Consider the following 72,089-nt stretch of genomic DNA (forward strand, 5'->3'; position numbering starts at 1 on the left):
GATGCCATCCAGCCACCTCATCTTCTGTCACCCCCTTCCTCTGCTGCCCCCAATCCCTCCCAGCATCAGGGTCTTTTACAATGAGTCAACTCTTCGCATGAGGTGGCCAAAGCACTGGAGTTTCAGCTTCAGCATCAGCCCTTCCAATGAACACCTAAGAGTGATCTCCTTTAGGATAGAGTGGTTGGATCTCCTTGCAGTCCAAGGGACTCTCAAGAGCCTTCTCCAACACCACAGTTCAAAAGCATCAATTCTTTGGTGTTCAGCTTTCTTCACAGTCCAACTCTCACATCCATACATGACCACTGGAAAAACCATAGCCTTGACCAGACGGACCTTTGTTGGCAAAGTAATGTCTCTGATCTTTAATATGCTGTCTAGGTTGGTCATAACTTTCCTTCCAAGGAGTAAGCGTCTTTTAATTTCATGACTGCAGTCACCATCCACAGTGATTTTGGAGCCCCAAAAAATGAAGTCTGACACTGTTTCCACTGTCTCCCCATCTATTTCCCATGAGGTGATGGGACCAGATGCCATGATCTTAGTTTTCTGAATGTTAAGCTTTAAGTCAACTTTTTCACTTTCCTCTTGCACTTTCATCAAGAGGCTCTTTAGTTCTCCTTCACTCTCTGCCATAAGGGTGGTGTCATCTGCATATCTGAGGTTGTTGATATTTCTCCCAGCAATCTTGATTCCAGCTTGTACTTCTTCCAGCCCAGCATTTCTCATGATGTACTCTGCATATAAGTTAAATAAGCAGGGTGACAATATACAGCCTTGACGTACTCCTTTTCCTATTTGGAACCAGTCTGTTGTTCCATGTCCAGTTCTAACTGTTGCTTCCTGACCTGCATACAGGTTTCTCAAGAGGCAGGTCAGGTGGTCTGGTATTCCCATCTCTTTCAGAATTTTCCACAGTCATGTTGTAAAGGGCTGGTTATTTCAATTTAACAAGTGTGCACATTATCTCAAAGCCATAGAGAATGATTTTTATAGAACAAAGGAATATCACCTACAGTGATTAATTTGATGTTGGTATTAAAAGACAGATAAATTGAAAATGAAAATTGGTTACAAGCATGTTGAATATCTAAATATGATCAAGGACCTGGCTTATTGTGAAGGAAGAGAAAATTTTGCACATTGAGAACGCCTTGGTTTTTATATAAAATATCAAGTTAAGTAAAGCAATAAATTTTCAGACTGTAGAATTACAATATTTAACTACACATCAGCTGCATACATGACTATAAAAGAACTGCTAATATTTTGTTCTAATAAAAATTTAGCATATCATGTTGTTCCTGAGATTTAATAACAATGTTACCCCCTAGGAACTCTCATTCTGTCCATTAAAGAAAATAATAACCCATTGTATTTCCAATAAAGTAGGAAAATATTTGGAAATTTTTGATGCATTAAATTTCAGCAGAATTGACATTGATTTTCAAAATAAACCACCTTTGGATTAGCTAGAGAATAATAATTCTTTCCTCATTATATCTATAATGTTTCCATTTCACTTGGAGTATGGAGAAATACTATATCCCATTTCCACTTATTTTATGTTTTCAGTAACAAATTTTACTCATTCAAAAATGAAAATAAATTAGTATTCATTTTCATATCCTTAAATCCTGGTATCAGTTTATAAAGTCACCATTTATTAATCTATTTAAAATATTCTCTACTCAATTGAAAGGATATAAACGCGTATCTTCTTCAGTGTGAACAACTCAAAAAAAAATAAATAAAAAGAACAATGGAAATGAACCCTAGGTGAACTGCAGAGTGCACTAGATTTTTTTTATTTTAATTTTATTTTTTCACAAAGAAAACTGCATGGGGATTTCTGGAGGCCAGAGTTTGTCTTTATAAGGAAATTGAACATTAAGGAAAAACAGATTTGACCTCAAGCTACACATGCATGTTTGGAACTTGGCAAACTTTCCCGTGATCTAATGAATCTGGGAGTAAACCAGGTACACGCATCCCCACCAAATGTCATTGGTGCAGTCAGAACAGAAAAGGACCCCTCAGCCTCAGCCTTCCAAGCATCAAGCTGAGTAAAACAATACATTTTCAGATTGTAGATTTAATTGAAACACTTAACCACAGATGGCAGGCACACCTACAATCACTAATACAATTGCTAATATTTTGTTCCAAGCCTACACTGCTTCTCTAAAGCACACTTATTTTAATCACTGGAGTCATCAGAACTAAATCTGATCATTAGAATTTCAAAGCCACAGTTCAGATTAGAGTTTACAAAAGCAGTTCTCTAATTGTTTGAGCATAATAACCACTGAAGTCTCAGGTTGGAAGTGACTTTAAACTGACAGTCTTATTATTAGGAGCATTTTCTAAAATCAACTTACATACCATAAAATCCTTGCTTTTGAATTTTAAATGCTTATAGGATCTACACTAAAGGCCAAACTTACTTCTATTAGTAAACTTTGTCTATGGGGGTTGTTTAAGCTAAATGTTTATGGTAGTATTTATTAAATATAGGTGTATTAAATGCCTGGCATTGTACTAAGTGCACTCTAAGTGGTCTCCACACAAACATATCTAGAGGAGGAGTGCTATTGTTACAATGAATGAAAGCAAGGCTTAACCTGACCATGGTAACACAGCTAGTAAATTGCCTATTTGAGATGGAAAAACAGGCAGTCTAGCTCCAAAGCCAATAATCTTAACTGAAATAAATATTTATTGATAAAGATCTAAGGAAATCATCAGTCAGTTCAGTCACTCAGTCTTGTCCAACTCTTTGCGACCCCATGGATGGCAGCACGACAGGCTTCCCTGTCCTTCACCAACTCCTAGAGCTTTCTCAAACTCATGTCCATCCAGTCGGTGATGCTGACAACCATCTCATCCTAGGTCGTCCCCTTCTCTTCCTGCCTTCAATCTTTCTCACCACCAGGGTCTTTTCCAAGGAGTCAGTTCTTCACATCAGGTTGCCAAAATGTGAGTTTCAGCTTCAACATCAGACCTTTCAATAAATATTCAGGACTGATCTCCTTTACAGTGGGCTGGTTGGATCTCCTTGCAGTCCAAGGGACTCTCAAGAGTCTTCCCCAACACCACAGTTCAAAAGCACCAATTCTTCAGCACTCAGCTCTCTTCACCGTCCAACTCTCACATCCATACATGACTATTGGAAAAACCATAGCCTTGACCAGACGGACCTTTGTTGGCAAAGTAATGTCTCTGCTTTTTAATATGCTATCTAAGTTGGTCATAACTTTCCTTCCAATGAGTAAGTGTCTTTTAATTTCATGGCTGAAATCACCATCTGCAGTGATTTTAGAGCCCCCCAAAATAAAGTCTGACACTGTTTCCACTGTTTTCCCATCTATTTGCATGAAGTGATGGGACCGGATGCCATGGTCTTAGTTTTCTGAATGTTGAGCTTTAAGTCAACTTTTTCACTCTCCTCTTTCACTTTCATCAAGAGGCTTTTTAGTTCCTCTTCACTCTCTGCCATAAGGGTGGTGTCATCTGCATATCTGAGGTTATTGATATTTCTCCCAGCAATCTTGATTCCAGCTTGTACTTCTTCCAGCCTAGCGTTTCTCATGATGTACTCTGCATAAGTTAAAAAAGCAGGGTAACAATATACAGCCTTGATGTACTCCTCTTCCCATTTGGAACCAGTCTGTTGTTCCATGTCCAGTTCTAACTGTTGCTTCCTGACCTGCATACAGGTTTCTCAAGAGGCAGGTCAAGTGGTCTGGTATTCCCATCTCTTTCAGAATTTTCCACAGTTTATTGTGATCCACACAGTCAAAGACTTTGGCATAGTCAATAAAGCCAAAATAGATGTTCTTCTGGACCCTTGCTTTTTTGATGATCCAGCGGATGTTGGCAATTTGATCTCTGCTTCCTCTGCCTTTTCTAAAACCAGCTTGAACATCTGGAAGTTCACAGTTCACGTATTGCTGAAGCCTTGCTTGGAGAATTTTGAGCATCACTTTACTAGTGTATGAGATGAGTGCAATCATGTGGTAGTTTGAGCATTCTTTGGCATTGCCTTTCTTTGGGATTGGAATGAAAACTGACCTTTTCCAGTCCTGTGGCCACTGCTGAGTTTTCCAAATTTGCTGCCATATTGAATGCAGCACTTTCACAGCATCATCTTTTAGGATTTGAAATAGCTCAACTGGAATTCCATCACCTCCACTAGCTTTGTTCATAGTGATGCTTTCTAAGGCCCACTTGACTTCACATTCCAGGATGTCTGGCTCTAGGTGAGTGATCACACCATCATGATTATCTGGATCATGAAGATCTTTTTTGTACAGTTCTTCTGTGTATTCTTGCCACCTCTTCTTAATATCTTAGGGGACTCCCAGATACACCTGGAGAGATTATGAACTAACACAGAGATGCAGCATATTTTGAATATTAAATATTAATGTGACATTATATGTTATCACAGACCCTCTCCACTGTTTAAGAAAATTTCATTTTTTAGAGCAGTTATAGGTGGAATCTAAGCATTCAGTGGCATAGTTCCTAAATTCATGTCTTCCTAAACTAAATGCTATGCTTCTGATTGTTATAGGTTTTAATGCAGGGTATCTATACCCTTCTATTTAAATTCATTTTCTTGTAAAATAGTTTATACTTTCTGGAATAAAAAGCATCTTCTTTTGACTAATAACTATTTTGAGTGGTTCATCAATCTTTCCTTTATCTCTATATTTACTTTCATTTCTGCTACCTTCTGCTTGGTTCACCACTGTTTTAGTGAAAAGTGGTGAAGAAACTGATTTACTTTGTGTAATATTTTTGCAAAAAAAAAACACTGGAGTTGCCAAAGGAAAATAAAAATCCAGTCAGAGAGAGAGAGAGAAAGAAAGCTTAACAAGCCCAGAACGAAGGCATCCATTTTCTTGCAAAGTCATCCGATAATGGGTTGCTTCTAGTAATGGGCCCATTTTCTTTTCAAGCACAGATTTCACCTTCTTTTCAGACGAAGCTTCAGTTTTGCTGTCATGAAACAAAAATGATGATTCTTATTGTAATTTGGTTGAAACAAACAGGGAAAGAGACTGTGTTTCAACCAACATTTTATTAGTTTCATTTTGATAATTATCACTGCCATTGTTCCCATGTTCAATGTTTGCTAAATAAATCTGACAGTCTTTAAAGATAGGTGTCAGATCAGATGGGTTTGTGACATATGCCCGGATGCTGGGAAAGATTGAGGGCAGGAGGAGAAGACAACATAGGATGAAATGGTTGGACAGCATCATTGACTCAATTGTCATGAGTTTGAGCAAACTCTGGGAGACAGTGAAGGACAGGTACGCCTGGCATGCTGTAGTTCATGGGGTGCAAAGAGTTGGACACAACTGAGTGACTGAACAACAACAATTCACAATTCAATCATGAAGACAAAGTTTAACACAGCTAACTTCTTGTTAGTTGCATTTCCGGTATGCTTTATCTCAATAAATACAGGGTAAAGGGATATTAGTTTTGGAATTTGAACTCTTTAGCTTACCATTTGAAGTAATAGAATCAAAGGCTGTCTTGGTCCACGTCCCAGGCTTTGGACTGATGAGAGAAGAGTTACCAGTTATAACTCTTACCATTTGATAGTCCTTGTGAAGGTTGAATCTCAGTGCCATTACCAAATCCAAGAAACTCTCGGCTTCCTCTGGAAAGTCCAAACAAATCTTTAAAGCCTTTAAAAAGCCTTTCCACTGTCAGATTGAAATTTAACATTTCTATATTTTGCTTTTTCTTAATGACTCTATTCCTCAAGACTTCCTCAGTGACCACAGAGAATGTGCCCACAACTTCTGGTTTGCCATCTTGATCCCAATTCCTATCTGCTTATTCCTTTTCTGTGATTCTTTGGCAGATCCAAGGTCGCCCTAGAGGAGCTCGGGTCTGAGGTAGCTGCCGGTCTCCTGGAAGAGCATTTGGTTGCTCCCAGTTAATTTCTGGGGCTTGGCTTATGCCAAAAATTTCATGATTCTTAGGCTTAGAGTTTAAAACACCATTTCCCCCAGGGGCCTCAGTGTCAGTAGGAGACCCTTCCACTTGGCAAAAGACAACCTTAGTAACAGTGCCAAACTCCAGGCTGCCACCTTGTAACTACAAGGGCATTTTGTACTTTTTATTTACTAACTCTGGCAACCCTGCACTGGGGAGTGAGATAGTCCAGGGACAGGATGAAAGACATAGTCAAGACTCAGCAGAACAACATCATCCGTAGGAGCTAAGAGGATTGGCTTGTTTGTATGGAAATATAACCAAGGTTCCCACACAGGGGTGGTACATGGAGCTTAGTTTCCATTGAAAGCCCCTAAATAAGGGAAAATCGCCTGGGGAGGGGGGAAGTGTTTTTTATACCTGAACCAAGTATCCTGAAAGCAACTAGTTTGAATCAGGATTACCTAGAGGTGGCCACACTCTTTTCCCCCGAATAAAAATAAACACTCTTTGGGAAAGCCAAAGTTACATTTCAAAAAATATGAAGTTGTGACTGTAGATTTTAACCTGTGGCCATTGCTTCTTTGAATTGCCATTTCCCAAATATATTAGCAGGACTGCAGATTGCAGTCACACCCCGTACAGTGTGGGTGAGAGCCTTGGCTTCTGTGGCAGCCACCACCACGGCAGGTCCCTGGATGCTCACCCACTTCCTCCCCAGAGGGTCCAGGAATACCCAACACTAAGTTCTCCATGACAGTTTGCGACAAAGGCCAGAGGGGTCTTGGAGACAGAGGGGCATGGAGTTGTTTTAGATAAAGCATGGGCAAGGTGATGAGATCTGGGCTCTGATGGTTTCTCAGAAGGCAAGACAATGTTTGTGTCAGCAGATTCATAACTTAAAAAATGCCTAACTAGAGGGATCGGGTGGAGAGGGAGGCGGGAGGGGGATCAGGATGGGGAAAGCATGTAAATCCATGGCTGATTCATGTCAATGTATAGCAAAAACCACTACAATATTGTAAAGTAACTAGCCACCAACGAATAAAAATAAATGGGAGAAAAAATTGCCCAACTAAGGAATCAAATATTTTCTATTTAACTGACTTTCATGAAAGGCAACACTTGTGTTTATAATTTATGTATTTTAAAAAAGTGGGTAAAGAATCTGCCTGCAATGCAGGAGTCACAGGAGGCACAGCTTCGATTCCTGGGTCAGGAAGATCCCCTGGAGTAGGAAATGGCAATCCACTCCAGTATTCTTGCCTAAGAAATCCCATGGATGGAGGAGCCTGAGAGGTTCCAATCAAAAGGGTCGCAAAGAGTCAGACATGACTGAGCAACTAAGCACAAATTATCTTTTCAAAATAATATCCCTATTTTTACTGACAAAAGCTGAAATAGTCATAAAAGCTTATTTAAATGAAAGCAATAGCAATCTCTTACCTCAGTTCTTCATCCAGACCCCTAGTACCTAAAATTTAACTGAGACCTTTTCTTTTCCATTTGCTACTATTCTGACTACAAGTTTATACCTTTCCTGTTATTCTACATTCATTCAAATGGGGTTTGTGGCAGATTTTCAGAAAAATATGTATGTCTTCAATATGGAGTCTAGAAGTCTGAGTTTCTTTATAATTCTTCATGGTGGCTAGCACAGGGAACTATCCAAAAGGACAAATTAGTAAACAAAACTGAATGTTACTGAGCACAGAGAAGCAAACATCTGCTCCGAAAAACAGAGACTGGGAAATTCCCATTGGTAAATCTGTTTTTAGTGATGACCAAATACCTGTGGTCTGGATCTGCTGCACATCAGTGTTCCTTGAGCTCTTCAAGCCACGTGTAAACAGGCTCCAAAGTTATTTGGAGATCCACCAGAGAATCACAGTACACATATGAAATTGGTGGCCACAGCCAATTTTTCAGTGCCAGGTCTCTCTGCTTTACTAGGCAATAGAGTCAGTCACAAGGTCTTTCCTCTGTGTGCTTATGGAGAAAGTAACCTCTGATATCCCTTTCTCTTCTTATGAGGACACAACTCTTGTGGACAAGGCCCCCTCTTTTGACCTCATTTATCCTTAAATACCTCCTTAAAATACCAAGAGATGGCTCATACCTCCTTAAAAGGCTTATCTCCAAATATGGTCAAATTAGGGGTTAGAACTTCAACATATGAAAAGGGATGAGCCATAACAAACAAAAATCATCTAAATAAATATCCAATGGTTACATGTTATTCATACATTAAAGTGTATATTTACTGCTCAGAGGATAAGTCTGGGAAGGCTGAAAGCAGGAATTAAAGACACAAAGTTTTAGTTTTCCCTCAATTTCACTTGAAACTAAAAGCATGTCTGTAAATATACTATTGCAAGGCAGGAGAACCAGCTCTATAAATCAGGATATTACATTACAGTTAGTAAACCTCTCTTCTAAAAGGAGGTATCCTTATCTGTTGCAATCTATTTTACAAAAATTCACTAAAAATAGATCAGAAGATTATTCGTTTCTGGAGACTATATAATCTCAACAATCTCTACCCACAGATTAAACGTGCAACTCCGAGTGTACAGAAATTGAATAAAATGTTAACAGTAAGCCTATCTCCCTTAGGAATTTAGTATATTACTGGAAATTATGAAAATAGCTTTCCATAAACTATTCTAGAAAAGTTTAAAACTGAATTTACACAATTTTTCAGAGAAAATATTGACAACTTTTGTGGAATCATAATTTCCTTTAAAGTCTAAATCAATTTACAACTGTATTTTCCTATTTGTGGTAGATTGTCACACTGATGAAAAGGATAAAAATAGCTATTTTGCTGTTCTCTGTACTTATTAGTAACGGTGGAAGTTTTGTCACATGCAAAGGCCCAGATTTATCACTGTTTCAAGATACTTTTAAACAGAATTCAGTCTAGAAGCATTATGGGAGAAATGTCTCTTTTAAAATTATGGAAAACACTTATAAAATAAAAATAAGAAACAGGTGCCTCATACGGAATTGTTCATAAGCAGAGAAAGGCAGTGAAGAGGGTGGCTGAGGTATCTGAAGGGTGTGAGGCAGGAAAAGGGTTCAGTGGTGGCTGCTGCTGGTTTCCTGAGCAAAGAAGGGATCAGTCTCCACTAACAGACTCTTTTAAAATGACCAAGAGAGATCCAGTTTATTTAAGTTTTGCAAGAGTCTGAACATCAGTATGTGATTTTTAATACTTGATAACATTTGGACGAATATAGTATTTTGTGAAATTTTGAACATTAACTTTGAAAAATAAGAGACTGAATGGAAGCATGGTCTGTGAATTACTTTACACAGATTTTTCTTTCAGTCACTATTAGTCGCTTTTCCCTCTTTCATCATAAATACATAAGAGGGTCCATCATGGAAGGAAGTTCTTGCATGATTTCAGAAAAATTATAAATTCATTGCCTGTGGATTCACTCATTTAAAAGTCTGCAATGAGAGCATATTCGATGCCTTGTGCTTGGGACAGAGCAGAAAGGAGCCTACATTATCTTTGCCCCCAGGAATCCAGGCATATGGGTACTTCAGAGTTAGACTTGTCCACTGAGACACACACAAACTAGCTGTTTTTGATCAACTCGCATTCTAACTGGTCACTGCTCTCTTTTCACTGGTTAGAGTCTGTGCCAGAAAAGGTGCCTAAATATTCTGAATCTCTCCCTGGTGATAATGTTACAGCAAGTATTCAACTTAGATTTTCAAACAATCTTATTCCAGTGATATCTGTGTTTGCACATATCTTGATTTCACATTCTAGTAAAAATCTGGCATACTATCTGACAGATTTTACAACTCCAAAGCAGACAAAATAAGCCAATATGAAGCCAACTAACCCTATTCCTGAATGTTTGTCTGCCCTACAAAGAGCACCATCTCTTCACACTATGCAACAGACCTGCCTAATCTGAGTAGCATCATTATATATGAGGCAGGGACTACAATAAAAACAGCCTTAACCCAGGTCTCAGTTCTCAGAACTTTCACACATCATGAGCTCTGCAAGTGAAAACCTCTTAACCTCTAAAATAGAACAACATCTTTTCCAAAAGGCTACTGTGAAGGGCAGGTAAGAAGGTAACACAAATGTTAGACCTTATTTATTATTTTGTTTCCACTGGCTTTTAAAATCCAATCCATGATCTTTTTTTACTTTTAAGAACCATGATACTTAAACCAGTTGTCCCTTCACCTGGATTCACTGTTCGTGCTGAAGAGAAAGTACCTACAGCAGAATTCTTAAGAAGTTGGCCCTGATAACTTACTGTTTCCTCATTTTCCTCCTTTAAGCCAACTTCTTGGACCATCTTCTATATTGAAGAAACCTAGAGTCCTTATCCCAACCTACACTTACTCCTACATTTCTTTCAAATACACTTTCCCCAGGATATGACATGAAATGATTGAAGACACACCACTTTTCATACAAAAAAACAAACATTGGATTTTTTGAATTGTCACAATTGATGCACATTTGAGGTGAGGATTTTATCATAGTCTCTGTGTCAGAAAATTATTTTTACACTTAATAAGAAGGGGGATTTTAAAAGAAGTATAAAATCTGTTGTACAGCATAAGCTAGAAGTACAATGACCGTGTAAATAGCTACAAATATGAGACATGGCTGAGTGTGGAAGAGTGAGTAGTGGGGACAAAGGGAAGATGTTCTGTGTGGGAAGAAATCTCTTTTCTTATTTTTAACCTAAATTATTGTAACTTTGTTATTTTTTTAATTTACAAGCAGTTTGTCAATCTTATAATGAACCTAAAAGCATTCTTGGTCATGATAAAAATAGAAAATCACATCTGGCCACCTCCATTGTGAAGAAGTGAGGAGGACAGCAGCCAAGAAAGGGTGATCTGTGCCAGCCCCTGTGGGTCAGAAGACTCCAGAGAGCCTGACCACACAGATATGCACCTCCAGTGTCTGCTAGACAACTGAGGAAGACAAAATATTCAGGATTAGCATGGTCTTTGCTTGAAGGTTCCAAGAGGAAGAGATAGACTACATCAAAAATAATGGCATTCTAAAAGTCACAGTTGACTTCAGAAATTCATAGCAGTCCCTATATTCAGAGCCTTTGCCAAAATGTCAAGGCTGTGCTTTTGTTAAGAGCACTTTAGAAACTCATTATTGACAAGATCAATTAGCATGGGCAATACAGTGAAGAGAGAAAGAAAATATGGAAAAGGTTGGTCTAGGAGAGACACACCTTTCTGTCCACATTCCACTGGTGAGGGAGGGGGCCCTGGGAAATCTGGTTGCTGGTGAACAGCTGCTTTCCAGAGACAATTTCACAAGAAAGGGGAAGCACATGTTTGATGAACATTAGTCATCTCCGCCACAGCTAAATCTCTAGATTTAAAATGTTTGGGTAAACAACTAGTATAGAATTTTCAAATTGAATTGTGTGTGGTCTTGAATAAAATCATTTCTTTGAGTGATTTTTATGATAAATGTAAAGTTAGTAATCTCATTTTAAATGGATGAATGGTAGGGCCCAGATTCTAATGTAATCTTTGATTACATTGCTAATCAAAGTAAGATTCTTAAGAATCTTCAATTAGGCATTTTAGATTATCCATTAGATGCATCATGGATGGGCTTCGCAGGTGGTGCTAGTGGTAAAGAACCTGTCTCCTAATGCAGGAGACATAAGAGATGCAGGTTAGATACCTAGGTCAAGAAGATCTCCTGGAGGAGGGCATGGCAACCCACTCCAGTATTCTTGCCTGGAGAATCCCATGGACAGAAGAGACTGGTGGGCTATAGTCCCTAAGGCCACAAAAAGTTGGACACAACTGAAGCAAATTAGCATCAAAGTACACGCCTTATGGACAGTTTTAGAGGAGAAGTTGTATTTGAAGCCAGCTGAGATTGTGTCATCTTTGGTCTTGGCCAGGTCTTATCCTAAGTTGCTGACTCTCCTTTTGTGGCCAATGAGTTCTCATGAATCTCGCTTGTCCAATATTTTTCTCTATTGAAAATTTCCTTATGCTACCTAGTCAGTAAAGATTGCTGCTACCTAAGAAAACACGTCTCCCTGTAGATTAACAATCATAAGATGTATAGAAATTGGAGGAAGTTGGGAGGCAAGGTAGAATCCAGACAGTTTAAAATAGTATGCCAGGTTTTGCATGCTTGGTTTTAGTTACTATTACCACTAATAGCCATATCATCAAACCGCGTAAACCTAAAAACGTCATATGGTAAAATCACTCAGTTTTCACTTAAATGACAAATGGAAGAGTTTATGTGCACACTAAAAACCCACAAGTGGTGTGGAAGGAGTAAATCAAAGGATACATACTTATTTGCCTATGTGTCCTTTTTTTGGCTAAATAAAATTCTAGCTATAAAAAATAATTTATATAAGGATTAGAAAAATAAATCTTGTAACTTGCTCTCATGTTAGGGAAAGATTTGAATTTCAAAAGGGTAATGAGATAGTAATAGTAGTCAAGGTTACGGAGGCCAGAGGATGGACATCTGAATGGGAGCAGGGCTGGCACTTCTATGTAAAGAAACATGTGTAGAATATCTCTCATATTTATGAGGAGTCATGATTAATACTATTACAAAAGTCACAGCATTTTGCTTACAATATGAATTCAGTTTATGGTTCCTACTCTGAATGCAGAGGCATAAGCTATCAAACCACAATAGATTTACTGAGCCAATAAATGAGAGAAAAAAAAAGTTGTTTTAAAATACTTAACCTTGATTCAGGATTTCAGATTATACTTCAGTAAAAACAATTATTTTAGCAAGAAACTTTTCCTTCAACTTTTAGTAAGTATTTTGTGATACATATATATAAAGATTAACTTTAAATTTATTGTATATTTTTATTCTATCTAGGGATATATTTTGGTATCTATAAAAAAGATGTGAATTCAAATTCAAATATTTTATTGCCAGAAATGTCAGTAACTTCACTGAATAAAAAAGCCTACCATAACTTTATTAAACCTTCAGTGTTTAGTAAATTCCAAATAAATCAGACTAAAAGCAGTGATCACATTTCAGCATTTTACCTTATGACAGTATAAAATATTCCACAAATCAAAATTTTTGGATAAAGGATATTTTCTGATGAGAAAAAAGGTGGAAATTGTAAAGTAATTAGCCTCCAACTAATAAAAATAAATGGAAAAAAAACAGAGAGTATCTAAAACCTCTTGATCAGGGTTTACAAAAAAAAATAAAATAAAATTTCAATTATTGATTTAAAAAAAAATTCAAAAGCAAATTAGTTTGAAAAATATTTTATACACAATCACAATAAAACTTTAGAGTAAAAATCAAGCTGTTTTTATTTAGAGAGTATAGTTATGAAATAAAATTTTCTTACATATTCCCTATGGATATCTTTCAATTATTTCAAATGTAAGAATTTGTGTCTGGTTAACAATTTAGAAAGGATATATTTATTTACAATTGTGTAGTCATATTCAGCAGAAAATGGCAGCTAAATATGAAGACTAATAAAAAGAAAGCTATATTTTTTCCACAGCTTATTTTAGTTTTTGGTTTTATTCTGGTGCATGGCCAAACATCCTAAATCAATGTTAGGGTATTAAGTTCCCAGAGCTGCTATAGCAAAATTCCACAAACTAGGTGGATTAAAGAGACATGTACTGCCCAAGAGTCTGAAGGCTGGAAGTCCAAGATGAAGGTGTGGGCAAGATTGGTTTCTTCTGAGGACTATGAGGGAAAGACCTATTCCAGGCTTTTCTCTTTGGCCATCTTCATGTTCATACAGCTTTCTCCTGTATGTTAGTCCATCTCCAAATTGCCCTTTACAAGGAAACCAATCATATTGGATTGTGGCCCATAATCACTTCATTTAACTTGGTAAAGACCCTATCTCTAAATAAGGTCACATCCTGTGGTACTAGGGTATAATGCAGGATCAGGAAATACAATTCGACCTGTAACAACCGTAAATCTCAGTAATTAGGTTTGCTTTGAGCTGCCAAACCATTTGAGAGCATTTGAGAGTAACCATTCTAGTCATGTTCTATAAGTTGTGTAACACTGATACCAGCCAAGGTTCTTGGCTTTCCCAATCAATAGAAATTGATTAGAGGCCAGACCAGAAATTCAGGCAAGTCTTTACTGGGTCTCCTGCTGCAGCAAGAGAGAGCAAGAAAAAACAACAGGTTCCCTTGCTCTCTTGCTCTCTGAGGTTGGGGGCAAACTTATTCCTTATATGGGTCAGAGGGGAAGCTTAAGTGGTTTGCCCACCCTTTAGGTGGTATCGTGTGGAGCGTGCATGCACAGTACTCTGCTTTGCTCCAGGCTATTCAAAAGTGGCAGTATTGGGTTTTTTGATCTCCTTGTATCTTTTGTCCAGAATTTGCACCAACTGTACATGCATGCAGCTATTTTTAACCCATGCAGTTTCTTTGTATTTTGTTGTTCAAGGAGAGATGTGTCCAGGTGCAAGCATTGCAGTACTGCAGAAAAGGGTTTCAGATTCCAATGTCTCAGCACTTGAACGAATTCTTTAATTCCTCTGCCTATCAAGATCTCCCATATCAGATCATCATATATTCACATCAGTGTTATTTCATTATTAAGTGAGTTGTATATCCCATCTCAATAATTGACAAATAGCTCTTAGAGATATTAAATTGCCAACTGGATAATAACCACGAAATTTTTATTTTCCCACTTCTAAGAAACTATTTGGTGTCTAGGGTATATTTTTATTATATAAGCTGATAGGATCAATCAAAGTAATATTCTAACTCATAGAGTTTAGAGACCAATTGCCACTTTCTATCTTGTCTGTAAGAGTTTTGTGTAACAAAGACTATTAATCCAGCATGCTTGCTTACCTGAAAAATTCCTTAATTTCACAAGAAAACCCCATTACCCAATAACTCCTCCCACTAATTGGTCTTAATACTATTCTATCTTCTGAACCTGTGTTTTAATAGCTCATCAGCACGTTTTGTTCATGATGAGGAGGGTGTTTTTATTTCTCATTATAATGTATTTCCAAACCACTGCCTGCTCATCCTCAAAGTCATCTGTTCACTTTGCAGGAGGCAGTCTCTGGGTATTTAATCTAAGTAGAGTGATAAGACAGGATTGTGATACCTAGAAATGAAGCAGATGAGTGTGTTCAGAGAGAGGATACCCATGTTTCCAACAAAACATATTAATGAATTCTCTGTGGATTCCACAATACTGTTTTCTAAAAATAGATATAATAGTCTAAGTCTTAATAGAAACCCTGAAAATCTAAATTACATTGAAATTTTTATGATTGTATCAAATCTGAAGATTGTTTTGGGCACTATATATACTTTAACAGTGTTAATTCTTCTAATCCATGATTATGGTATATCATTCCATGTATTTATATCATCTTTAATTTCTTTCATCAATGCCATATAGTTTTCAGTTTACATATCATATATAGTAATGCATATACTGAATATTTTGATTTTGTATCCTGCAACCCTATCAATTCTAACAGTTTTTGGTGGATTCTTTAGGGTTTTCTATACATCATGTGTCATCTGCAAATAGTGATGGTTTTACTTTTCTTATTTGAGCACTCCTCATTTCTTTTTTTTGGCTAACTTCTCTGAGTAAGATTTTCAGTACTATGTTGAGTAAAAGTGGCAAGAATAGGCATCCTTATCTTGTTACTAATCTTAGAGGAAAAGTATTAACTCTTAAAAATTGAGTATGATGTCAGCTGTGGGCTCTAAATGATTTCTTTTGCATAGAAATCAAATGCTACAGATTATATTAGATATCTAGCATACTTTTATGAAGTGGGACTTGTTATGGTGTATAGTGTATGCCCAGCTTGAGTGAAAACCAAATTCCTCATCATTTCACTTACCAAATATTGCTCTTTAACTTGGATTCTTATTAACTCAGAAGGGGAAACTTTTTTCTAGCTTTTCAATGCAGTGTGTACCTTTTTAAAATAACTGTATGTGATGATGGGGCAGCCCCATCCTTGGGGTCACTTTATTTTCAGTTAAAACTATCCAAATTTTTCACTAAGGTTGGAAATTTCATATAATGTCAATCTGAGAGGTCTGTCATTTAAAAACCTTCTGGAATATGTGATAACATTGTTGTATATTGAAAAAATTTTCAGAATAATGTGAAATGAAAAGACAAAAATAGAGGGGAATATTTCACCTATACTCAAACAAGAACATTTTACAACTTATAAATGCATCAAATAAAGTGAGAAAGGTATAATCTGGTCTAAACAGAAATTTTGAAAATATGGCATAATATAGTTGGAAGCAAAGCAAGAAATGCCCCAGTATTACTCTCCAACATGAAGGCACAAGCCCTGGAGATTATCCAGACAAGAAAGCCCCAAATTGGAGCACGTTTCCCCACTGCCACAGATCATCAGTGGGTGGAGGTAGAGAGGAGCCTCTACATTACCAGCATTTTTCCACTAACCTCACTTATGAACTCACAGGTGTTAGGTGTGGAGGTGAGTGAATTGTGTGAGATGGAAAAGAATATTCCCAAAGTCAACTTTGCAGTTTCAGAACAAAGATAACTTTGGGGGGAAAGTGTACTGAACTAGGAACCAATAACGTCAATTAAACATTTTCTTCAATTAAACTATTTCCTAAGTGGTATTCCCACCAAAGTTCTGGTTCAGAAGCAAAAGTCATGCTATAAGTTGCCAACACAAAAGTTGCAAGCAACTGAAGAAAAATCACGCAAACAAACGAAACAGAATAAAACAAAAACTCAGATCGTAGCTGCCTTTGGTGTCCTATTGACACTGTTGACTGACAAAGAAAACATGATCTATTAATGTCTCACTCTCGAGTTTAAAAGAAATGTTCATACAATGCACAAATAAACAAATAATGAAGTCAAAGAATTACAACTACATAATTCTGGAGCAAATAAGTGGAGAAGTAACCATATATTCCAAAATGTACACATAGAAAAATATTGTTACCTAAAACTTTGTTAAAAAGACTTCAGGTACATATTACAAAAGATACAAAGAATGTCAGAAATGGGAAACAATATTTGGAAATTGCAATATATAACAAAGAATTAAATAATATGTGTCTTTACCTTCAAGGAATATTGAGAATGCACTGACTCTATGAAATATGCTGAAACATGAGTTAATAAAGCACTAGGGTGATTTTTTAGTTGATTATATTATTTTTTCAGTTGGAGGATATTGCTTTACAATGTTTTGGTGGTCATATCAACATGAATCAGTCATAATTATATATATACACATATATACATATACACACACACACACACATATATATACATATGCATATACATATATATATATATGTGTGTGTGTGTGTGTATATATATATATATATATATCTCCCCTCTTTCTTGGGGCTTTCCAGGTGACTCAGTTGTAAAGAAGCCAGCTGTCAAACAAGATACACAGGTTCAATTCCTGGGTTGGGAAGATCCTCTGGAGAAGAAAATGGCAACCAACTCCAGTATACTTGCCTGGGAAATCCCATGGACAGAGAAGCCTGGCAGACACCAGTCCATGGGGTAACAAGGAGTTGGACTAAACAACAGTAGCCCCTCTTTCTTGAGCTTTCCTTCCCTGCATTAGGCAAAACAAAGAAAAACTATGAAGAAAAATTACACTAATGAGATTTTATAATTTAATTAGAACCACTTATATACAGAAGACTCTAATAATGGTATGGAATAGTAACTTCAGAAAAATTACACAAAATGAAGAAGTGGACAGAGATAAAAATCATTATAAAGAGGTATAAAGATAGATATTTGGGATCCAAAATACGGTATTCTTTGAAAAATGACTAGGATAAATTGACCAGGAAAAAACCCTCATGGTTATAATAGAGGGCTTCCACATAGATATGACATGTTAGCCGCCTCATGTCTCTACCCTCCCCTACATAAAACTGTACCTAAATCATATTACAGTAATGAAAGGTGGTGATGAAAGTCCATATGGACAAAAGAACTTGAAATGGGACAGCAGTGAAAAAAGATTCCAACAAAGTTTTGGAAGAAGGAAAGCTAATGAATTACAATGTTCTGCCATGGAATGTGATATTGAAGAGAGGTGCAGAACTGGGGCAAATCATGAAATCATTTCATGAAATCATGAAAGTAAAGTCCTTGTTTCAGGCATCTGAAGACCACCCACACTTTTGATGACTCGCTGTAAGGAATCTCAGGACTCAGGATATAATTGTACTCACAATGAAAATGTATTACAGTGATACAAGAAGGACCAGTAGGAAAATCATAGGTGGAGTGTGGAAGAATAAATGCACAAGTTTCCTATATTCAGTCCTCTATCACACAGAGCACACATTCCTGCCATTGGGGAAAATGCAGCATTATGTATGTTTCTGCCCAGGGAAGCCAGTTTGAGATCAACAGTTTAGGGTTCTTACTGAGGGCCGGTCATGTAAGCAAGTTGTGCCTAGCAACTATGAAAAGCAGGAATTCACCATAAATCACAGTGTTGTCCAAACAGAGGAGACACAGCAAACTAACCTTATCACTTAGGGACAAGGGAATATTTTGAAAGTCAAGGTACCAGATGCCAACCAAGGCCCAAGCTTGCAAGCAGGCCCTTCTAAATACAGGAGCTTCTGCCTGCTATGTAACAACTGCCCAGTTCCATCTCAACTTTTACAAAAGTAGTTTGCCTTCCTCCACTCCTTTGACAAATAAGAGAGGCTTATTCCCTGAAGAAATTGAACCAGGAAGTTTTAAACTGGGGATACAGACCTCATGGAGCACAAAAATGAGGCATAGAATGAAATGCAAGGAGAGTAGGCTAAAAAATGTGAAAGCATTAGTCACTAAGCCATGTCCGACTCTTTGTGATCCCATGGACTGTAACCCACCAGGTTCCTCTGTCCATGGGGCTTCTCCAGGAAAGATTATTGGAGTGGCTTGCCATGCCCTCCTCCAGGGGATCTTCCCAACCCAGGGACTGAATCCACATCTCTTAAGTCTTCTGCATTGGCGGATGGGTTCTTTACCACTAGCGCCACCTGGGAAGCCCACATTGCAGGCACATTCTTTACTATCTGAGCCACCAGGGAAACCCTCTGGAGTCCTTGGGCCACCGCTCCTAGAAGGTGAAAGATTCTACTCTAGAGAATGATTCCTCAAGAAAATTATCCTGTACTTCAGGTAGAGATTTTCCAATGAAAGAAGTTTAAATATATTTAAATACATTTCTCTCAATTAAATGGCTAAGTTAATTCAGTACGCACCTAAGCTGGTTTGCCAAGGATTTCTTGTCTACAAACTGCCTCTTCTGTCATCAATATGGTTTAGATGGAAATGCTTCTTTCAGTACTGTGTGACCTTGTCCCTTGGACCAATCTGATTTATGTTCTGTGCCCAACTTGAGTTGAATCCTTTTCTAGGATATTTTAATTCAGCCCTAGGGAAATATCTTGAGGTCATTCTCTTCCTGCTATCTTAAATGATGAGGTGTAAAATTTGGAAATCATTGGCAACCACATGTTCTGCCATGTGGAGAAGTGTGCTCTGCAAAGGAATAGAATAAAGTTCAACAACAGACAGGAATGGTGGCGTCTGAGTACTTGGCGTGGAATGTGCCTCATAGCCAGCTTGCCCTTCCTGGGGTTTTGTAGTCAACATTTTCCTGAATTCTATAAGCCAACCCATTTGCCTTTATTCATATGCTGTTTAAGGTTGGCTTTCAGTCATTTGCAAATAAAAGTGTTATTACTAAATATATGACGATAATAAATCATTCCTGTTAGGTGAATTTTTAAGTTTATTTTTAGTTTTATGCATTCCTCTGGAACCCAATGACATTTTACCAATATTTTTCCTGATTCAGTTATTTCATCTGTAAAGTAAAAGGGTTTTACACTGGTTTTTCAATGCTGAGTGGGCTCTAGGAGTCGCCTGGAGAGTTTGTGTGTGTGTGTGTGTGTGTGTTTAATGTCCGGGCTCCACTCTGCATGCCTTTTCTTCTTCAAAGACTGCAGTTTATTAATCTATGGCCCAACTTGAATATTTATGCAATATGTTAGGCTAACCTGAGATATTTTTGGTGGTGAAAGGTTTAAGAGAAATTTAATTGACATTATGCTATGCTGTGGTATGCTTAGTCGCTCAGTCGTGTCCAACTCTTTGCAACCCCATTGCCTGTAGCCCGTCAGATTACCCTGTCCATGGGGATTCTCCAAGCAAGAATGCTGGAGTGGGTTGTCATGCCCTCCTCCAGGAATTGACATAATATAATATAAATCTAATCTATTTATGAATATCCCAGAAGAAGCTAGTTAAGTGTCCGACTTGCTGTGGTTGTTATCCTTGATTGTAACAGCAGAAAAAGGACAAAAATATCTGAGGTGAAGAAAAAAATTATCTGAAAGTCTTGGGGCTGTGTGTGTTTAAAATTTCAGAATTTTATAACTTTTAGACACATAGCATGGAATATGAATTCTTCCTATATAAAATCCCCAGCAGATCTAGGAAAGCAAATGTAATCAAGAATATTAATATTTTTTTCCAATGCAACAGTCATTCTAAGTAATGTAAATAATAAATTTAAATTAAATTAATAAATTAAATATTAATTTAACATTTCAAGATTTGGGAGGGAAATATTCCAAAATCATGTTGACAACATCCATCCATCCACCCATGTAAACTGTCTTCTATCCAGAAGTAATAAAGAATATACCAGAAAAGCAATGGTGTCAGAGAAAAGTGGGGCTTTTCAACCACCACCAGTTTATTTGAAAGTGAAAGTGAAGTCACTCAGTCGTGTCCAGCTCTTTGCGACCCCATGGACTGTAGCCTACCAGGCTTCTCTGTCCGTGGGATTTTCCAGCTAAGAGTACTGGAGTGGGTTGCCATTTCCTTCTCCAGGGCATCTTCCCGACCCAAGGATCAAACCCTGATCTCCCACATTGCAGACAGATGCTTTACCCTCTGAGCCATCAGGGCAGCCCAATGTTTATTTGGCAGCACTAATATTGATTTAGAGGAAGCTTCCCAGGTGGCACAGTGGTAAAGAATCCTTCTGCCAATGCAGAGACACAGTAGACTCAGGTTTGATCCCTGGGTTAGGAAGATCCTCTGGAAGAGGAAATGGCAACTCACTCCAGTATTGTTACCTGGAGAATCCCGTGGACAGAGGGCTACAGTTCATGGGGCTGCAAAGAGTCGGACATGACTGAGGACACACACACACCACACACAGAGCCATTTGTTGTCAGCAGTGCTGAGAGACAATTGCTCCTGAGTTAACACCTTTAAATATTTACAATGAACAATGAAAATTTAATGATAAATCATTATTGGATAAAATTTCAGATTTCCTCTGTTGCCCAGAGGCTCCTTCCATGATGGTGATCTTTAACCTTATTTTAAACTAGATGTTGATTTTAATACCCAAATTTTCAACATCTGCCCAAAATGTGTACTTTGTTACCTCTTTAAACAGTTTGATCTGTAAACCTGTTCCTCCTTCATTTAAAAAAACATTACCTTGACTACAAAAACAAAATAAGAGTGAATTAAATATTACTTGATCTTTAATAATTTTTATTTTTCAAAAGCAGGATGTTATAGTACTCACTTTATAGTGTTGTATGTTTTTTTAAATCAACTTTCCTTTAGCTAATTAAGAAGATAGGAGAATCACTGAATTTCAAAAGGAACACTTTTACATATTCAATCCAAATTCATTTTATATGTGAGACAACCAGAGGATCAAGCAGCTAGATGATTTGCCCATGCAAGTTTCTATCATTGTTATAGAAATTTTCTCCAGCTTCTTTTCCTCAATAAACCCTCTTAAAGTAAATCAAGAACATTTCATAATAAAACATAGCAGAAGCTCTGCTCCTAGCTTCCATACATTTTCACGAGCAAAGAGAAGGAAATTCTTTTCACAATTTTTCTTCAATAAAATATTATTTTCAAATAACTATTAAAAATATGCACAGTTTTCCTGAAAAAAAAATAAGTGATTTCTCAGGTGATACTTTCACTCTGTTTCGTACCAAAATGAAATTAAGAAAAAAAGCAGTTGAAGAAATGATTTGATGTTTGAAGTTTAAATGCTATAAACAAAATAGCACATAAAAAATGTTTAGTTCTTTTCCCAAAATGAACCTAAAGGGTTTGTGCAGTTTGAATGTGACATATAATTCAGTAGAGTATGAATAACAAGCCAAATTACATTTACTGTTCCTTTTCTTGAAATCTAATTGAGATATTGAGATAATTTGAACCATCATCACACTAAACACCCCAGATGAATGCTTTTTGAGTGGTGAACACTACTTGACTTTGGTTTTGATAAAGCAATGTGCCTGCATTGAAATTTTATAATAACCTAATCCAGTTTCAGCATTTTTTCCAGAAAGGCTTTTACACACTATATTTTTCTATAAAACATAAACTACAAGTCCTGTATTCACCTTCCTAAACCTCATTTCCTCCTTTTCCTGCTACTTCATTTCTCAGACGGAGAAAATAAAATAAAACTGATGTGTGTGACACATTTAATACTAACCTCAGCTATGTCGGCAAGAATATAGTGATGTGATTTTTGTTTTGAGGTTTCTTTTTTCCTTTTGGAATGTGGAATGTTCGTTCATGCCTCAATTTTGTCCAGACTTAAATGCCCCTCCTCTATTTTATATGTCTTGAAGGACCCACAGAGTCTGAGAATGTAATGGAGGAGGCTTCCGTGTCTGGGAATGTGACGGGGGAACCGATTATGTCTATTTTTAAATGTTCAAAATTCTTGTAGTAGCTGAAACCTGGAAGCTAGACGTGAATTATCTCATCGTTGGCCTTCACCTAACACCCACTTATCCTTTCCCACATGTGGTCGCCGGGACGTTTCTCCTGCCATTGCCGTGTTTCCTGCAGTGTCGTCAGAGGCCGCCATCACTTCCTCATTCACTCCTCAACCACACGCCACCACAGCACTCTGACTAAACGATAACCCAGCGGCTGGAAAGAGTTAGGATAGCTTACGAGAGGCCAAACTGAATTCCATTGAGCAAAGTAACTGGATGGTGTCTCCGTGAGTTTGAATAGTTAAATAACATCCACAGGAATAGAAACTAACAACATCCAATAAGACAGACAAAGAAAGTGGAGCCACGCACTCTTGGGAGACAATTTGAGCTTTTGTCCCTTTAAATAACATTGATATATGAGAAATAAGCTGAATATGTTGCAACCATTCCATTTCCAGATGTATTCCTGCTAGGATATTCATCCAGGATTCAGTTTGACTGAAAATATTCAGTTTAACTGAATAAGCACAAGTTCAATGTGTGCTTATTGAGTACTTCCTACAAAAGGGGCTCTGTGTTTTCTCACTCTTCTCTGTCAGTCTCTGTAATAAGAAATGTGTAGGATGCATTCTCCTTTCTTGATGGACTCACAGTTTAATAGGGAAAACAGACACTGACAACAGTATGAGGAACGGACTCTACTGGAAATACAGCCAGAATGAGCTGGGACCCCAGTGAAGGGACACCAGTTCAGCCTGAAGATAAAAGTGAATACTTTCAGGAGAGAGAGGCTTGGTAGATGACAGTGGATGGATGACAAAAGGGGTTGGAGATGAGAGGAGGAGCTTTTAGACAAGGTTAACACAGATGAAGGCATGTGATAAACACCGTCCTTCAGGGAAACACAAACTGTTTGTTGTGCTGGGAACACATAAGAAACCATGAGATGATACAGGCTGGGGAGATAATGTCCTGGGATAACATCATGAAGGGACTCATCTTCTCAGTCTACACAATGTGGATTTTACCTATGGGTGATGAGGAGCCTTTGAGTCAGTGAATGATTTAACCAGGAGAAAGAAGAGATTTTTCATTAAAAACATAAATTCTGGAAGCAGTGTGGATGCTGAATTATAGCTGTAAACTAAAGTAGTGGTCATGGAAATAAGAAAGAAATTTGGAAGTTGTGTGGAAGTTCTCTATCAGTCTTGATACAAGGTACTTGGGAAAAGAAGCAAGTTACGAAGGGAAATAATATGAGAGGAATAATAGCAATAATATGAGGGGAATAACAGATTAGGAAAGGTTTTGATGAAGGCAAGTTTGAGGTACCTTGAGAGACTTCGGGGGGCAATTGGCAGCAACTATGCATGTATATACCAATAATGCAGCTCAGGAAAGAGTTTGGGGCTAGAAAGTGATATAATGAGTTGCTGAACAAAGCTCATATGTCACAAAAGTATTCAAAAGATAAACAAAGTCCAGGTAAGTGAGAAGGTAACCCAGGGATGTGCCTTCCCTGAGACTTCCATCCATGAAAGCATCTGTTCAACCACATCTGTTAGCAGCTGCTGAGGGATAGACTTTCTGCCAGAGTTTTTAAATATGTGTAGAATCCAGCTTCAGCCATCAAGTGCTCACAGTGGGAGGAAGGTGCTTTCATGGGAACAAGCAATCGGACAAGGAAAAAACATTAGAGGTGAACTACACTGGTTATTTAGGACACAATTTGTCTTTCCTAGGAGACAGAGTCATGAGGAGACAATGTCACAGAAAGCTTCACATAGGAGGAGTGGCACATAGAAAAGGTCTTGACTGTACTTAAATTTGAATTAAACGAAGAAGAAGAAGGCACTGTAGCACAGAGTTTAAAGTTTCACATAGCAAGACTCTCAATAATTCAATGGTGCTAGAACACAGACCAGTGTGTTAGTTGCTTAGTTGTGTTTAACTCTTTGCAACCCCATGGATTGTAACCCGCCAGGCTCCTCTGTCCATGGAATTCTCCAGGCAAGAATACTGGAGTGGGTAGCCATTCCCTTATTCAGGGGATCTTCCTGACCCATGAAAGGAACCCAGATATCTTGCATTGCAGGCAGATTCTTTACCATCTGAGCTGCCAAGGAAGCCCCATCACAGACCAGAGTTTCCCCCCCCAAAAGGAAGAATGGCTAAAGATGATATGATGGTTAGTTTTTTTTTTGTTTTTTTTTTTATTCTTCAGTGGGTTTTGTCATACATTGATGTGAATCAGCCATAGAGTTACACGAATTCCCCATCCCGGTCTCCCATCCCACCTCCCTCTCCACCCGATTCCTCTGGATCTTCCCAGCCCAACAGGCCCGAGCACTTGACTCATACCTCCCACCTGGGCTGGTGGTCTGTTTCACCACAGATAATATACATGCTGTTCTTTCGAAACATCCCACCCTCCCATTCTCCCACAGAGTTCAAAAGTCTGTTCTGTACTTCTGCGTCTCTTCTTCTGCCCTGCATATAGGGCCATTGTTACCATCTTTCTAAATTCCATATATATGTGTTAGTATACTGTAATGTTCTTTATCTTTCTGGCTCACCTCACTCTGTATAATGGGCTCCAGTTTCATCCATCTCATTAGAACTGATTCAAATGAATTCTTTTTAATGGCTGAGTAATATTCCATGGTGTATATGTACCACAGCTTCCTTATCCATTCATCTGCTAATGGGCATCTAGGTTGCTCCCATGTCCTGGCTATTATAAACAGTGCTGCGATGAACATTGGGGTGCACGTGTCTCTTTCAGATCTGGATTCCTCAGTGTGTATGCCCAGAAGTGGTATTGCTGGGTGATATGGTAGTTCTATTTCCAGTTTTTTAAGAAATCTCCACACTATTTTCCATAGTGGCTGTACTAGTTTGCATTCCCACCAACAGTGTAAGAGGGTTCCCTTTTCTCCACACCCTCTCCAGCATTTATTGCTTGTAGACTTTTGGATAGCAGCCATCCTGACTGGCGTGTAATGGTACCTCATTGTGGTTTTGATTTGCATTTCTCTGATAATGAGTGATGTGGAGCATCTTTTCATGTGTTTGTTAGCCATCTGTATGTCTTCTTTGGAGAAATGTCTGTTTAGTTCTTTGGCCCATTTTTTGATTGGGTCATTTATTTTTCTGGAATTGAGCTGCAGGAGTTGCTTGTATATTTTTGAGATTAATCCTTTGTCTGTTTCCTCATTTGCTATTATTTTCTCCCAATCTGAGGGCTGTCTTTTCACCTTACTTATAGTTTCCTTTGTTGTGCAAAAACTTTTAAGTTTCATTAGGTCCCATTTGTTTATTTTTGCTTTTATTTCCAATATTCTGGGAGGTGGGTCATAGATGATCTTGCTGTGATTTATGTCAGAGAGTGTTTTGCCTATGTTCTCCTCTAGGAGTTTTAGAGTTTCTGGTCTTACATTTAGATCTTTAATCCATTTTGAGTTTATTTTTGTGTATGGTGTTAGAAAGTGTTCGAGTTTCATTCTTTTACAAGTGGTTGACCAGTTTTCCCAGCACCACTTGTTAAAGAGATTGTCTTTTTTCCATTGTATATCCTTGCCTCCTTTGTCAAAGATAAGGTGTCCATAGGTTCGTGGATTTATCTCTGGGCTTTCTATTCTGTTCCATTGATCTATATTTCTGTCTTTGTGCCAGTACCATACTGTCTTGATGACTGTGGCTTTGTAGTAGAGTCTGAAGTCAGGCAGGTTGATTCCTCCAGTTACATTCTTCTTTCTCAAGATTACTTTGGCTATTCGAGGTTTTTTGTATTTCCATACAAATTGTGAAATTATTTGTTCTAGTTCTGTGAAAAATACCGTTGGTAGCTTGATAGGGATTGCATTGAATCTATAGATTGCTTTGGGTAGAATAGCCATTTTGACAATATTGATTCTTCCAATCCATGAACACGGTATGTTTCTCCATCTGTTTGTGTCCTCTTTGATTTCTTTCATCAATGTTTTATAGTTTTCTGTGTATAGGTCTTTTGTTTCTTTAGGTAGATATACTCCTAAGTATTTTATTCTTTTTGTTGCAATGGTGAATGGTATTGTTTCCTTAATTATTTCTTTCTGTTTTTTCATTGTTAGTATATAGGAATGCAAGGGATTTCTGTGTGTTAATTTTATATTCTGCAACTTTACTATATTCATTGATTAGCTCTAGTAATTTTCTGGAAGAGTCTTTAGGGTTTTCTATGTAGAGGATCATGTCATCTGCAAACAGCGAGAGTTTCACGTCTTCTTTTCCTATCTGGATTCCTTTTACGTCTTTTTCTGCTCTGATTGCTGTGGCCAAAACTTCCAACACTATGTTGAATAGTAGTGGTGAGAGTGGGCATCCTTGTCTTCAAATTAACAAAGATCAAACACAAAGAACAAATACTAAAAGCAGCAAGGGAGAAACAACAAATAACACACAAAGGGATTCCCATAAGGATAACAGCTGATCTATCAATAGAAACCCTCCAGGCCAGAAGGGAATGGCAGGACATACTGAAAGTAATGAAAGAGAATAACCTACAACGTAGATTACTGTACCCAGCAAGGATCTCATTCAGATACGAAGGAGAATTCAAAAGCTTTACAGACAAGCAAAAGCTGAGAGAATTCAGCACCACCAAACCAGCTCTTCAACAAATGCTAAAGGATCTTCTCTAGACAGGAAATGCAGAAAGGTTGAATAAACGTGAACCCAAAACAACAAAGTAAATGGCAACGGGTCCACACCTATCAATAATTACCTTAAATGTAAATGGGTTGAATGCCCCAACCAAAAGACAAAGATTGGCTGAATGGATACAAAAACAAGACCCCTATATATGCTGTCTGATGGTTAGTTTTTATGTTGGTTTTTTTGAACTTTTATTTCTAAATAATGATGAATTCGATTAAGGTATGGTTTCTTAAAATCAGCCAGATAATTCTTGTTCTGGGAGCTCCCCTGTGTGCCATAGAATGTTCATCAGTATCCCTGTCCTCTACCCACTAGATATGAGTTGCACCCTTACCACCATTAGTGACAACCAGAAAAGTCTCCAGACAGTGTAGCCTTCTCCTGGTGGGCAAAACAACCCACCTGAGAACCACTGGGTTAAGTTAGCCACAGTTTCAACTTCCCACATCACACATAAAAGATAACAATCTTTAAAGGTCCATGCGCCTTTTCTGCCTGCTAGAATTCTGAAGTTTTCACCTATGCATCAAAATTATATTAACATTTGAATCAGGGATCACTGGAATTACAATTTTCCAACCTCTGACCACGATTCACCTTATACTTTCCTCTGATTATCACTAAGTGATTAAATTTAGCATTATCTATGTCTTCTTTTCTCCTTTCTGATTATTTTTTCTTTTTATTTCTGTAACAAAATTTACTTAGCATTACTACTGTACTTTACAGTCCTCAGAATTCTTCCACAAAGAGAAACAATTAGACATGTCCTGTCGTTGTGACAACAGGGAGTCTGGAAGTTTGATATTGACAAAAACTTAGAAATGAAAGAAAATAAAGAAATAAAGATAGTAACTGAGGAAATAAGCTACCCTGGGAATCTGGAGGAATGGAGGGAGGCAAATCAGAAGGGAGGTAAAGAAAGGGGACTCCTTAATAGACACAATGTTTTTTTCTCTCTTCTTTTAAGAAGCCTAGTAAGCCTTCAGAAACAGAATGATTCATTTTTATATACACTTGATATTCTGTGAAACTCCATAATTACATTAGCAATGAGAACACTGGGAATGCATTGGAACAGTGCTAAGTCCTCCCAGGCTCAATAGCTTACAAATCATTTAGCAGAAACAAACATAAGGCAGTCATGCAACCAGGTCACCAGGTAAATAGGTTCCATCCCTAGCTTCTCAGACTTTTGACACATTTAAACCTCAATATCCTTTCATCCAAGAAATTTTCAGAAACGTTTTATTTTAAGAAGAGCCAAAGGAAAACCTCTTTGCATTTCAAATACTTTATTTAGACATTGAGTAGTAAATGTTTTATTTAGAAAAATGATTAATCATCCTGCAAGACTTATAAAATGCTTGTGAGAGGGGAAAAAAGACCTGTAAGTTGGAAAATTCCTCTCAGAGGAATTCTAAATGTTGCAAAGAACATACTGGACCAATTCTTTTTTAATTCTCTTTGCATCAGAGTGTATAACTCACATCTGGGTTGCAACAGAGAGGCTGAGACTGTTTACAGATCATCATTATCAGACACAGAAAAATGTAACTCTGGTAAAGTGGGGTCCAGGGTGACTGAAGTGGCCAGAAGATCTCCCCGAAGGAAACCCTTGAATCCAGCCTTGCATCCAAGCCAGGGAAGTGAAGCCAGACCATGAAAGCATTTCTGTGTAGACGTATGGCTCCCCCCTGCAGAGAAGTCCTTGGAAGGACAGAGACTTCTCGGTAGTTAGATGATTTCCCATCAATTCTGTCCCCTTCAACCAGTCTGCTTCTGGACCAACTTTCCAAGTTTGGATGAGATAAATGTTTTTTTCTGTTAGCCTCTGTGTGAGCTGGAGAAAGTTTGTTCCAATCCTTTCACTGGATTTGAAGAATTTACAGCTTCCTACCAGTAGTTTGGGTTTACACTCTGGGCCTCAAGGCAAGATTTCTGAGACAGCTTCACTGGCCCCACAGACTGTTCTCTCTACAGATCCTACAACTGGCCTCCCTGAAACCCAGTCCTGCCTAGCAAAGCGTCCTTCCAAATCCAATGCCTGGGAAAAACAAGGCCAGACTGGGAGGTCCGGGAGGCCTCTGTGGGATACCCTGGACAGATTAAAAGCAGCAGAAGGAAACAGGAAGTAGGGGGAGAATACAGGAGAAGCCAGAAAGCTAAGCATCCTTTTCAGTTGCTTTAAATGTCCTTCTTCCTCCCTCCAGACACCCAAGAGGAAGTATTGCATTAATCTATTGCCTTTCCTTTTGAGGAAATGCGCTAGAGCTCAGCTGAAATCATTGTTTAGAATCCCGCCAGAAGGAGGCGCTGCCAGAGCGGCTGTGAGGAACCAGAATTGAGGACAACAGCCTTGTGACCTGAGGAGAAGCCACCCTCCCTGGGAGGGCTCCTAGCCTTGGATGAGGGGGCTCTCTCTTATTTTTGTGTCCATGGTTTCCACAATGGTATGATCCTGATCACTGTTTTATCTGTGAAGAACAAACTAAAAAGATTTTCCTCTTAGTAAATGAGCTCTCCAATAAGGAATATAAGGAATCTTTTCAGTGAATCTTCTACATAACATCAAGAATCCAGGGACGATTCTGCATGGACAAAACTGCCAATCCAAGGATCAGCTTCAGGCATTAGAATAGACAGCATCACTTATGTCCAGATGAAATGCAAATCTCGGAATATTTTAAAAGACATCAGTATTTCTTGGGAAAATAAAGTGTTAACCAAAAATACTTAATAAATTCATGATGAAGTTTTATTTGCTTTTATAGTTTATGTTAGATTTCTTAAAATCTAGTGTTTATCCATTCTTCTAGAATTTAAACTTTATCTTATTTGTCAAACACCAGATGTTTAAAAATTATTTCTGCCAATATTGTGCTTTTAAAATTATATCTCATTAAAGCTCTCATTTACTTTTTTTTTCAGTATTAACACAGAGATCATGGTTTTTCTTTTTATATGTTTGAGTCATTTCTATTTCTTTTTCTTTCTGGTCACATTCTTGGGCATTTTGTGTTTTTTCTGACTTTTTTTTTTAAAGCTGTACATGTAGCAAAGAAATTAACCAGCTATCTGTCTTATGAATGAATTTGATATTGAGTGTTTTCTGTCATCTTAGCTGGCTCCTGCAATGCAGGAGACACAGGGGACATGAGTCTGATCCTTGGGTCATGAGGATCCCCTGGAGAAGGAAATAACAACACTCCAATATTCTTGCTTAGGAGATCCCAGGGACAGAGAAACCTGGAAGGCTACAGGCCATGGGGTTGCAAGAGTCAGAAATGACTGAGTGACTAAACAGCAACAACATGTATCTGTTGTTACTTTTTAATAGTATAATATATATGCCATATACACTCCCTTTTTTTCCTGAAAACCACTGATCTTTCTAGGGGTAGGGTGGTATATAACATTTCTGTTCTATAATTATACATTCATATCTGCTTAATAAGTATTTAAAGGTAGGAACTATATTCACCTTTACAGCCTTGACACAGTGTCTAAATGGATGCTCAATGAGTGCTTCAGTTCCCTCATGGTAGAGATTTTCTCTGTTTTGTTCACTGGCCTGTACCTAGTACCTAACCAAAGCCTGGCTCTAGTTGCCAAAAAAATATCTGCAAATAAATGCAGGAATGAAAAACTCAAATAACACTCCAGAAAAAAACATTAATTCAGGCATCATTATTTTTATCTTTAGAGAAGAAGTTCAGATTTTTAAACATAATACAGTGTTATCACTTACATTCACCATGTTTCACATTAGATCCTCAGAAGTTATTCATCTTATAGTTGAAAGTTTTCACCCTTACCAACCTCTCCCTCTTTGCCCCAACACCCAGCCCCTGGAAACCACCTTCAGCTCTCTGCTTTTAAGAGTTTGAATTTTTACTGAGAGTCCATATATAAATAATACTGTCTTTCTTTGTCTGGCTTATTTCACTTAGTGTAATGACCTCGAGTGCCATCCATGTTGTCATAAAAGACAGGATTTGCTCCTTTATTGTGGTTGAGTTATAATCTACATATTTTTTTAATCCATTCATCTGTTAACAGACACTGAGTTTGTTTCCATATCTTGGTTATTATGAATAATGCTACAATGAATATGAAAGTGATCTCTTCAGTATTCTGTTCTCATTTCCTTTGAATATACACCCAGAAGTGGGATTGTTGGATCTTACAGTAGTGCTATTTTTAATCTCTTGAGGAACCTCCATGCTGTTTTCCAGAGTGGTTGCACCAATTAACAATCCTACCAACAGTGTACTAGGGTTCCCTTTCCCCACATCTTCACCAACATTTGTTATTTACTGACATGAAATGCCACCTTCATCATATACAAAATTCCAATGTGAATACTCAGTTTGGTTCCATGGATCTATTTGTCTTTTCATAAATCAATATTGTTTTATTCATTTCTTTAACAAACTCTCCTGAGCATATACTAGGTGCCAGGCATTGTTCTATTTTAAGCAGTAGAGATACAGTTTTTAGAGGGTTTTGAGTAAGGGAATTATATATGTTTTTGCATTTTAAAAATCTGATGAGAAGTATGTTGAGAATAACTACATGTTGAAGGTGTAGGATTAGGGTAACAATTAGGAGGTGAAAAACAATGGTAGCTTAAAACTAAATGGTAGAGGTTAAGGTGAAGACAAGTGGTAATACTATGGTTGTTTTTTGAAGGTAAAACCAATTGGATTGACTATTACATTGGATGTTGAGTGTGAAAAAAAAAAACATGAAAGATAAGATTTTTGAGCAAAAAACAGAGCAAATGGAATTGCTATTAAGTAAATTGGGAAGAATATGAAAGAAACAGGCTTGAGGGAAGTATCAGGATTGCTAAGAATTCTTGTGCATTCCACATCTGTACCACAGATGGACAAGTTAAAATATCAAAAGCTAAAACCAATTACTATTTTGCTACAATGATTATAATATTCATTAGTGCTGTTCACAAACATTCCAGTTTTCTTTCCAAGCATCTGGTAGTCTTACACTTTCCCATCCAATTTGAATTTAGGTGTATCCAAGTAACTAGCTGTAGTCAATGATGACTAGCTACGTGGAGCATTTATAAACTGGAGCCTCCATCATTCTGAGTCCCTGAATATCTTCAGGGAACAATTCTGCATGTGTGTGCTCAGTCATGTCTGACTCTTTCCAACCCCATGGATTGTAGCCCACCAGACTCCACTGTCCATGAGATTGTTCCAGGCAAGAATACTGGAGTGAGTTGCCATTTCTTCCTCCAAGGGATCTTACCAACCCAGGGATTAAACCTTGGTCTCCTGTGTCTCCTGCATGGTAAGCAGATTCTTTATGGCTAGTTACATGTAGCCTGCATCAACTGGAGCCTCAACCATGCCAAGTCCCTGAATATCTACAGGGAACAAAGATCTTCTATTATCTTGTATTGGACATGTAGCTGTGAGATAGGAAGAGGGCGGGGCACAACCTACCTGATGACACAACATAAACTGATTAGAACCAAAGAGGTCCAAATGGCAGATGAGTTGACTCCCATTGTAACCCACCAGCAAGCTAATGACACCCTCACAGGTGCCATGACAGTTCCAGGGCCATAAACGTCAAAAGGTGGTTTGTGCCTCAACTCCTGGAAATCCCTAACTCTTCCCTAAAATAGCTGAAATACTCCTACCACTCATTAGCCTATGAAATTACCCAACCCTATAAAAACTGACCACCCCATACCCTGGGGCCTCTCTTGCCTTCCAAAATGGCCCACATTCTGTCTGTGGAGTGTGTTTCTTCTCTGAAAAAGCCTTCTTTCTCTTTTCAGTGTCTCATTCTTGCATTCTTTCCTGTACACAGTCAAGAACCCTCACTTGGCAGCCATCCCAAGGGCTCGGACATGAACTGGGATATGGCCATCGTCTCACACCTCTCTCTCTCTCCTGCAACAACTAGAGCAGGAAAAAATCTATTGGGTTAAGCCACTGAAGTTTTAGGGATTTTTTTTTTACTATAGCATATTTTAGCTAGCATTACCTAGCATATTCTTACTGATATAGAAATTAGTACTGATATAGAAATTAGTGTAAGATACAGTCATGATACATAATATAAAACCACAAATACATAGCATTGCTTATAACTGGAGATGGGCAGCTAGGAAGCTATTATTGAAAGCTGAAAGGATGATGGTCAATGCTATATTATCAACAATGTCTTTGGTAGAAATTGTGTCTGAAATAACTTGGAGAGAAGATAATATATAGAAATAATCTGTATTTTTAGTGAAAGAAATAAGAAAATAATGATATCATTGTGTGCTGGTTGCTGTTAGCTTCATTTGATAAAGTAGTGTGAGAAATAGATGAGTTCAGAAAAGAGTTGTCTATCTTCAGGCAGAAGTGAAAACAAGTAAAATGGAATAGCTAAAATCCATGAATAAAAAGGCTGAAAGAGGCTACTAATTCTCCTTTCTCAATTTGCAAAAGAAAATTTTAAGAATGCCTTAGAATGATAAAGTCCAATTAGAACTCATCAAGGATAAAAATCAAGGATGTGGCTTTCAAACTCATTCAAATCTCTGAATAGATCAAGGAGACAGAAGAGACAGTACAACTAAAGATTTAATGCTTATTTCTTCCAATAGGGAACAGGGTTTAGTGAAAAAAGATTAAAGCCTGGTAGGCTACCGGGCTTTGAGGTAGGCTCAAGTGGACACAAGAGAACTTAGCAAAATGAATTAATAGGTCTAAAAATGAACTATGTTGTCAATGAACAATATGAAAATGTGAACAAAATGAACAATACTACTATCAGTTGTATTGACAAATACATACTGAATGGAACCTAATAGATACGGTGCTTGCTATGTTTTCAGCAGAGTTATACTACCAAAGAAACCACATAGCTGAACTAAAAAGGGCAGTGGTTGTTCAAGCGTCAAAATTGTTACCAAACACAAGTTCATGTGCCCAATGCCTAGTGAGCTCAAGTAAACTAAAACTTCAGAGTTTGGAGCAGAGAAAGGTTTATTGCAGGGTTAAGCAAGGAGAACAGGTGGCTCATGCCCAGAAACCCCAAACTCCCTGATGGCTTTGGGAGAGAAGTTTTTAATGGGTAGAATTTGGGGTGAGAGCTCCAGGGTATGCTATTTCTTCTGACTGACTGGTGGTAAAGTAACAGGGCAGTCTTTCAGGGATCTTGTGCTCAGCCTGAGGTCACCATCCTTCACCTGGGTGGGGGCCTTAATTCCTACAGAAGAGCTCAAAGATATTGTTATATGTATGCCTTCAAGAGGAACCAGGACCCTGCCCCAAGGCAAACTATTGTTTCTTAACTATTCCTCTCCTAACTCTGCATCCCCTCTCTTCCCTAATTAGCAACAGTTTAAACCTGCCCTTTGGGACTCAGAGAAGGACAGGGAGGCTGAATGAAGCCTATTTCCTACAAATAAGAACTGAAAGACAAGGAAATGATTTGTACCCAGGAGCCCCATGGGGTCTTGATCAGTTTCAAAATGATCTTAGGTCATCATGGTTATGAAGCAGATTGATAAAACTACTCAGTAGTCAATGACAGAAAAATTTTCAAGTATATATTTTGACTACTTTGATGAATAATGGAAAGGAAATAATATTCTAGAGCAAAAGATTCAAAAGCCATGGGGAACAGGAAGGAGGCTCTTCCAGTGAGTAGAGTTGAGATACAAATCAAGGAAAGTTCCTCACTGTCAGCATAGGCCTAACTGGATTTCAGAATCGCTATGGACCTGTGTATTGTCACCCTGCTTATTTAACTTATATGCAGAGTACATCATGAGAAATGCTGGGCCGGATGAAGCACAAGCTGGAATGAAGATTCCTGGGAGAAATATCGATAACATCAGATATGCAGATGACACCACCCTTATGGCAGAAAGTGAAGAAGAACTAAAGAGCCTCTTGATGAAAGTGAAAGAGAAGAGTGAAAAAGTTGGCTTAAAGTTCAACATTCAGAAAACTAAGATCATGGCATCTGGTCCCATCATTTCATGGCAAATAGATGGGGAAACAGTGGAAACAGTGGCAGACTTTATTTTTTGGGCTCCAAAATCACTGGAGATGGTGACTGCAGCCATGAAATTAAAAGACGCTTACTCCTTGGGAGAAAAGTAATGACCAACATAGACAGCATATTAAAAAGCAGAGACATTACTTTGCCAACAAAATTCCATCTAGTCAAGGCTATGGTTTTTCCAGTAGTCATGTACAGATGTGAGAGTTGGACTATAAAGAAAGCTGAGCCCCGAAGAATTGATGCTTTTGAATTGTGATGTTGGAGAAGACTCTTGAGAGTCCCTTGGACTGCAAAGAGATCCAATCACTACACCCTAAAGGAAATCAGTCCTGAATATTCATTGGGAGGACTGATGTTGAAACTGAAACTCCAATAATTTGGCCACCTGATGCAAAGAGCTGACTCATTTGAAAAGACCCTGATGCTGGGAAAGATTGAAGGCGGGAGGAGAAGGGGACGACAGAGGATGAGATGGTTGGATGGGATCACTGACTCAATGGACATGAGTTGAATAAACTCCAGAAGTTGGTGATGGACAGGGAGGCCTGGCATGCTACAGTCCATGGAATCAGAGAGTCAGTCGGACATGACTGAGTGACTGAACTGAGCTGAACTAAACTGATGGACCTGAAGCTGCTTTGTGTCCCCTGTTCTTCCTTCTTTCTAAGTGGGAATATTGACTATGGTTGTCCTCTGCCTCTTCCATCACTTTGTAACGCCTGTATGGGAGAAAGATAATTTGTCTATCACATATATAGATCTGCAGGCTAGGAGAGCCCATATCCATACCTGGTAAAGAGACTGGAGCATCACTCAGAGATTCTAGACTTGGGGTTGAATGCATTATCTAGATGGAAATTTTGAGTAAGAAGTATCCAACTATTTGGTGATCAGAAGGTAGACTTCAGTGGTCATTGGCTGATAAAAACAAACTAGAAATGAGACATCCATTCCAGGTGGAAGCTTTGAGAATATTTGATTTCCCCCCACATCCCCTTCTTCCTCCATCTGTCTGTTTAAAAGCACATGAAGGAGTCAGGAAGTGCAACTCATCCATGTGGTGAGTAGGAAAACAGAAACCCCAATGAACAGCCCTAACGACCACTACCAGAATCTGCCTGTTCTCAGAAAAGGAAAAGAGTTATCCCTGAGATATTCAGCTTTCAGCATCCTCTCTTCAAACGAAAGGGAAATGAAAGAGCAGAACCTGCCCACTCCTATTTAAGAGCTACTGGCAGAGAAGAGGAGTTAAGGTTTCAATCAGAAAGGAGACTAGAGTTTTAAAATAGACTTCCTTTAAATCATCCAAAGTGACCCCAGTTTTAATGTGGCCAAGATGTTATCCAAGATACAATAAAGAGAAATTCATCTGAGCGTGGTCCCAGTCAGTGACTAGAGGAAAATAGGATGGTTTCATATTCACTCCCGACTGAGTTCAGACTGTTTAAGAAACCAGTTACAGCTGTGACCCCATTGGAGCCCTGCTGAGCAAAGATAAATGCGGACTCTGAAAACGATGGACATGGGAAATACTCATGGATGTGACAGAACTGAGTTTGAGAGCATGTATAAAAATTGCTTTAAATCTTCTAAGATAGTATAGAGTGATACTCAAAAAGTTTAGAAAGGAAGAGAAAATGAGTAAAATCTTAAGAGTTTTCCCAAGAGATGGATTTCTCTGTCATTACTAGAGAAATACCAAAAATAGAGGCACATAGAAATTGATTTTTGAAGTCTGTCTCAGACTCTGAATTTCCAAACAGGAAATCTCTTTACTAATAAGAAGTGCACACGATGACCTGGTGCCAAAGTCCTGGGGTACAGAAGCAATCCTATGATACCTCACTTAAACATACCAATGAAAACAACAGCTAATGTACTAAACAGACAGTGGGGGACGCTGTATTCCCTCTGATGCAAAAAGTAAATTATCAAATCTGAGTTTAGTTTCCAGAAATAGTATTCCCACCCATTAGGGCTTTCATGAATGTGAACAAATGTCTCAACTAATCAAAACAGATGTCCTGATGTGTTGAATATCAGAGATCAGAGTATGTTAGTTTTTTTACAACCAGGAGACCAGTTGTAAAGGTGTGTGAGTAAATACAGACTACAATGTGGATGGGTTGGAAGAGTTCTATCCAGTCTCTTTAGACTCAGGAAATGTGAATAATCTGTTTAAAACAAGTACAACGGGATAATCATCAGACACTTGCTTTGTTCTGAGATCAATTTGACTAAACTATGGCACATTCTCAACTTTTTCAAAAGTACAGGAAAATCCACTATTTGAGAAGCAAGTGTCAAATGGATGATTTCAGGGGGGACTGGCTTAGCCAGTAAACAGCTAAAGCAGACAAGACATTATCAGAGCAGCTGAAATTTCCCACAGTTGCTTTGTCAGTTTTGGAGAAGCCTGGGGTGAGCCCCTTTCCTGAGGTCCCTTCCAAAACACACTGGCAAGAAAAGAGAGCTCATACCTGCAGATGGGCAGGCCCATCAGCCTGCCTGCAGTGTGACCCGTCAGGCAAGAAGCAAAGGTCCAGGGTTTGCAGGAGGAGGTCCCAGCCCACAGTGAGGATAAGAAAAACAATGCACAACCAAACAAGAGGGTGGAGAAGTGCAACTGCCCATTGGTTAGCTTTACTTGTGGGTGAGGTAGGCAGGCTGTGACAGGCTGTACCCACCAATCTGAAGTCGAAGGCATGGGTATCATGTGAAAGCAAAAGCAAGCACAATAGATCTTGAAAGCTACAAACCAGTTAGGAAGAGAGAATGTTCCAGTCCCACAAAAAAGTAGTCACTGATCCAGTTAGGGAGAAGAAAAAACCTGAAATTACCCTTGGTGATGGACACGAAGTAGCAAAAGATTGAGCTGTGACTTGGCAGCATGAGTCTCTGCTGGGCCCCCTGGAGGGCACAAAGTCCATAGCTTGGGTCCTTCTCTCCCGGGCCCCTACATAGAAGAAATAGAAGGGTGATTAAAACATGAAATTTTTGAGATTCTGAGTTAGAAGAGTCCAGTTGAAAGATCAGCCAAAACTTCAGCTCAAAAGTAAATCCTACACGGCTTCCTTTAAAGCAAAGACAGCTTCTCACTGGCCCCTGGAGCTGTGGCTGCTGTGAGCAGTCAACCAGGGGAAGATGAAGAGTTCAGATGGTCCTTGCCCAAACTTTCTGATCAGTTAAGCCCCTAGAGCTTTTGCCAAGACCTCTGGAAGAACAGACTCCTCCAATAAAAGCAGACCTACAGTTAAATTTCCCACCAATAAATCACAGAGCCTGGGAGCCATGTTATGATTGAGTAACAAAACATATTTATTCAAATGTGCCTTGTTTCCACCTGAGTTTCACAGAGCCAATTCAAATCTCAATACATATATTAGATAGATAAGACTCTAATCAAGAGCTACTCTTTTATATAAAAATGTTTTTGTATTACTTGAAAAACAAGGATTAAAAAAAGAGACTATCTGCATGATTTTGCCACTAAAACTTTGGGCCATCAGTGACGAGTGGGTATTTGACTTCAATCAAAAGAGTCATTCTAATGGGTCAGTGAGTACTATAGAGCTCTTGGAACAAACAGCATTGGCATTGTTCAAGGTCTGATATAGTTGCTGTTATTACTCCCAGGCCCACATTTTTTTTATTGAAGTATAGTTTATTTACAATGCCATGGTAGTTTCAGGTGCATGGAACAACAATCCAATTATACATATATAAATATATATTCCTTTTAAGATTCTTTTTTCTTATAGATTATTACAAGCTATTGAAGACAGTTCTCTGTGCTATACCAAATGTCCTTGTGGATTAGCTAACTTATATACGGTAGTTAGTGTGTGTATGTTAATCCCAACCTCCTAATTTATCCTTTCCTCATCTCCCTTTTCCACTTTAGTAATCATAAATTTGTATTCTGTGTCTGTGAGTCTCTTTCTGTTTTGAAAATAAGTTCATTTTTATCTTTTATAGATTCCACATATAAGTGATATCATATAATATTTGTCTTTGGTTTATTTAGTGTGATGATCTCTAGGTCCATCCATGTTGTTGCAAATGCCATCATTTCATTCCTTCTTATGGCTGAGAAATATTCCATTGTAAATATAATACATACCATAGTCCCATAATTTAAATACCATCTGTATATTCTAGTGATTCTAGTTTATATTTTTTTCCAGCACTCACCTCGAAGCTCTATGCATCCACCTGCCTGCTTGATACCCTGATGCTCACAAGTCAAACTCTGCACATGTCTCCTCATCCACTTGTGCTCTCCACCCTAGCCAATGTCACTTCCACCACTCATTCACTTGAGCAGGGATTCTGAGAATTACTCTTCAGAGTGCCTGATCACTCAGTCTTCATTTTAAAAATGTTCGTGACAATTACTTTTAATTCTACAAACAAATAGATTTCAATCTCACCCACTTTTCATGAACTCCATTGCCCCACCCTAATACCTAGTCCCAACCTCCATCAGCCTCCCTCCAGGCCCCACAGTAGCCTCCTCTTTTGTCTCCTCTTCTCCTCCTGCTGCTCTCTGTGCTATATTTCCATCACCCAGTTTTCTTCTACCACAAAAAGTCTTTTTTCATTTCCTCTGTTTGGTTTCAACCCTCTTCACTATCTCCCAGTAATACTCTTCTCACTTCTTTTCCACTAGCTTAGCACTGTAAATTACAGAAACATGGTATAAATACAGTTTTGCATGGTGGTTAGCAAAGTGTTCAATACATATTTATTGCATAAATGAGAGGATATTGCTCCGTCTAGAGACTACACTGCAACAATGCTGCAATTCCATTATTTTATGACTGAGAGAATCAGCAGGACTTTGGATATCTCACTCAAGGCCACACAGTTGGCCAAGTAGCAGAGCCAAAATATCTGATGCTTATTCCTAGTATCTCCTACAAGACCACTTGAGTGTAATGAATTTCAAGTATCAATCAATATTCATACATTTTTTTCAATCTATTCATCGAGTGCCTACCATGTTGGTACTCAGGCCACAATGAAGAACAAGATAGACTGACCATTGGAGCTTTTAATTATGGAAACAGTTTCCTGGGATGAAATTAAGGGCACTCAACATCATTAATTCATTGATATTTCACTGGAATTAAAGAAAAGTTTATTTCCTCAAGGGAAAGAGTTTTCTATTTTATTCTGAATAAACTCGGAAAAAAATATTATTCCTGAGTTTAGTAATACAGTTCTGCATGAAACCAAATTCATTTGAATATTAAAGAGCTTAAAATTGATAGTCAAGCTCATTTTTAATGTCTTTATCCTACAAAATCAATAAAACTTATCAACGAATAGGTAAAATATGGATCAATCACTTGAATGTTTTGTTAAATTAAAGTTTTGGATATCACAGTGAAAAAGTAGTAAATGTTCAACTTGTGTAATGTTTATCTGCATTTTTATATCATTTATATGTCTACTTTTTTAATAAAAAAATCATGTTTACTCATGGTCTTCCGCTCAGTTTTTGATTGTCAAGTCACCAATTCAACTTCTCACAAATCTCTCTGAAAGATATTTTTAAATTTCCTTTTTGCTTATATGCTAACTTACTTTCTGATAATTGCCTTTTCTTTAAAGAAAAGCTGTTTTATAGACTATGACAATTCTTTTTGCAAAGTAATAGGAGTAAAAAAAAAGATTCTAGATTTGTTTTTTAACTCTTTTCACTTGTAAAAGAGAAAGTGCAATATATTCCGAAAACTTCCATAATTTTTAATGCTGCTGATCTTCTTAAAAAGCAAAATATTTGTGCATTAGATGAATTTAAACAGAAACAAGAATGTGACTATTTTCAAGAAGATTTTGTACATAAATAAATGTTCACACTCTAAATAACACATGCATATATATGTATATAAAACCAACTATTTGTGCATTGAAAGTTTTTACTAGGAAGAGTTAAGTCTACTAATACCTAATAAAGCTAGATGTTTATTTTTAGAAGCACTTTCTTTGAACTGGATCCAAGTTGCCAAAGTGCACAATGCCAGAAATAGACAGCACTGATGGGTAATGCAGATAGGGGAAAAACAGAGAGACTTCTTAGCTGATGAAAAATGTTAAAGAGATAGAAGGATTTACTTGTTTTTAAAGAGATAAGAAACAAGGACCCTGGAGGTTGCGCAGGGGGCTTACTCGACTTCATTTTAGCATCAGGCCAGAGTGCCCTCCTTTGGCATATGTGTTGCAGAATCCCTATGTGTGAAGAGTCCAGTGAACTACTTACTTAACATCTTTGGTGATATAATCCCCCAAAGTAGAAAGAAACACCAAGATTCATGAGAGCGCTGCTACTGGTGTCACAACATCAAAGGAACTTAGACGGGAAGCCAGCTGCTAGAATTTGAATGAGCAGAAGAAACCGCTGCAGATTGTTTATGGAAGCACAGATGGCTGAAGGGAAAACAGCCTGCTCAGAGCTGGCTTGCCAGGAGAAACACTGCAAGACAACAGTTGCTCTCTGTTAACATTTCCCTCCAATTTGGAAGGGTCCTAATTTCACTGCTGGACAATGATACTTGACACTATTCATATATGACTTGTATACAGGCTATGGCTATAAAAGTTTGAAGTGGAAAACATCTGGAGAGAGAAAAAAGCCGTCCACCTAGCAGGAGGTCAGGGCACACAGTGACCTTTTGGAGCCCTCAAAAGAATTACAGAAGCTTAGGAATGGCCAAACAGTGAATGAGCCGCCAAGCATGACAAACACATAATTTAAAAAGCGTGGTCTGATTCAGGCTTATAAAAAATAAAGTCAGAGAAAAGCGCAGACATTTATGATAACTGTCTATCAAAAGTGAGAGTAAAAGTTCAGTTCACAGTTTAAATAGATATACAAAAATGATTTATTTAGGAACAATTTGAACAAGCTTGCATAATAGTTCACCGAGGATTAAATACATAGAGTAGCTTTTATAATTCTATGTTGATTTTAACTTGTTATATTTTAGACAAAAAGAACAATTGACAAAGCAAAAGTAATGCATCATTCATCTCAAATCTGCTTTTTAATTTAGGATTTTTATAGTATAAAATGGTCTGGTCAAGACATAGACTGAGAAAAGAGAAAAGGGTGAAGACAAAATTCTTCAAATTGTAGACACTCATTTAATTTCCTAATTAGAGTTGTTTGAGAGGCCCAGCCCTAGAGTGAAAACACATCCCTGAAAACGTCAAGTAACCACACCCAACGGGAGGCCCAGACAACCTCGCAGCTGAGTGTCAGACACTAGAGGGTTTGGTTCCTGAAAGTGATCGTTTTTCCCAACTGCAGTCTAAACAAACCAAAGGAGGTGAGAAGATATAATATTACTTAGTCCCCATGCTGTTAATACATGAAGGGAATATGAAGGAATATATGAAGGTTTTATATGAAGGGAAGACTCAAACCAATTACTCTTTATTTACCTAAGCTAATACCATGTTATTGAACTGTTACTAACACATATGTCTGACAGTATGGGAAACTGGAAACTTCAAAAACAGCTTCAGAAAATCACATCACAATGTGAAAAAATTAGGACATAGTCTTCTACTGTGATTTTCAAGGAGTAGGCTCAGACATGAATGCACATATGAACATCTACAAGTCAGTTTTCTTTATATTAACTTTAAATTTAAAAATTACCTTGTTCATTCTCAAGTTTTATTTATCTAATGCCAAGCCTTCAAGGAAATGGAGAATAATTCATTAGGTTTCCTAAGTATTACCCTCTGCTCCCCAGTCTCCTCTCTCCCAGATTCCTACCTTTCATGATTTCATTTCCTCTCTGAATTCAGCCAGGACCCTATAGGGCAGTGACTCAAAACCTGTTGTTTTGGACAGTCAGCTTCAGTCTTGCTTAAGTGTCTAATAGATGTTTGGAAGCCCTGAAAGCCTTCTCTGCTGGTCACCTTGAAATTCATCAATGAGACAGGAGTCCTAGAAGAAAGTGAGGCCCATTGCGAGGCCACGGAAGTTACCCAGGGAAGTACTGTTTGCATCTGAATGGGGCTTTGGTAAATGAATGGACCTATACAAAATATTAAAGAATTTAAAATTCCGGATGTGTGATGCATCAAGTGTTTCAGACTGGAGCTGGGAAAAGGGAGGAAGGCAGCCTTGTTTGTGACTAATTGCCAGAACTTCAGAGACAAACGGGATTAGAGCTGGGCTCTGCCAAACACCAGCTGGCTGACCTTGAGCAAGTCATCTTCTCCCCTGAGCCCTAGGGTCTTCATCAGAATGTTGCTGCTGGAGGGAGGCATCAAGATGGTGGAATTGGAGGATGAAGAATTTGCCTCTTCTCACAAGTATATCAAGAATATACCTACAAATGGAACAACTGTCACAGAGCACCTACTGAAAATTAGCAGAAAACCTCAGGCACCAAAAGGGCCAAGAAAAATCCCCACACAATCAGATAGGATGAAAGAAAGAAAAAAAAAGAAAAGAGAAAACAGGAAGGGACCAGCATCTCTGGAAGGGAGCTGAAGGTGAGAGGTTCTCGTACTCAGAAAAGTCCATTTGTCATGGGAAAATCAGCAAGGGCAGAAAGGGACCTTCAGAGGACCAGAGGGGAACGCAGCAACCGATGTGTGAAAGGCAGGAAAATGTAAGAACTGTGCACCCATGGTCTGTGCTGTAGCCCTCTGCACCCCTGCCTGAGTTGTGTGTCTCCTGGTATGGAGGGGGCTGGGGGCTGTAAAGTCGGGTTTGGAGAGTGAACCCAGGGAAGGGACAGCTGCTGGCTGTGAAGGGACAGCCTGAAGGGACAAGTGTAAGGAACTCCACAATCAGGCAAGTTTTCAGAAGAAGCTCAGGACATTCTAGAAGCAAGGTGCCATTGTTGAGTGGCATGCAAGAGGCAGAGCCACTACTGCAAACCTCTCCCTGACCCACTAGCCCCTGATGCCATGGGCATTGGGAGGGGCACCCATCTGAGCAGGCTCACCAGTCCCTCAAGCCAAAGCCCCCCACTATGAAGGACCTGGAAGGTCCACATGCACTGTCCATGCCAAAACTTCCTCCAGGATCAGCCCTTGGCACCCCAGGAAGCTGCCAATGCTAATCAGGGTTGAGTGCAGAAGCATGAGGTTTGGAAAGCAGATCCAGGAAGAGTGCCACTGTTGGCTGTTCAGAGACAACCTGAGGGGACAGGAATGAGGGACTCCACAGCTGGGAATGCTTCTAAAAGCAGCATGGATTGCCTTGGAAATGAGGTGCCATTGTAGAGTGGCACCCAAGGGGTAGGGCCACCATTGGAAACCCCCTGCTGGCACTGGGATGGATTCCCACCAGAGTGAGCACATCCCAGTCTTTTGCAACTTTCTGTCGGTCTCTGCCACCACAGGCCCCAGCTATGGCCGCCTTATCCCTCCCAGCCTGAGCAAATAAGTGCCCCAGTCAGCTGCTGCATTCACCGGCTCTCACCTGGGCAGAGAAGGTATACCTGAGGTAGGCCCACATGCTGGGGTGGGGCCTCAACCAAAGCTGAGCTCCACTTTGGCCAAAACCAAAGCACAGCCCCCACAAAGGGACTGTGCAACTAAGGAAATCTATTTAGCTATATAAGCTGAGGACAAAGTCTAAGTATTTTCCTCAGTAAACCCTGCATTTGTGGAATATCTAAATGGATGATAAGTGCTCCCATAGTCTAGCTTTAAGCAGCTTTGGACTTTGGAAAAAAATATACACGGATGTTGTCACACGTGAGTCTGTCTCACAGACTAAGCTGGTTCCATAGTGCCAACAGCAGGTCCAGAGACCTACCTAGAGGTATTGGGGGGCCTCCTGAAGAGGCGAAGTTTGGCTGTAGCTCACAGTGGGGGCAAGGATACTAACAGAGCCCTCAGGAAAATATTATTACTATTATTTTCTTTGGGGTTTTTTTGTTTTCATTTTGTTTTTTCTTTCATTTTGTCCTGTGCTTGCTGTTTTGTGTTTCTTTGATGATTTTTTACTTAGATTTTCTTTACATTTTTAATATATTTTTGAATTTTCTATTTTTAATTTACTATTTTGTTGCTTTGTGTTTTTTTCTTAATTTTTATATGATTGTTTTTGGGTGTTTGGTTTATGTTTACTTTTTGTTAAGTTGACTTTCTGTTTGTTTTTGTTTGTTTTCATGGTTTCTTTTTGTTTGGGAAGTTCTTTTGTTTGGTTGTTATCTCTCTTGTTTGGTTGGTTTAGCATCCATCACTTGTCTTAAGTTTGGTTTGTCTGTTTCTTTTTCTTCTGTTTTTTCCCTTTTGTCTGTGATGCATGGCTTGTGGGCTCTGGGTTTCCCAGACAGGGGACAGGCCTGGGCTTCTCTAGTAAGAGTGATAAGTTCAAGACAGGAGACCACAAGAGAATTCCTGGCCCCAGAGAATATTAATTGATGTGAGTTCTCCCAGAGCTTTCCATCTTGAAACCAAGACCCAGCTACACCCAACCACCTGCAGGCTCCAGTACTGGACACCTCACACCAAACAACCTGCTAGACAGGAACACAGCCCCACCCATCAGCAGACAGGCTGCCTAAAGTTATACTAAGCTCACAAACACCCCAAAACACACCACATGACATGCTCTTGCCCATCCAAGGAACAAGACTCAGTTCCACCCACCAGAGGACAGGAACCAGTCTCCCATATGAGGAAACCTACACAGGTCCCTGGACCAATCTTACCCACCAGGGGACAGACAGCAGAAGCAAGAGAAACCTGTAGTTCCTCTACAGCCATGCAGCCTGCAGAAATGAGACCACAAGCACAGAAAGTTAGACAAAATAAGACAACAGAGAAACATGTTGCAGAAGGAACAAGGTAAATATCCACAAGATGAAATAAATGAAGAACAAACAGGCAATCTACCAAAAAAGGACTTCAGGGTAATGATAGTAAAGAGGATCCAAGATCTCAAAAACAGAGTGCAGGCATGGATTGAGAAAGTAAAATAAATGTTTAACCAGGACCTAGAAGAACTAAAGAAAAAACAATCAGTGATGAACAAAACAACTGAAATGAAAAATACACTAGAAAGATGGATAAGTGAGTTAGAAGATAGAAACGTGGAAATAACTAAAGCAGAGCAGAATAAGGGAAAAAAAATGAAAAGAAATGAGGACTCAGAAACCTCTGAGATAATATTAAATGCACCAACATTTGAATTATAAAAGTCCTAGAAGAAGAAAAGTGAAAGAAAGGGTCTGAGAAAATATTTGAAAAGTTTATATTTGAGGAAAATATTTGAAGTTGAAAACTTCCCTAACATGCGAAAAGAAATAGTCTGCCAAGTCCAGGAAGTGCATAGAGCCCCATAAAGTGCAGGATAAACCCAAGGAGAAACACAAAGGCACATATTAGTCAAACCAACAAAAATTAAATACGAAGACAAAATATTAAAAGCAGCAAGGGAAAAGCAACAATTAATATAAAAGGAGTCAGTATAAGGTTATCAGCTGATTTTTCAGCAGAAACTCTACAGTCCAGAAGGGAGTGGCAAGATATATTTAAAGTGATGAAAGGGAAAAACCTCCAACCAAGAATAGTCTACCCAACAAGGCTTTCATTCAAAACTTTACAGACAAGCAAAAGTTAAGAGAACTTGGCACCACCAAACCAGCTTTACAACAATTACCAAAAGAAGTTTTCTAGGTGGGAAGCATAAAAGAAAAAAAAAGCCCTAAAAAAAAAATTAAGAAAATGTAATGGGACCATATATATCAGTAATTACCTTAAGTGCAAATACAAGACAATAACATACAATGATGGAGAAAAGACAGTCTCTTCAATAAGTGGTGCTGAGAAAACTGAATAGCTATACCTAAAAGAATGGAATTAGAACACTCTCTAACACCATACAAAAAAATAAACTCAAAATGGAATAAAGACCTCAATGTAAGGCCAGACACCATAAAACTCTTAGAGGAAAATATAGGTAGAACACACTTTGACATAAATCACAACAAGATCTTTTTTGAACCACCTCCTAAAGTAATGAAAATCATAACAAAAATAAACAAATGGGATTTAATTAAATTTAAAAGCTTTTGCACAATGAAGGAAACTATAAACAATGTGAAAAGACAGTCCTCAGAATAGAAGAAAATATTTGCAAACAAGAATTAATCTCCAAAATATAAAAACAACTCATACAGCTCAATATAAAAAAATTTCAAAAAATGGGCAGAAGATCTAGACATTTCTCCAAAGAAGACTTTCATCTGCCAACAAACATATCAAAAGACACTCAACATCACTAATTGTTGTTCAATCGCCAAATCACGTCCAAGTCTTTGTGACCCCATGGACTGCAGCACATCAGGCTTCCCTGTTCCTCACCATCTCCTGGAGTTTGCCCAAGTTCATGTCCACTGAATCAGTGATGCCATCACAATGAGTTACCACCTCACATCAGTCAGAATTGCCATCATCAAAAAATCTACAAATAAATGCTGGAGAGGATGTGGAGAAAAGGGAACATTCCTACACTTTTGGTGGAAATGTAAATTGACACAGTCACTATGAAGAACACTATAGAAGCTCCTTAAAAAATATAAATAGAACTACCATATGACCCAGCAATCCCACTCCTGGGCATTTACCCAGAGATAATAATAGTTTAAAAGACACATGTGCCCCAGTGTTCATTGTAGCTCTATCTACAATAACCAGGGCATGGATGCAACTTAATTGCCCATCAACAGAGGAATGGGTAAAGATGTGGTGTGTATATATATATATATATATCGGAGAAGGCAATGGCACCCCACTCTAGTACTCTTGCCTGGAAAATCTCATGGACAGAGGAGCCTGGTAGGCTGCAGTCCATGGGGTCGCTAAGAGTCGGACATGACTGAGTGCCTTCACTTTCACTTTTTACTTTCATGCACTAGAGAAGGAAATGGCAACCCACTCCAGTATTCTTGCCTGGAGAATCCAGGGAAGGGGAGCCTGGTGGGCTGCCGTCTATGGGGTCGCACAGAGTCTAACACGACTGAAGTGACTTAGCAGCAGCATGTATACACACACACACACACACACACACACACACACACACACATATATACACAGTGGGATATTACCAAGCCATTACAAAGAATGAAATAATACCATTTGCAGCAAAATGGATGGACTTGGAGATTGTCATGCTGAGTGAATTAAATCAGACAGAGAAGAAATATCATGTGACATTCCTTACATGCAGAATCTAAAAAGAAATGATACAAGTGAACTTACAAGGCAGATACAGACTCACCAACTTAGGAGAAGAAACTTATATTTGCCAGTGGGGATGGACAGGATGAAAGGTTAGTTAGGGAGCTTGTGATTGACATGTACACACTTCTATATTTAAAATGGATAACCAATCAGGACCTACTATATAATTTATGGAATTCTGTTCAATATTACAGAGAAGGAAATGGCACCCCACTCCAGTATTCTTGCCTGGGGAATCCCAGGGACGGGGGAGCCTGGTGGGCTGCAGTCCATGGGGTCACTCAGAGTCAGAGACGACTGAAGCGACTTAGCAGCAGCAGCAGCAGCTCAATATTATGTGGCAACCTAGATGGGAGGGGAGTTTGGGGGAGAATGAATACATGTATATGTATGGCTGAGTCCCTTTGTCGTCTTCTCAAAACTATCACAACATGGCTAATCATCTACATACCAATATAAAATTAAAAGTTTAAAAAAATCTACAAATAATAAACGCTGGAGAGGGTATGGAGGAAAAGGAACCCTCCTATATTTTGATGGAAATGTAAATTGGTATAGCCACTATGGAGAACACAAAATGGAGGTGACTTAAAAACTAAAAATAGAACCACCATAATACCTAGAAATCCCACTCCTGGGCATATACCTAGAGCAAACCATAATTCAAAAAGATATATGTGCCCTGATATTCTTTACAGCATTACTTACAATAGCCAGGACATGAAAGCAACCTAAATGTCCATCAACAGAGGGATAGATAAAGAAGATGTAGTACATGTGCACAAGGAATATTGCTCAGCTATAATAAAGAATGAAATTGTGTCGTCTGCAGAGACATGGGTGGACCTAGAGACTGCCATACGGAGTAAAAGTAAGTCAGAAAGAGAAAACCAGGTAGAGCATGATATCACTTATATGGGGACTCTAGAAAAATGATATGGATGCAATTATCTGAAAAGTAGAAATAGAAACACAGATACAGAAAATGGACATATGGATATAACCAGGGGAAGAGAGAAGTTGGAGGATCTGAGAGACTGGATTGATATATAATATATATATATACTATGTATAAAATACTATATATATATACTATATACTATATATATAGTATATATACTATGTATAAAATAAATAACTAATAGGAACTTCCTGCATAGCACAGAGAACTCTACTCAATGCTCTCTATAAATCGATCAGTGGTGACTGACTCTGCAACACCATGGACTGTAGCCCTCCAGGCTCCTCTGTCTATGGAATTCTCCAGACAAGAATACTGGAGTGGGTAGCCATTCCCTTCTCCAGGGGATCTTCCCAATCCAAGGATGGAACCAGGGTCTCCTGGATTACAGGCAGATTCTTTATTCTCTGAGTCACCAGGGAACTCTGTATGGTTACCTAAATGGGAAGGAAATCCAAAAAAGAGGGAATATATGTGTGTGGATAGCTGATTCACTTTGCTGTATAGCAGACACTAACACAACATTGTATAGTAACTGTACTCCAATAAAAATTGATTAAAAAGTAAACTAGTAGCAAAAAAAGACAGAGAGAGAGAAAAGAAATGCTGCTGCAGTCACTGGGTCGTATGAGGGTCAGATGAGGTCAACCAGGATAGGAGAAGCACAGAGCCTGACACACAGGAAGTGCTCAATAAATCCTAACTGCTTTTAAGATTATTTCAGATTTCTGACCTGAATAGGGAAGAAGGAAGAAATTAAGAGAGAGAGTGAGGAGGGAGGAAAGGATGAAGGAAAATAGAAGGAATTTCATGTAAATGGACTTTCAGAAAGCAAATTTTTGTTATTTATTATTTTTAAAATTAATATTTATTTCTACTTGTACATTGTTTATTAGCTTTTATGCTTTATACTAATAATCTTTTCTATGAAAGGACTGGAAAAGGTCAGTTTTCATTCCAATACCAAAGAAGGGCAATGCCAGAGAATGTTCAAACTACTGTTCAATGGTACTCATTTCACATGCTCACAAGGTAATGTTCAAAATCCTTTAAGCGAGGCTTCAACAGTATGTGAACCAAGAACTTCCTGATTTAGAAAAGGCAGAGGAACCAGAGATCAAATTGCCAACATCTGTTGGATCATAGAAAAAGCAAGAGAATTCCAGAAAAACATCTACTTCTGCTTCACTGACTATGCTAAAGCCTTTGACTGTGTGTATCATGACAAGCTGTTGAGAATTCATAAAAAGATGGAAATACCAGACAACCTGACCTGCCTCCTGAGAAACCTGAGTGCAGGTCAAGAAGAAACAGAACCAGACACAGAACAACAGACTGGTTCCAAATTGGGAAAGGAGTGCACCAAGGCTGTATATTGTCATTCTGCCTATTTAACCTATATGCAGAGTACATCGTCTGAAATTCTGGGCTGGATGACGTGCAAGCCAGAATTAAGATTGCTGGGAGAAATATCAATAACCTCAGATATGCAGATGACACCACCGTTATGCTGGAAAGGGAAGAGGAACTAAAGAGCCTCTTGATGAAAGTGAAAGAGGAGAGTGAAAAAGCTGGCTTGAAACTCAGCATTCAGAAAACTAATCATGGCATCAGGTCCCATCACTTCATGGCAGATAGATGGGGAAACAATGGAAACAGTGACAGACTTTATTTTGGGGGGTTCCAAAATCAGTGCAGATGGTGACTGCAGCCATGAAATTAAAAGACACTTGCTCCTTGAAAGAAAAGCTATGACCAAATTAGACAGCATATTAAAAAGCAGAGACATTACTTTGTCAGCAAAGGTCTGTTTAGTCAAAGCTATGGTTTTTCCAGTAGTCATGTATGGATGTGAGAGTTGAACCATAAGGAAGGCTGAGCACCGAAGAACTGATACTTTTGAACTGTGATGTTGGAGAAGACTTTTGAGAGTACCTTTTATTGCAAGGAGATCAAACCAGTCAATTCTAAAGGAAATCCACCCTGAATATTCATTGGAAGGACTGATGCTAAAGCTGAAGCTCGAATACTTTGGCCACCTGATGCGTAAAGCTAACTCACTGGAAAAGACTCTGATGCTGGGAAAGATCGAAGGCAGGAGGAGAAGGGGATGACAGACGGTTGGATGGCATCACCGACTCAATGGACATGAGTTTGATCAAACTCTGGGAGATGGTGAAGGACAAGGAAACCTGGTGTGCTGCAATCCATAGGGTCACAAAGTGTTGGACATGATTGAGCAACTGAATAACAACAATGAGTTGTTATGTACATCACAGGGCAGTTTTGATGCCTGCACACAGTATGTAATCCATTCCTTGAGCAAAGTACTTACTCTTCACAAACCAGCTCTTGGATACCTTCTCCCATCCCCATCCCTGCTTCCTTGGGCAGAGAACACCACCTTACTCAGGCCACAGGTATGCCTACTGCTGATGGAAGCACACCACCCCACCCCGTGTGTGTATTTATTTATATGTTCATCTCTCTTAAAGTGAGCTCCCTGAGAAAATATGTCATCAGCCTATCTCCTTTACTCTGTTCAGCACTTGGTACAAAGAAAGCGTTCCACACAACTTTATGTCCCTAAAAACTTATGTCCCAGATATTAACACAAGATATCTTAATGTCAGATAGAAATCACTGTGTCCTCTTAAATCATCCACCATTTAGTCAAATTTACTAAGTACCAGAGGCTATGAAATACATTACAATGTAAAATACATACTCTCTGCCCCCCAAGGACCTAAGAAATTAACATGTGACAGGTGAAGTAGCAGCAGAACATCTCAATGAAGCTCAGAATAACACTTAAAAACTATAAGACACAAGGTGATTAACTTCCCATTTTAAGCCACAGGAGTTCAGAAGATGGCAAAATTACAACCATCTGCCTTGGTTAGAGGGCTCCCAGATGGCGCTAGTGGTAAAGAACCCCGCTGCCAAGGCAGGAGACATAAGAGGCGCAGGTTCGATCCCTGGGTGGGGAAGATAGCCTAGAGGAGGGCATGTGTCCCGCTGTTCACACCGTCCGCACTGTTAGTTGAACCCAGGGCAGGCAAGTCGTGAGCTGAGACACTGGAAGAAGGCTTAAGGAACCATGGGAACTGTGGACACATTTATCCTCTCTCCTGGGTGACGCAGCATCCACAGCACGACCTTACACAACACAACCGCACTCCTGGCCACAACCTCACGGCGGCCATAATAGTATTCTCTCCTGGCTGATGCAGCAGCTGTAGCGGGACGCGCTGTGTGCTCTCCTCTCGTGACCGACCCAACTGACGCAGCCACGACACAGCAGTAAGACTGCGGCTTTTTAGGTCAAGCTCATGCAAGCATTCAGCACTAAGTACCCAGGACCAAGCGAATCCCTCCTGGCGCGCATGCGCAGTGCTAAAGTGAGCGCAGTTGTTACATCATCATTATTTACAAAACGCGGGGCAAGAGCGAGAGGCCGTAGGGCAAGAGAGCCTGACCATGCCATCTTGGCTAATTTGCTCTTTCCCTACATTCCACCCCACAGATTATGTAAGTTCTGCGCTTGGAGGCATCCCCCATTGCACAATGCTGCCTCTTGAACCCACATCCCTCAACAACAGCTACAACAGCAAACCGCTACATCACCGATACATAGCAAAACCCATCACCACGTAGCACCTGGAACTCATGCTGCAGTCTTTGCCCTCATGAGACTAGAATAGCCACCCACTGCATGTGAACGTGAAAGTCGCTCCGCCGTGTCCGACTCTTTGCGACCCCACGGACTATACAGTCCATGAAATTCTCCAGGCCAGAATACTGGAGTGGATAGCCTTTCCCTTCTTCAGGAGATCTTCCCAACCCAGGGATTGAACCCAGGCCTCCCACATTGCAGGTGGATTCTTAACCAGCTGAGCCACAGGGAAAACCCAAGAATACTGGACTGGGTAGCCTGTCCCTTCTCCAGCGGATCTTCCCAACCGAGGAATAGAATCGGGGTTTCCTACACTGCAGGCGGATTCTTTACCGACTGAGCTATCAGGGAAGCCACTGCATGTGGAGTGCCTTTATCTTTCATGGCCAAGTCCAGCCCACCGTCTGTCCTTGTGAAATTGTAGGAAAGCCTCCTCAGGGGCAGCTCCACCCCTGCATGGTTTCTCACTAAGGACTAACAAAACCACCCACAGGCGCTAGACCCATCCCTTCATGGAGCGGATTTTTGTGGCATTCATAGCCCACCCACATGGTCACACTTTTCTGAATCTGAAGACACAGGCTTTACAGTACACTGTCTGCATCACAGGACACAGCCTTTACAGCACAATCTACATCACAGGACGCAGCCTTTACAGTACAACGTTCTACAAAAGACACAGCCTTTCCAGTATACCTCTGCACAAATCAGCCCAGATTTGCATCCGTGCATCCCGGATGGGACCCTTGCCAGCATGAGCCCCCTTAGGGGTCTTCACATTTTCAAACTGGCGTCTCACATGCCATTCCTCTGCTTCTCTCAGTAAGGACCCGCAAACCCCCCACAGGCATCGGCCCACCCCTGTGTCCCACAGTCGCAAAAGCCAAGCTGCCAAGCTGAAACTCTTTTTGCTGAAACTGCTTACCCAAGTCGACCAACTCCACCTGAGTGGTCGATACGTCGATACATATCGATATGGTCAATGCGTCGTGAACTCAGTCCCAGTGGGAGCCCCTTGAGGATGCCCACCTAAGCTATAGACTGCTCATGCGTCACTTTCTGCTGCACAACCGGCCTCACTGACAAGCGGGACCCACAGTCTCATAATGTTCATCATCACCGTCACCTACCACCTCGCTGTTACAGATACTGGGTTCTTCAGGGCCATGGGGTTTCCTTGCTGTAATGCAAGTATACTTTGCTCTGGTTCTTCCAAGTGTCTGTGTACATTGCACACCAGTGTGGCATCACATGGAACACGGTCCATTGTTGTCTTCAGGGCAATCAGGAAAACCCACCCCACCGTACCAGCAGCAGTCTGCTGCCTTGTTCAGCAAATGGGAACTCACTGCCTGTGGCACCTTTCCAATGCGTTCTGGCTAACCGGCCACCCCTTCCCTGCCGTCCACTGGAGCCCACGCTGAGGGGATCGAGGCCACGTGATACCTCATGCTACATGGTGGTCACTGGCTCCCTCCACCCAGGGGAGCCTCAGACTCCCCTACCTGCTGGGCATCATGCTGACCACACCAGTCATTTCACTGTATCTCACTGTCCACACTGTTCACTCAACCCATGGTAGACAAGGCGCAAGCTAAAAACCTGGAGGAAGGCTTCAGTCATAGGACCTGCAGACACAGCAGCAGACATAGCGTGATCTAACTCAACACAGCCTCTCCCCTGGGTGGCAGGGCAGCCGTAACAGTATCGTCTCCTGGCTGACGCAGAAGCCATAGCAGCGGACATGCTATTTTCTCTCCTCTCCTGGCTGACCCAACAAACGCAGCCGTGACGCACCAGTAATGACACCAATTCTTACGTCAAGCTCATACAGACTTACTGCACAGAGTAGCCCGTGACCAAGTGAGAACCTCGTGATGCACGTGCACAGTGCTATAAGTGATCTCGGCTGTTACATAATCATTATTTACAAAACGTGGGGCAAGAGCGAGAGGCCGCGGGGCAAGAGAGCCTGACCACGCTATCTTGGCTAATTTGCTCTTTCCCCTACAGCATGGCGACCCACTCTAGTATTCTTGCCTGGAGAATTCCACGGATAGAGGAGCCTGGTGGGCTACAGTCTACAAGGTTGCAAAGAGTTGGACCTGACTGAAGCGACTTAGCATGCACGCACGCCATGGTTAGAGGTGACTTTGCAAAAACAGTTGGATTTGACCTTATCCTCAGGAGTTTACAAAATTTGGATTGGTAGAAAGGACGAAGAGAAAGGAACCTTCAGTGAACAGGGCAGTGTGAGCCACAGCAAAAGAACATGAAAGATCGGGCAGTGCAAACCGGATTCTTTATGACTATAAAAATCTGGCTTATGAAGTGCGGTGGCCATGGATGCAGAGAGAGAGAATGCTAGCCAGATATCTTAGAGCCAGGCGTTGGGGTGCCTGTAAGTACTGGGGAGTCTGAGAGGTGAAGAGAGTATGGGAAATGTTTTCATTGGACTGATTTGATGGTTGTTAGCATGAAAGGGAGAGGAGTAGCAAGAAGGAAAGAGGTTCATGATCCTAACTTTCATGTATGGAGCCTGGCTTAAGTTAAAGATTGTGCTTATATGTGCATTATTTTTCATAGTTACCCCACTCCTTATAAGATGACTGTACCAGCTCTATTTTTTAAACCCAGGTTGATAAATGACACGTTAGGATTTGATCCCAAGATCTCTAACTCCCAAAACCATTCCAGCTGCTTCTAAGGCATGTGTCATAGGGGCTGTAGAGGTGGTCAGGGTGGAGGGGAAACATATATGAGAAAGATGGAATACAGGTAAAATCAGCAGAGCTTGGAGACTCACTGGATGCGAGGGAGAGGAAGTAAAATGTAAAGTTATCATGTTTGAGGGATGAGAAAATGATGAGATTAATATAGAGAAGAAAAGGGGATAGTCTTAGGAGGCAGCAAAAAGATATGTATAGCACTAAATAAGCTTTAGAGGGTGCCAGACTATTTCAGTGGAAAAGCCCAGTGGTTGAGATGTTGAGCATAAGCTCCAGCTTTACTTCCCTCCACTAGAATGAATATTGCAGCACTGGCACTATGGAAAATGAACATGCCTGTGGAAATCCAGCCTCAATCTAAGGATCACGGGATCTCTTCCTTCCCAAGGTTTCTTCCAAGTCTGATTAAACATGTGAAGCACACAAAAAAAATTGTACATGATTTTGAAGAACTGAAACATTGTGGTTCAACAGAACAGACATTTTTTTTCCCTACCAACCAAGACTTTCCTTCCTTCTCATGCCAATTTATACTCAAATACCATTTTTCCTGTAGCAACTTAAAGTGTGAAAACATATTCTTTCCTGTGCTCACACCCTGTCCACAGCACATCCTGTAAAAATTCCATCCTTCAGCAGTTAACTTATAGCTTTAGCATGATTATAGGTCTTAAAATGAAACTTTGAGCACTCAAGGAAAATAGTGGGTTCCTAATATAAATAGATTGTAAGGCCAAATAATTCAGAAACTATTCAAGTTCCATAATTTTGCCTTTCTTAAAGGAGTCTTTGGAGAGCTATTGCTGTTTTCTTTTTTGTTTCCATTTAAAAATATGAAGTTTGTTCAATGATCATTTCCCCTAGGATTGCATATGTAGGCAAGCTTTACTTGGCTGTCCAGGAAAGATCACAAAGCCTAACCTTTCAGGGTACTCTGGAAAAATGAACCATTTTAAAATCAGGCTCTGCACTGTTGGGATAAATTGTAATACTGAATTCAGTGTATGCCTCAGTCTGGAAGAAATAATTTTTTAAACCCTCAATAAACATTTATGCCTGAGTATGATCCAAAAGTAGATAAGGTGGCATTGTTCAGTAGCTTAAAGTTAGATGACTAAATTTACTGTAGCAAATCCATTTCTATATGGATCCCATAACCTCAGGGGGAAAAGTCCAGTGAATGAAATGATTATGAATATCCCATATTCTGTCAAAACCTATAGTAATGAACAGAGTAAGGAGAATAAAACTTGTGATTTTAGTGCAGGTGGATTCAATTAGAAGGAAAATGTTCTTCAGATCCAGAAATTGCAGAGGCATAATAGGTATCTTTTGAGTGAAATAAAAGAGGGATAGCCTTTTACTAATAGCAATGAGTATAAATAACTAAAAAGATAACCAGAAGAGGAAGACAACAGAAAACACCTCACCTGCCATGGAAGTCCATTGTAGTAGAGCGGCTGACACGGTGTGACTCATTTCAAGCTGGGCCTGACCCTTGGAGATGGGTTTCTCTTCTGTGGGACTTTGGCATTACTGCATCTCTCCCTCATCCATTTCCAAATGTAAAGGATGGCTGAGATAATGTCCCATGGAGATGTTTGCTTGAACAGGCTGTACCGTGTCCCTGAGAAAGAATTGCATGTGTACAAACTCCCTCAGGCTTTAAAACACCAGAAAATACTATGTAGCCTTTCCAAAGGACAGCTGTACTCTATACCTAGAATCCCAGATGCAATTCATTAAAGAAATACTGAGTTCAAAACCGACAAATAATGTGGATGATTTAGGGAGGTTATTTGTCTTGTTGCATTAAAAGTAACACTAAATCATACAAAGGATGGGGAAAGATCAAAATGTCTGACAAGTAGAGTAATGACTGACTGAACTGTTGTCTTGATAAAACACTATGCAGCTATTGAAGATGATAATTATGAAAATGAAACATTAAAGACGTTATATTTAATCATTATTGATAAGAACACAATGTTGATTATAGTTGTGGCAAAATATTTTTTGCATGAAGGCTAAAAGGGAGTAGAACAAAGGAAAATTATGTTTGGATGGTTGTGTGGTGATGGGCAGGGAGGCCTGGCATGCTGCGATTCATGGGTCATGAAGAGTCGGACACGACTGAGCGACTGAACTGAACTGAACTGAACTGATGATGTATTTATTTAACTGTTAGACCAATTTTAATATTGTTTATAAATTTTGAAACATTCAAAATATATTATACTCTGCTTATATGTCTAACACAAAAATAGAAAGCCCTCAGAATGGGCGAAATTAGTAGCGAACTAAACAACTGACAAAGAATGAATCTCCAAAATATACAAGCAGCTCACACAGCTCAATACCAGAAAAACAAACAACCTAATCAAAAGGTGGGAAAAAGACCTAAACAGACATTTCCCCAAAGAAGACATACAGATGGCTAATAAACACATGATGCTCAACATCACTCATTATTAGAGAAATGCAAATCAAAACCACAATGAGGTATCATATCATGTCACTCAGAATGACCATCATCAAAGTCTACAAACAACAAATGCTGGAGAGGTGTGGAGAAAACGGAACCCTCTTACACTGTTGGTGGGAATGCAATTTGGTACAACCATTGTGGAGAACAGTGTGGAGATTCCTTAAAAAATGGTAATAGAACTGCCATACAACCCAGCATCCCACTGCTGGGCATACATCCTGAGGAAACCAGAATTGAAAGAGATGCATGTACCCCAATGTTCACTGAAGCACTGTTTACAGTAACCAAGACATGGAAACAATCTAGATGTCCACCACCAGATGAATGGATAAGGAAGTTGTGGTACATTTACAAAATGGAATATCACTCAGCTATAAAAGTGAACGCATTTGAGTCAGTTCTAATGAGGTAGGTGAACCTGGAGTCTATTATATAGAGTGAAATAAGTGAGAAAGAGAAAGACAAATACTGTATGTTAATGCATGTGTTGAAAGATCTCTGGGAGTTGGTGATGGACAGAGAAGTCTGGCATGCTGCAGTTCATGGGGTCTCCAAGAGTCAGACATGACTGAGCAACTGAACTGAATGCATATGTATGGAGTTTAGAAGCACAGTATTGATGATCCTACATGCAGGGTGAAAAGGAGACATAGATGTAAAGAACAGACTCTTGAACTCAGTGGGAGAAGGCGAGGGTAGGATGATTTGAGAGAATAGCATTGAAACATGTACAAAAAAAAATACATGACCAGTGCAAGTTTGATGCATGAAAAAGAGCATGCAAAGCCAGTGCTCTGGGACAACCCAAAGGAATAGGGTGGGGAGGGAGGTGGGAGGAGAGCTCAGGATGGGGGGAACACATGTATACCTGTGGCCAATTCATGTTGATGTATGGCAAAACCATCACAATATTGTAAAGTAATTATCCTCCAATTAAAATAAATAAATAAATTTTTTAAAATAAAATAAAATTTGAAATTTAGCAGCCCTCATTAAAGAGGTACAAGAGCATAATATTTGACTGGTTCAAAGTCTAGCTCTGCGCCAGTATTAGTTGTGTAACTTTGGATATGTTAACATTTCTGCACTTCAATTCTATCTTCCACAAAATGGGAATACTAACCTCTCATGACTGTTGTCAAAACTAAAATAGATAATTCACAAAAAGTCTTAGCAGAGTACTTGACACATAGGAAATGGCAAATATTATTGTGAATATACAAAATACAAAGCACATTTATATACATGTATATATGTTATATATATGTCTATGTGTGTAAAGACACCTAGCACATGCCTGCCACATACATTTAGTATGAGAGAACAATAATATGATACATATATAGCTACATTTATGAGCACATACTATGTGTCAAGAATTCTGCTAAGAATCTTTTTTTAATGAATTTCATAAAAATAAATTTATTCGAATTTTAGCATCCACATAGTTCGAATGGTACACCACAGTTTCCTTTCTCATTCCTGTCCCCCAGTTAACCAGATCCCCCTCCCCTTCCTAACTCTTAGCAATTTCTTGTGTATCCTTTTAGAAACTGTTTTTTTATACTTAATTCATCTTAGCAAATGTCCCAGAGCAGCCCCCTCCCTCTTTAATGCCTGCATAGTATGTAATCTTTTGGATGTGGACATATGGATATTATATACAATGCTGCAGTGATTACCTACTCATTAATAAGTAAATATAGCATTGCATATATATGCCAATATCTAGTGAATATATTTCCCTTCCCTTCGTTCTCTTCTTTTGGCCTGGACTTGTTTAGTTGCTAAGTCATGTCCAACTCTTTTGTGACCCAATGAACCGTGGTCAGCCAGGCTCCTCTGTCCATGGGATTCCCCAGGCAAGAATACCTGGATTGGGTTGCCATTCCCTGTTCCAATTGGCCTGGCCTACTGGATTTATTTCTATCGACAATTTTGGGCCAATGCTTTTAAATTTTCTTAGATGTTTAATTGCTCTCCATAGATTATTCCAACTTATATTTCTAATATCAATGTACAAGAACGAAATTTTAAATTTCTAAGAAAAAGCCTTTGAGGTAGTTGTGAATATTCCAATCATCCTTGACAAATACAAATAGGTCAAAGATTTCTTGAAATTCATACGTAAGTTAAAAAATGTATTCAAAATGTTACAAGAAATATGAAAGTTCACCTCTCATACAATGGATGTACAAGCATACCAAGAAGCCTGGTCTCTCTGGCAAAGATTTCTTCCTTTCAAAGAAAATCAAGACCAACCAATTTCTTGGGTTTTCAAAAAAAAAAAGAAAAGAAAAAAAAATCAATTCTTCAATTATTACTACCTCAATGGTTCAAATATTAAATTGTGTTACCCTGTATATATATTGAAGTCTCAAGGATTTGAGCTGATTGAAAAACAAAAATAACATAACAACATATCTTGAGCCTGAAAGACTCAATTTCAGATAGAGTTGAAAGACTTCCCTGGTGGTCTAGTGGTTGGGAGTCTGTCTGCAAATGCAGGGGACACTGGTTCAATCCCTAATCTGGGAAGATTCTGCATGCCACAGGACAACGAAGCCTGTGCACCACAACTCCTGAACCAATCCTCTAGGGTCCAGGAACTGCAACTACTGAAGACCACACACATTGGAACCTGTGCTCTGAAACAGGAGAGGCTGCTGGAAGGAGGGTCTTGTGCACCTCAACTTGAGAGGAGCCCTAACTGGCAACTAGACAAAGCCCATGCACAGCAGCAAAGATTCAGCCCAGCTGAAAATAAAATAAAAAAGTAAAAAAAAAAAGTTTTTTAAAAATTTTAGATAGAGTTGAAATTTTTTGAAGCTTTAAATATTGCTTAAAAATATTTTTCATCCATTTTGCTAAATACCAGAGAATAAATTACTTTGCCGTATGGTGACCCTTTTGGTTATGTTCATAGACCTTACATATGCAAAGAAGCAGTACATCCGCTAAGAATCTTAAGCACATATATTATGCATTGTATGTGGCACGTTACATATTCTATATTATAGCATCTCATTCATACAAATATTTCGATGATGGGGAATTATTATCTGCATTCTCCAGGGAAGGAAATGGAGACTCAAAAAGCTTAAATAACTTCTCTGAGATCATAGAACCACTAAATGGCATAGCTAGACAAGAACAAGGTTGGCTGATACCAAATACTAACTCTTCCCTGCTGGCCATACTGCTTTCAATAAATGAGAAATAAAATACACTTAGCCTTGTATATGCTTCACTGGTCTGGTGACAGTAAAATGGAGTCTCCAGGTTTCCCATCAATTACCTGTGAGGGTAAAGTCCTGTTGTGAAGACTTTGACTTCTCTTGTTGCTAAGGACCTTGGTCCTCCTGACCTCAACTATGCCCAGAAAACTCATGGGCTACTCTAATTTGAGAACTGAGGATGAGGAGTGTGAGGTCATCCCAAACTGGTATTAAGGGAAAAAAATTCCACATTAGCGACATATCCAAAGAAAGCCCTCCTCTGCAAATACGTCACTTTAATTATTGACATTGTTAAAGAAGGTTTTTTGGTGGGAAGGGAAGCAGTTTAGTTTTGTTTTTACTTTTGGAATTCCTTTAAGTTTTTTAACGTGCTCCTGTGAAATTTGGATCCCCAAGAGAAGGATTTAACATGCAGTATTCCAAGACTCTTTCCCTCCCTAGAACTTGTTCTGAGGCCTCAATTAACACCTTCTGGAATGAGTGTCCCCAGTAGCCCACTCCGGGGATACTGATCCAGTGGAAAAAGCCACTGGCTGTCATCAGCCCTCCACGTACTCCGTGTGACCTTGGGAACTGCTACAAGCCTCGGTTCTATCCTATTAAATCAGGAGAGGTGTCTAAAATGCTTTGGGTGGTACAGAATGTCTTTCTGTGTCAACTTCTGGAAAAACCAACCCACACGATTACTTCACACCAGAATGGCTCTTAATTCCATCCTTCCACGTGGTTGAGAACTGGTTGATACAAAAACAAGTGTTAAAAAGATTGAAGCCCATGTTGTTTGTTCTCAGCATAATACAGGAGGAATGTAAGAATTCTAAAGCTAATAACTGAAAACTTAGCAACCTAACAGGGCTCAGGAAAAATATTCTTTCACCAGGCAACACACCGATGTCATGCTCAGAAAGCAATCCCAAGTGTTTTAATAATGGAATTTCTCTCTTTGCCTACCCAGCCCTACTACCCACCACTCTCTAGGACCCTCTCCTACCAGCCAAGTCAATGTCCCACATAAACAAAACTCACTGCACCTAAAATGCTTCCTCTTCCTTCTTTCTCCTTCACGTAATGCCCTGTTCTTTTGCCCCAAACAGTGCCTCTCACCTGACTTGTGACACTATCCTTGATTTAGGAGATTCTGAGTTTCTTGAGAATCTCTGTCCTCTTCTATTTCCAGCTCCTCACATAATATTAGACATGTTGTGAAAACCAAATGATAACACCAGCTTATTGTGTTCTCTCTGATCTGATGCCTTTTCTACTTTTGCAAGCATGCAGATAAGCATTTAAAACTATAACCAGTCACATATAATCAGTTTTCCCATATTTTTCATGGCTGTTCGTGGGTTTTCATGGTTGTTCTCTTCAGTATATTTTAAAAGACTTATTCCTGCCAATCATAAAACTAAGGAAAGTGTTAGGCAGGTAGAAGTGTTAGTTGGGCTTCCCTGGAGGCTCAGACAGCAAAGAATATTCCTGCATTGCAGGAGAGCCGGGCTGTATCCCTGGCTTGGGAAGATCCCCTGGAGAAGGGAATGGCTATCCACTTTAGTGTTCTTGCCTGGAGAATTCCATGGACAGAGAAACCTGGTGGGCTACAGTCCATGGGGTGGAAAGTTGTAATACTAAGCAAAGTGTTAGGCAAGTAGAAAGTATTCCTTAAATATTTGGGGATTGTCTATTTGATTGTAGTCTTATTTTAACAGCAATTATAATATTAATAATATTGCTAGACTGTGATTAACACCTGACATATATTATGTTATCTCTGATATATAACTTTGACATAAGTAACATCATACCCATTTATACATAAGAAAACTAAAGATTGATACAAATGATTTTCTTAAGGTTATGCAGCTACTAAAATGTCTATAAATCTATTGTCAACCAGGATATATCTGAGCATGAGAAAAAAACCCTAAGAGTCATTAAAATTATAGGACTTCTTGAAATATTTATTAGCTGACAGTTGGTTTTATTATATAGGTGAAGTGAAAGTCACGCTGTCATGTCCGACTCTTTGTGACCCTATGGATTATGCAGTCCATGGAATTCTCCAGGCCAGAATACTAGAGTGGGTAGCCTTTCCCCTCTCCAGGGGATCTTACCAACCCAGGGATCAAACCCAGGCCTCCCACATTGCAGGCAGATTCTTTACCAGCTGAGCTACCAGGGAAGCCCTATTATATAGGTAAATCTACTAAATAGTTGCATTCAAAATTTTCAAAGTTATAATTCTTTTAAAAATAAAAGTTAAGCAAAATTGAAAATATTCATGGTTAACTGAACATTAAATATAATGTTATGATATATATTTCAATGTCTAAAATTATTTTATAGTATCTTTTGAGGAATTTTATTTTTATAATGATCTTATTATTTTTACATTTTTTCATAACATGTCCTGAAACCTTCTTCAAAATTGCATTTTACATATAGACTTAAAAGAGTAACACTTTCAATGGAATTTCCTCCATGAAACCTACTTTTTATTAAGAAAAATGCTTTCTAAAGGTTTTGATGTACTCAGAAAAATATCTGCTAAAGAAAGCCTATCCTCATTTTATTTTTCTTTTCTTTTATGTTTAGGAACAGATCAATTTTTCAGCACATGTAATTTCATTCACAACTGTCTATTCAGATAATTTTCCTTTTAAGGAAAGTGCTTAAAATAAGTTGATTTATTATCTCTTAAATACTTTTCCAAACAGAGACCCTGCAAAAAATTATATATAGTCACTTTCATTCCACTTCAGTTCCAATATATAGTAAGTATTTGTCCAATTAAAATAGAAGTTCCACCGAAAGATTCTTCCTTTCAAAATATTTCAAAATATTGGATTAGCCAAAATGTTCATTCTTTTTTTTTTTTTTTTTTTTGCCAATCCAATAGTTACATAATTTATCAATTAAATCTCTTTTCAACTTTATTGGCGTATAACTGGCATAATATACTTAAAGTGTAACTTGTGGTAACTTGCTATACACACACATTGTGGAAGGACTCCCCTCATCTAGCTAATTAGCATGTCCATCACATCACATACTTATCTTTTTGTGTTTGTGAACATTTAAGCTTTACTCCCTTAGCAAATTTTGATTATACAATACGGTGTTGTCAAATATACTCACCATATTTTATATGAGATGCTCAGACCTTATTCATCTTATAGCTGAAAGTTAGAGGACCCTTTTTATCAACTTTTCCCTACTTCCTGACTCCCCAAGCCTTGACAACCACTTTTCTATTGTTTCTATGAGTTTGACTTTTATTTTTGTTTCTACATGTAAGTGAACCATGCATTATTTGTCTTTCTCTGTTTGGCTTATTTCACTTAGCATAATATCCTTATTTATATTATTGCAAAAGGAAGAATTTTCTTCTTTGTCATGGCTGAAATATCACATCTTTATCCATTTACCCATCAGTTATTTATTGTTAATAAGGTTGCAATAAACATAGAGGTGCAAATATTTCTTTAATATCCTGCTTTTATTGCCATTTGGATATATATGCAGAAGTAGAAGTATGGGATTATAGGGTAGTTCTATTTCTAATTTTTTGAAGAACCACCATACTGTTTTTCCATAGTGGCTGCACCAATTTACATTCCTACCAGTAGTACTTGAGAGTCCCTTGGACTGCAAGGAAATCAAACCAGTCAATCTTAAAGGAAATCAACTCTGAATATTCATAGGTAGGACTGATGCTAAAGCTGAAACTCCAATACTTTGGCCACCTATTGTAAAGAGCTGACTTATTGGGAAAGACCCTGATGCTGGGGAAAATTGGAGGCAAAAGGAAAAGGGACAGCATAGGATGAGATGGTTGGATAGCATCACTGACTCAATGGACATGAATTTGAGCAAACTTCAAGAGATGGTGAAGGACAGAGGAACCTGAGGTGCTGCAGTCCATGGGGTCTCAAAGAACTGGACGCAATTTAGTGACTGAACAACAAAAGAACAACAACAACGAAAAACAACCAATTTGTGCCAAGGGTTTCCTTTTTCCCACAGCTTCCCCAATACTTGATACTGCTTGGCTTTTTGATGAGAGACATTCCAACAGGTGGAATGTCCCTGATGGCTCAGTGGTAAAGAACTTATCAATGCAGGAGACATGAGTTCGATCCCTGGGTCAGGAAGATCCCCTGGAGAAAAAAATGGCAACCCACTCCAGTATTCTTGCCTGGGAAACCCCATGGACAGTGGAGCCTGGTGGGCTACAGACTGTGGGGATCACAGAAGAGTTGGACATAACGACTAAACAACAATTCCAACAGGTATGAGGTTCTATCTCATTCCAGCTTTGATTGTATTTGCCTGATGAGTAGCAATGTTGATTATTTTTAGATAATTGTCTCTTCATCCAGGCAATAAGTTTCTAAAAGGCAGGAATTTCTATTTAAATTTTTCTTTCTAGTGGCTACTTTATCATCTCTTTTCATTTCAATTAAATAATTAAATCACCCCTTTTCTAAAAAAGTGGTTTCCCTTGTGGCTCAGCTGGTAAAGAATCCACCTGCAATGCAGGAAATCTGGGTTTGATTCCTGGGTTGGGAACATTCCCTGAAGAAGGAAAAGGCTACCCGCTCCAGTATTCTGGCCTGGAGAATTCCCAATCCATGGGGTCTCAAAGAGTCCGAGATGACTGAGCGACTTTCACCTTCACTTTCTGAAAAGTAGAATTTTTTATTAAAAATTTTCAACTTGGAGATTTTTGTAGTTAGGAAAAAAGTTATATCTTGGAGCAAAAGCTTATCACCAACAGGTAGTGTCTGTAGCAAGCTGTTACAGAATTGGCCATTGTGGGTTTTATTAGTCGATCTGTTTCCTATATGTGATTAACTTTTAACTGTTTTCCAAACATTAAGGACTTTATAAGATCCTGGAAGTGCAAATACAGAGTGATAATAATGAAAGTGTTATTTTATAAGGCATAAAATTACAAGAGAAATAAAAATAGAAAAAATAAAATTTAAAGTGGAGAAAAATGACAAAACTATTGTACAGACATACAGGATGTGTTGTTTAACAATGGAAATATTTATGAAGAATAAAGAAGAAAATCTGCATGCAAGAGTTGGGTTGTGCCTGTCTAGCGACTTTAAACCAAGTAAACTAAACATGAGTTCCATGAGGACAGACACCATGTCTGACTCTTCAGTTTTGTCTACCATGTCTGGAATATGTGCTGCAAATATTTGTTGCATAAGTTAATTAGTCAACCGAAGACAAGGAAATGTACTTGGTCAAATAAAGACATTTTATTTTTAAAATGTATATTTAGATAATCAGTATCAATGGTCCTTAAAGACTGAAGAGAAAGCTCAAAGGCTGAGCCTGATGGAAGCACTACCACCCACAGATTATTATTACCACCCTAGAATTGGCCGTTGTGGGTTTTATTAGAATAATTAATTTAGTGGGTTCATGACCCTTGAAAGTCATCAGAAGAGAGTGTGTGACAGGTTGGTGTTACTTCTAAGGAGCATCCTGCTTCAGTGGTGTTGCAATGTCGGAAAATAATTGATTTTTTAAAGATTCCTGAAAAAAATTGCCAACCCGAATGATGGAACTTCACTGGTTTACGAATGAGCCAAGAAAATGCATCTATCCTTCCTCAAAAGTCCTCATCCCAGGAAGAGAATGAGATCTTAACCTTGCAGACTAGTGACATCTCAACATCTTCCACTAACACAGAGACACTTTCCTGTGACTCTTTCTCTTTTGAATAAAGTCTCAGCCATTCAAATTTCCCACCCTCCCCACACTCCCCTTCAAGATGGATCTGGGTTAAAGCAAAAGGATAGGAGGATCACATGCCGTCATTGTGGAGGAAGGGTAGCAATTCTTGTCTCGTCCATCCAGTGGAATCCCTCCCTCCATGGTGCTGTCCCCCGACAGCCTAGCATTGGTTCGCTGCTGGCCTCCAGGCAGCTGTGTCCTCTCGTTTGCATATCTTGATGACTAGGCCTACAGTAGCTTCCATCTGCAGTTCGGTCTCCTATAAGGTCTGCCTGTGATTTCTATTCTATTATATCCTTCCTTTATAAGTCTGCCTTTCTCCAGTCCTGGAGAAACAACCAATCTCCTATGATAAGCCCTTCTGCCAAGTTCACCAAACTTTTAAGTATATTCTGCTTCCTCGAGAGAGCATGTCAGGATTTCTGGGTCCACTCCTTGACACTGGAATGCAAGGTCAGCTTGAGAACTCCCAGTCAGACTTGTTTATCTAGACCTTTTTACTGCTATTGCTACTCTAATGGGAACCATACCATCCCTCTGACGTGTTTTTTTGAGATTAAACACTCAGGCAGATTCTTTCTAAGGTCCCAAAATAGGAGTAACTTAATAGTCCTCTGGTGGCTCAGTGGTGAAGAATCCACCTACCAATGCAGGAGACATGGGTTCAATCCCTGGGTCAGGAAGATCCCCAGAAGTAAATCGCAACCCATTTCCAGTATTCTTACCCAGGAAACCCCATGGACAAAGGAGCCTAGACAGCTATAGTCCATGGGGGTCACAGAAGAGTCAGACATGATTTAGCAACTAAACAGCAATAGACATTCTTCTGTTTTAGGTTTTTCTCTTAAACTAAACAGCACAATTTGTTCCCTAAGATTTGGGACTGGAGTCAGAAATCTTGTCACTTATCTGATATATATTTGCCCCTTTCCACAATCACTAAGAGAAACTGTTCACTCTTCCTTTCTTGGTGAAACTCTGTCTATATCTTACCCTACTTCTTTTGGAGAAAGGACTGCTTGTTTCAGTCTTAATGGCAAAAAGTTATCCTTTCTTTACAATGAGAACATTTAAAAAATTTTTTTTAATTGAAGGATAATTGCTTTACAGAATTTTGTGGTTTGCTATCATACATCAACAAGAATTAGCCATAGGTACACCCATGTCCCCTCCCTCCCAAACCTCCCTCCCACCTTCCTCTCCATCCCACCCTTCAGCCTGTCGCAGAGCCCCTGTTTGAGTTTCCTGAGTCATAGCAAACTCCTATTGGCTATTTATTTTACATATGGTATTGTAAATATCTATGTTACCCTCCATACATCTCCCCTTCTCCCTCCTCTCCTCCCACCAAGTCCGTAGGTATGTTCTCTATGTCTCTTTCTCCATTGCTGCCCTGAAAATAAACTAATTAGTGCCATCTCTTCAGATTCCATACATATGTCAGTATACAATGTTTATATTTCTCTTTCTGACTTACCTCACTCTGTATAATAGGCTCAGTTTTGTCTACCTCATTAGAACAGATTCAAATGTGTTCCTTTGTATGGCTGAGTAGTATTCCACACCCTCTCCAGCATTTATTGTTTGTAGACTTTTTGATGATGGCCATTCTGACTGGTGTGAGGGGTACCTCATTGTGGTTTTGATTTGCATTTCTCTGATAATGAGTGATGTTGAGCATCTTTTCATGTATTTGCTAGCCATCTGTATGTTTTCTTTGGAGAAATGTCTCTTCAGGTCCCTTTCTCACTTTCTGATTGGGTTGTTTGCTTTTCTGGTGCTGAATTGTATGAGTTGCTTGTATATTTTGGAAATACAATGAAAAAATTTTTTGATCTGAAATCAGTCAACTAAAAATAAATAAAGGCTTAATATTCAAATATACAAAAACTCATACAACTCAATGTATTTTTTTTTAAAATAGACTTAAAATGTTCAGAGGTTCTGAATAAACATTTTCCAAAGAAGATATACAGATGGCCAGCAGGCATATGAAAAGATGTTTAGCATCACTAACTATCAGGGAAATGCAAATCAAAACCACAATGAGGTACTGCTCACATCTCTCAAAGTGGCCATTTTTAAAAAGACAACAAAAAACAAGTGTTGGTAAGGATGTAGTGAAAAAAGGAGCCCTCAATGCACTATGGAAGGGATGTAACTTGACACAACCACTACAGAAAACAGTATGCAGGTTCCTCAAAAAATTAAAAAGAAAGCTAGCATATTATCCAGCAAGTCCACCTCTGGGTAATTTTCAAAAACACTAATTCAAATAGACACATGCACCCCTATGTTCATTAAGCATTATTTACAATAGCAAAGGCATGGAAACAACCTAAGTAACCATCAATAGATGAATGGATAAAGAGATGTGGTATACAAAATAGAATATTATTCTATAAAATAGATTCTGCAGTTCAGTTCAGTTCAGTCGCTCAGTCATGTCCAACTCTTTACGATCCCATGAATGGCAGCATGCCAGGCCTCCCTGTCCATCACCAATTCCCGGAGTTTACTCAAACTCATGTCCATCGAGTCAGTGATGCCATCCAGCCATCTCATCCTCTGTCATCCCCTTCTCCTCCTGCCCGCAATCCCAGATGGTGATTGCAGCCATGAAATTAAAAGACGCTTACTCCTTGGAAGGAAAGTTATGACCAACCTAAATAGCGTATTAAAATGCAGAGACATCACTTTGCCAACAAAGGTCTGTCTAGTCAAGGCTATAGTTTTTCCAGTGATCATGTATGCATGTGAGAGTTGGACTGTGAAGAAAGCTGAGCACCAAAAAATTGATGTTTTTGAACTGTGGTGTTGGAGAAGACTCTTGAGAGTCCCTTGGACTGCAAAGAGATCCAACCAGTCCATCCTAAAGGAGATCAGTCCTGGGTGTTCATTGGAAGGACTGATGCTGAAGCTGAAAATATATTATTACACAGCCATTAAAAAAAAAAATGAGATCTTGCTATTTGTGACACATGGATAGACCTTGAGGGCACTAGGTTAAGTAAAATAAGTTAGACAGAAAAAAGACAAATACTGTATGATTTCACTTATATGTGGAATCTATAAAACAAATGAGCAACCATAACAAAACATAAGCAAATTCATAGAAAGATGCAAAGAAAACAAGGTGATTGCCAAAGGCAGGGAGTTGGAGGGAACAGTGAAATAGATGAAGAAATTAAGACATACAAACTTCCAGTTACAGAATAAATGAAACACAAGGGTAAAATGTACTCATGGGGAATATCAGTTCAGTTCAGTCACTCAGTCATGCCCCGAGTCTTTGTGACCCCATGGGCTGCAGCATGCCAAGCTTCCCTATCCATCACCAACTCCCAGAGCTTGCTCAAACTTATGTCTGTCAAGTTGGTGATGCCATCCAAACATCTCATCCTCTGTCATCCCCTTCTCTTCCTGTCTTCAATCTTTCCCAGCATGGGAAATATAGTCAATAATAATTTAATGTCTTTGAATGGTGATGAAAGTGGTCAAAATGTACAAAGCCCTGGTTATACAGTAAATAAATACTAGGAGTGTAATGTATAAAATTTATATAATTAACACTGTTTTATCTTATATATTGAGATTGTTAAGAAAGTAAATCCTGAGTTCTCATCACAAGGGAAACATTTTTCTTTTATTTTTAATTTATATGAGATTATGGATGTTCACTAATCTTATTGTGATAGTCAATTCATGATGCATGTAAATCAAATCATTATGTTTTACACCTTAAACTTTTACAATGCTGTATGTCAAGTATATCTCAATAAAACTTCAAGGGAAAAAATCTAGTTTATATAGTTCTTATGAAGATTGAACAAATTATAGGAAAAGTTTCAAAGCAGGGTTCTCAGAGATATTAAGCATTCAACACATAAATGTTAATGACTGTAATCATTAAAAATATTAACAAATAAAATTATTATATATAATAAAATATTAACTATAAGATCTTCATAAAGAAATTTTTAAATTACTTGAAACTAGGAATTACAAAAGACATGAATTTATTAGTTAATTATCTTAAAAATCTTATCCCCACTTTTCCACTTTTAGAAGTCAAGAAAAAAATCAGTCCTACTTGGCACCAAAATTGTCTGTAGAAGAAAGTTTCTTATAGCCAGGAGGAGATTATTTGTGGGAAACATATAGTAGATATATGAACTATTTGCAAGTGTCATAAAACCTTAGATAATATATTACCAGAAGTAATATGATACTTGTAAGTTAGGTAAGATATGATACCATAAGTAATATATAATCTAAGTCAATGGACATGAATTTGAACAAACTCCGGGGAGACAGTGAAGGACAGGGAAACCTGGCAAGCTGGAGTCCATGGGGTCGCAAAAAGTGGCACATGACCCCAGAGAATGAATAGCAGTATTCAAATATGACATTGCAAAATTAGGAAGTTGCCTATCTTTTATTACAATTAGGCCATATAAATGCTTTCAGTTGTGTCCTAGATAAGCTC

General features: G+C 38.9%; 1 pseudogene; it reads right to left on the reverse strand.

Moving 5' to 3' along the window:
- Nucleotides 1-4,582: 4,582 nt before the first annotated feature.
- LOC136150960 (nuclear pore complex protein Nup50 pseudogene) lies at nt 4,583-54,359 on the reverse strand (annotated as a pseudogene).
- Nucleotides 54,360-72,089: the final 17,730 nt, after the last annotated feature.

Source organism: Muntiacus reevesi, chromosome 19 (genome assembly GCF_963930625.1).
Source record: "Muntiacus reevesi chromosome 19, mMunRee1.1, whole genome shotgun sequence".
Classification (NCBI taxonomy): domain Eukaryota; kingdom Metazoa; phylum Chordata; class Mammalia; order Artiodactyla; family Cervidae; genus Muntiacus; species Muntiacus reevesi.